The 72,089-nt window shown below is 42.8% G+C and overlaps 1 protein-coding gene and 1 non-coding gene across 3 annotated transcripts; one reads left to right on the top strand and one right to left on the bottom strand.

The window, feature by feature from the left end:
- Positions 1–7,523: 7,523 nt before the first annotated feature.
- On the bottom strand, positions 7,524–19,465 carry CDV3 (CDV3 homolog). Of its 2 annotated transcripts, XM_068964515.1 has the most exons (6): positions 19,226–19,465; positions 18,471–18,547; positions 16,080–16,082; positions 9,794–9,939; positions 9,105–9,264; positions 7,524–7,945 (listed from the first exon to the last, which is right to left on the bottom strand). In XM_068964515.1, the coding sequence occupies exons 1-6, from the start codon at positions 19,463–19,465 to the stop codon at positions 7,795–7,797; spliced, it is 777 nt and encodes a 258-aa protein (XP_068820616.1). In that variant the 3' UTR covers positions 7,524–7,794. The 2 variants fall into 2 exon arrangements, with proteins under 2 accessions (XP_068820616.1, XP_068820605.1); XM_068964504.1 differs by lacking the exon at positions 16,080–16,082.
- Positions 19,466–49,626: 30,161 nt separating this feature from the next.
- On the top strand, positions 49,627–49,762 carry LOC138093773 (U8 small nucleolar RNA). Its single transcript, XR_011146149.1, has one exon. It is a non-coding gene; the product is annotated as a U8 small nucleolar RNA (small nucleolar RNA).
- Positions 49,763–72,089: the final 22,327 nt, after the last annotated feature.

Here is a 72,089-nt window from a genome sequence, read left to right on the forward strand (position 1 = left end):
CTTGAACATCAGGAAGTTCATGGTTCACATATTGCTGAAGCCTGGCTTGCAGAATTTTGAGCATTACTTTACTAGCATGTGAGATGAGTGCAATTGTGCAGTAGTTTGAGCCTTCTTTGGCACTGCCTTTCTTTGGGATTGGAATGAAAACTGACCTTTTCCAGTCCTGTGGCCACTGCTGAGTTTTCCAAATTTGCTGGCATATTGAGTGCAGCACTTTCACAGGATCTTCTTTCAGGATTTGAAACAGCTCAACTGGAATTCCATCACCTCCACTAGCTTTGTTCATAGTGATGCTTTCTAAGGCCCACTTGACTTCACATTCCAGGATGTCTGGCTCTAGATGAGTGATCACACCATCATGATTATCCAGGTCGTGAAGATGTTTTCTGTACAGTTCTCCTGTGTATTCTTGCCGTCTCTTCTTAATATCTTCTGCTTCTGTTAGGCCCATACCATTTCTGTCCTTTATCGAGCCCATCTTTGCATGAAATGTTCCCTTGGTATCTCTAATTTTCTTGAAGAGATCTCTAGTCTTTCCCATTCTGTTCTTTTCCTCTATTTCTTTGCACTGATCGCTGAAGAAGGCTTTCTTATCTCTTGCTATTCTTTGGAACTTTGGAACTCTGCATTCAGATGCTTATATCTTTCCTTTTCTCCTTGGCTTTTCGCTTCTCTTCTTTTCACAGCTATTTGTAAGTCCTCCCCAGACAGCCATTTTGCTTTTTTGCATTTCTTTTCCATGGGGATGGTCTTGATCCCTGTCTCCTGTACAATGTCACAAACCTCATTCCATAGTTAAAACTATTAGAATTAACCAATGAATTCAGTAAAACTCAGGATACAAAATTAATATACAGAAAATCTATTGCATTTCTATATACTATCAGAAAGAAAAATTCTGTTTACAGTCTCATTAAAAGTAATACAAGGAATAAATCTAACTAAGGTGAAAGGCCTGTACTCACTGATGAATGAAACTGATGACACTAACAAATGGAAAGATGTATGGTGCTCGTTGACTGAAGAATTTTGTTAAAATGACCATACTCTACAGATTCAATGCAATCCCTATCAAAATACCGATGATGTTTTCCACAATGATGCTACTGTTATCCTGTTTAACTTATATAGAGTATATCTTGTGAAATGCTGGGCTGGATGAGTTACAGCTGGAATCAAGATTGCCAGGAGAAATAACAATCTCAGATATATGTGGATGATACCACTCTAATGGCAGAAAGTGAAGAGGAAATTATGAGCATTTTGTTGAGGGTGGAGGAGAGTGAAAAAGCTGGCTTAAAATTCAATATTAAACTAAGATCATGGCATCCAGTCCATCAGTTCATGACAAATAGAAGGAGAAAAGGTAGAAGTAATGACAATTTCCTCTTCTTACACTCTAAAATCACTGCCAAAGGTTACTGCAGCAGCCATGAAATTAGAAGATTGCTTCTTGGCAGGAAAGCTCTAACAAACCTAGACAGTGTGTTAAAAAGCAAAGATATCACTTTGCTGACAAAGGGCCATATAGTGAAGGCTATGGTCTTTCCAGTAGTGATGTATGGATGTGAGAGGTGGACCATAAAGGCAGAACGTTGAAGAACTGATGCTTTTGAACTGTGGTGTTGGAGAAGACTCTTGAGAGTCCTTTGGACAGCAAGGAGATCAAAACCAGTCAATCTTAAAGAAAACCAACCCTGAATACTCATTGGAAGGGCTGATGCTGAAGCTCCAATTCTTCAGCCACTTGAGGCAAACAGCCAGCTGGAAAAGACCTTGATGCTGGCAAAGATTGAAGGCAGAAGAAGAGGGGATAGAGGGTGAGATGGTTGGATGGCATCACCAATTCAATGGGCATGAACTTGGGCAAACTCTGGGAGATGGTAAGGGAAAGGGAAGCATAGTGTGCTGCAGTCCATGGGGTTGCGAAGAGTTGGTCATGATTTAGCAACTAAGCAACAACATTCTTCATAGGATTAGAATAATTCTAAAATTTCCATAAACACCAAATATGCAAAAGTCTTGAGAAAGAACAAAGTAACATGATCCCTGATTTCAAAGTATACTACAAAGTTATAGTAATCAAAACAGCCCGATACTGGCATAAAAACATACATAAATCAATGGAAAACAGAGAGCCCAGAAACAAACCCACACTTATATCATCAATTAATCTATGACAGTGAAGTCACTCAGTCATGTCCAACTCTTTGCGACCCCATGGACACCAGGCTCCTCCGTCCATGGGATTTTCTAGGCAAGAGTACTGGAGTGGGTTGCCATTTCCTTCTCCAGGGAACTTCCCGACCCAGGGATCAAATCCAGGTCTCCCACATTGTAGACAGACGCTTTACTGTCTGAGCCACCAGGGAAGTCAGTCTATGATAAGGGACATACAACAGAAAAAAGACAGCCTCTTCAATAAATGATTTGGGAAACAGCTACCTGGAAAAGAAACTGGACTACTTACTCACACCATACATAAAAATAGACTCAAAATGGATTAAAGATTTAAATGTAAGACCCGAAACCATGAAACTTCTAAAAGAAAAAACATAGGGATCATGCTCTTTACTCTCTCTGTTGTTCAGTTGCAAAGCTGTGTACAACTCTTTGTGACCCCGTGGAATGCAGCATGCCAGGCTTCCCTGTCTTCCACTATCTCCTGGAGTTTGTCCATTGAGTCAGTGATGCCATTCAACCATCTCATGCTCTGTCACCCCTTTCTCCTCGTGCCTTCAATCTTGCCCAGCATCAGTCTTTTCCAATGGAAAAGTCTCTTCCAGAGTCTCTTCACAACAGGTAGCTGAAGTATTGGAGCTTCAGCTTCAATTCTTCTAATGAATATTCAGGGTTGATTTCTTTTAGGATTAACTGGTTTTATCTCCTTGCAGTCCAAGGGACTTAGTCATCTACAGCACAATTCGAAAGCATCAATTCCTCAGTGCTCAACCTTCATTATGGCCAACTCTCACATTCATACATGACTACTAGAGAAACCCAAACTTTGACTGTATGGATCTTTGTTGGCAAAGTGATGTCCCTGCTTTCTAATACACTGTCTAGGTTTGTCATAGCTTTTCTTTCAAGGAGCAAGTGTCTTTTTAGGGCTGCAGTCACCATCTGCTGTGATTTTAGAGCCCAAGAAAATAAAATCTGCTGTTGCCTCCCCTTTTTCTCCATCTGTTTGATGTCTCCTCAGGCAAAAGAAACAAAAAAATGGGACTACATCAACCTAAAAAAGCTTTTACTCATTTGCACAGTGAGGGAAACTACCAACAAAATGAAAAGGCCACCTACTGAATGGGAGAAGCTATTTGCAAAGGATATATCTGGTAAGTGCTTAATGTCCAAATTTTTAAAAAATTGGAGGCTGATTACTTTATATTATAGTGGGTTTTGCCATACAATGACATGAATCAGCCATGTTAATTTCCAAATTTAACTCATACAAGGATTTTCCTGGTGGTCCAGTGGTTAAGACTTCATGCTTCCACTGTAGGGAGCGAGGTTTTGGTTCCCAATTGGGGAACTAAGATCCCACATGCTGTGCAGCAGGACCAAAAAAAAAATTCAAATTCAAATGGACAGAGGACCTGAGAATACATTTTGCCACTGAAGTCATACAGATAGTCAGACACATGAAAGGATGTTCAGTATCAGTATTAATCAGGGAAGTATAAACCACAATATCACCTCACACCTGTCAAAATGGCTATTATCATAAAGACAACAAATAAGTGTTCTCAAGGATGTGGAGAAAAGGGAACCCTCATGCTATTTGTGGGAATGTAAATCTGTGCAGCCACTATGGAAAACTGTATGGATATTTCTCAAAAAATTAAAAACTGCAGTACAACCCAGCAATAACCACTCCTGGGTGTTTATCCAAGAAAAGCAAAATCTCTAAATTGAAGGCACGTTCATCTCTATGTTCAATGCAGCATTATTTACAATAGCCAAGTTACTGTAATAGGAAGCAACCTGTGTCCATCAACAGACACATGAAGAAAATGTGCTACATATATACAATAATTGTTTAGTCACTAAGTTGTGTCTGACTCTTTGTGACTCCATGGACTACAGCCTGCCATGCTCCTCTGTCCATGGTATTTCCCAGGCAAGGATACTGGAGTGGGTTGCCATGTCCTTCCCTAGAGTCTGCCTGCCAGATCCAGGCATTGAACCCCCGTTTCCTGTCTCCTGCATTGGCAGGTAGACTTATTACCACTGAGCCACCTGGGAAGCCAACCATAAAAAGGAATGAAAATTTATACTCAACCATAAAAAAGAATGAAAATTTGCCATTGGCAATGTGGATGAACTTGGAGGGCATTACGCTTAGTGAAATAAGTCAGACAAGTAATGATTCCACTTATAAAGTGAAAGTGAGTCACTCAGTCATGTCTGACTCTTTGTGACCCCATAGACTGTAGCCTACCAGGCTCCTCTGTCCATGGGATTTTCCAGGCGATAGTACTGGAGTGGATTGCCATTTCCTTCTCCAGGGGATCTTCCCAACCCAGGGCTCGAACGTGGGTCTCCCGCATTGTAGACAGATGCTTTACCGTCTGAGCCAAATTAAAAAAAAAAATTAACAGAACTTTGAACATGTGGTTGCCAGAGTGGAGATGGGCATATGGGGATGGGTGAAATGGATGAGGAACATTAACAGGTACATACTTCAGTTACTAAACAAATGAGTTGTAAGCATGAAAAAAAAACTACATATACTTACATTCCAAAATGAATAGTTCAAATACTTGTATCTGACTTTTGCTATTTCAAAAATTACTTAAAATATACTTTGTTTAGAAATTTAGGCACTACACGTGCTATGCTGTGCTTAGTCGCTCAGTCATGTCTGACTCTGTGACCCCATGGACTGCAGCCCACCATGCTCTTCTGTCCCAGTGGGATTTCCCAGGCAAGAATACTTAAGCAGGTTTCAATGGCCTTCTCCAGAGGATCTTCCCAACCCAGGGATTGAACCCAGGTCTCCAACCCATGTCTCCCACATTGCAGGCAGATTTATTGTCTGAGCCATCAGAGAAACCCAAGAATACTTGAGTGGGTAGCCTATCCCTTCTCCAGGGGAACTTTCCAACCCAGGAATGGAAGCAGGGTCTGCTGCATTGTAGGTGGATCTTTTACCATCTGAGCTACCAGGGAAGCCTGGTAGGGACTATAATTCAGACTAAATTCTGAAATTTCTCATTCGAGAAATTTGTAAGCTTCTCAGAGGATAAGGCCTCAAATATTTAGTTTACATAGTATACACTATGTAGTATAGATTCCCCTGCCATGGTCTAATAAGACAACAAAACTTAATACAGCAATGAAGACAAGTGTGCATCTCAGTTTTGATCTTTGGAAAAGAATATTCGTCACACCTTCACAATTTCATTCCAGGTCTGGTTTTTCAACATTAAAAACAAATATTTCTCAAATGGGAAGGTCACTCAGGATGAGATTATCATCCTCCCAGAGCAAAGCAGGAATGTCATCAATCCTCCATTTCCAAAGATAGAGGATAAGTTACCAGTTGAGCAAAAACCAGACTCCAAAATCCATATATTTACTTTTTATTGAATTTGTTAATGACACATAGTTTTTGCACTGCCAAACCATGCCTGAGAATTCAAAGAAAGAAATGGTACAATGGACAGCCTCATCCACCCATCATACAGCATATTAAAACTTGATTCATGTGCACTTTGATAATTCCACATATCTTTTAAAAAGTTGTAACAAGGGTTGGGATTTTTAAGTCTCCTTGCAGGTCTTTAGATTTCTATGCTATTAAATAACTTTTCCCATATAGTCATCTCAGTTCCTCAATAACATAACCCCCACAAAATTTTGCTGGAAAAAAATGCACTTTTCAGGGGATTTATGTGGCTCAAGGTCCAAGAGATTATTTGTTAAAAGATTTTTGGTTCCCAAATGATGTCTTCAGATTAACCAAGAATCCTTTGTTTCTCAATCATCCAACCTCTCCTTGGCTGGCTCAGCTACTCACCCAAGCACATCAGAACATAGGCATCCTGCCTGTCACCTCAAGTAACTCCAACATTATTGCCCAGATACACTTTGCAGGTCCCATCAGGTGATTCTGTTAGCTTCCCAGGAGTGGGATTCCTGCACTGACACTTTTATCAAGACTCAACTCCTAGAGGAAAATGCTCCCACAACAGGATAGTTTTACTCACCCATTTGCTTCACTCTTGCCAGTAGCAAGTCTGTACCTCCTACATTTGGCAAAGGGATTTTATTATAGAGAAACCCAGACTCTGCATCAAGTGGTCACATGCCACTTTGAAATATTTCTACTGAAGATAAAAAACTAGGAAATTACCAGACTATCTTATTAGACGGAAAGACTTTTCAGTAATCCTGGGTAGCATCCTGGTGTCCCTTTTCAGGACTAAAAATTACTGGATAGTTTAAGCTGTAATTATTAAAAACAGAAGTGCTACATCACCTGTCTCTCACCCCTGACTCTCCAAATGATCAACTTAAAGACATACCAGAAGGTTGAAACCAGAGCTAGGCTGGGACATTCACTGCATCTACAGAATACATAACACCTTAAATGTTTGGGCACAAGTGCATCTGGAATTCTTGTCAAAGATCATGCAAGATCTGTGAAACTTAAGCGTATTTCAAGTTGAGGTTCTGCTCTTACTGCTTTGAATTTGTAAGGACAAGACAGTGACTCCCTTGGCCTGAGCAGAAACTAAACAAAGTCTTTCCACCAGTTTACTATACAATTTAGACCTGATTAGAGGAGGCTTTAGCAGCACCTGAAGTAGAGCCCTCTGCATTTACTGCCCTTTACATTAAAGGCCATTTGGTTCCACTCTAGGGACTGGCAAATTCATGAGACATTTCACAATTCCAATGCATACTTCAGATTACTGAGCTAAGCAATATGCTCTGTAAAAGAACTATTCCAAGTGATAGCAAAAAAAAAAAAAAAAAAAAAAGCCTTAATATGGAACACAGAAAAAGCATTACCCAAATAAAAAATTACTAAAAGAAATAAGATTCTTCCCTCCTACCCCTTTCCCCACTTGGTGACCAAAGTTTGGTTGAATTTAATTTGTGGTTACCTCAGAATACAACTCAAAGTTTTAAATTATAAATCAGAGCCCTACAGATTTTCCAAGCACATCAGTTCTTTTGAGAGCGGCATGTTCCAGGAAGTCTAATCCAGCCACAGCCCACCTCAGAGTATTCCTTATAGATGGGGCACAGGACAGGTTAATTAAGGTCACTTAAATCTTCATCTTTTACAGCAGATCAGAACCCAGATGGCTGACTTTCTGCAGGATTTCTGATAGGAATCCAGTAGAGCTGGTTTCAAGTTTCACATCGACACTTAACAGCTGTAACTTTCTTGTCCAGAAGTTGTGATCCACATGAAGTCCACAATGAGTGCAGCAAATCTGAGGTAGTCAACCCTTACGAAGGCTCAGTATCTGAACATAAAAAGATTTTGATATGACCACCGGCTGCAGGTTTTGACTTTTTGTACTCGCAGAGTAATTATCGAAGAACACTGCTGAATCTAGTTCGAACATTAATATAACTATGAAAACCCCCCTAAATCCAACACATATAAAGAGCAGTTGTAACACTTAAAACTTCCATAGTGCAACATGGTCAGTCATGTAGACCAAGTGGTCTGCATCGGCGGTAGATCCAGCAGAGATCAGATGAGGGATGGCTGTCCGTGGTGGTCAGCTGTGGTTTAGTTACCTTAGAAGGGTTAGCAAACACCATTCCTTAATTGTACTGTGTGTGGCTGCTTTTCTGATTCTCAAGCACAGCATACTGGTTGTCTAGCTGAAGTTTAAGGGCCTGGTTTTTTGAAAACTCATCCCTACCTCTAGTTTTGTGTCTTACTACTTCAAAGCTCTTCTCCATTTCTTTATCCCTAAGGGAAAAGAAATGTAATCAGTAAATATTTCTTCTTCACTAGGCTGTTCTGAAAATATTTTCTTGAATTAAAATAAAAAAGCCACCCCTTTGAAAAATCTTGAGCAAGGGATAGGAGGGGGAAACTGGCAAGTAAAATCCTTATCAAAACCATTTTTAAGGCTTCAATTGAACAGAAATTATAGAATACTGTACTGAAGCTCTACGGTCATATTTTCTGTGGGAGCAATTCTACCAAATATTATTAACTGAAATCCTATTCTGGGACCAACTTCAAGACAACCGCAAAGTTAAAAAGCTGTCTAATGACATGGTGAATGCTTCTAAGATTCACTTTTATTCTTAGCAAAAAAAACACAATATGTATCTTTTTTTATACGTAAGTAAGGGCAACAATTTTCTCATTCAAACAAAGTTCTACTCATTATTCAAAGACCTCTCTGCACTTCTACTTTATGGGAATGGATCAGATAAAGATATGTGTGGTGAATCAGTGCCTTGTGTGTAGGACAGAGCAAGTCAGAGGTTTAAATTCAAGTCAGCTGTGCCCTCAAAGAGGCAAAAAGGCTAGGATTTAATTTAAAAGCCACCCCTCCAAATTCCATATTATGTCATTTACATTTCTTATTTTTTTTACATTAAAAAAAAAACCATGTCCCTATATAAGATGTGGATGTGCCATATGTGGTCATTTAACTCCTGGTAGCATTCATTTTAAGTACTTGCTGAAATAAGATTATTTTTAGTATTAGGTATATAAATGTCAGCATCTTTCATCTATTCACATTAACTGGTAATACAATAAAATATTGCCAACTTCTCTAGTCTATAAGGAACGCTGAAGCAGCAATAATGTATCCAATACTTCTTAAGAATTCTAACTAGGTAAGACTTGTCATGGCTACAGAATGGCATAAACCAGGGAAAAGAGCAACTTGCAGATGATGTCTGTCTTTGGTGCTCTTTCCCCTCAGCCCTTCTAGGGTTCTTCCTCTCCTCCTCAATTCCTGGGCATGTAAGACCTACCTTAATTCTTAATTACCTCTCAGCTGCAGCCTGGGCTTTACTGCAATCCTCAAGGTAGGTTTTCAAATACCAAACACCCCATTTTCTGGCCAAGGCAAATGGTTTCAAAACAAAATATTGAGAATACTTACTTTCGGCTTTCTACATGCTTGGCAGTGGACTGCAGGGATGGGAACTGCGTATCACTATAGATTTCTGGTGGTCCTTGTGGTGCTTTCCTTGTTGTGGTCAACCTGGCTCCAGGAGGCCTATACACGCCACTAGTCATTGCTGGTTCTGGGGTTTCTGTAACTGACATTTCACAACAGTTTAGAGAAACCACTGAAGTGCCTGGCATTTTAACAAGCTACTCCTGAATTCTTGATCATTTAACGACTATGGGGAGAAAAAACCCCACAATATTTATTTGGATTAAAAGTCTCTGAACAACAGAAAGAAAGAAAATTATCTGAGATATTACCCTTCTGAGAACTCATTCTTCAGACTGAGTAAAATGGGAAAAGGAAAAAAAAAGATGGGTACTTACTTAGTCAGCTGTCAAAAACCAAAAAACAAACAAACAAACAAAAAACCTTAAACATGTCTGGCAAGCTATAGGATCACTATAGGATTACTGTAAGACTTAAGCAGCCTACAGCCTTAACTTCCAGATTCCTTTATTGAGGATATGAACATGTTTAGATCAGACACAAATCTCTCTCTCCTAGGAATGGAAAGACCCTACTCACTCACTGCAAATATGCATTTAGTTGAAAGCTGACTACCTATTAAAACTATAGACAAATAACACATCTTTATGAAAATGAAATATTAAGATTACCAACTACTGGAGTAGGAGGTGCTTGTACCGGAGCAGTTTTATTCCAAGGGCCTGAAGATTTTTCTACACCACCACCACCACCTCCACCTTCTTCCCAATTATCACTTGGATCTTCTCTCTTTTCAACTTCATCTTCTTCCTTTTCACTATTGGAACATAAATACGTGAATTACATTACAGAAACAAGTTTTTTGTTTGGGTCCTGGGGAACAGGCCTCAAGAGGGATATGGAAAAAAATTAAGCACCCGAGCAGTCCAATCTTCAGGTGGAAAATCTGTCAGTCCAAATCCTTAGTTCTATCAATACTGATCTGTGACTCTGGAGAAGGTACTTCACCCTCTTCAAGCCCAAATGCCAAGTTCTTTTTTTTAAACAAAAAAGGGAAAGGAAGAAATAGGGGATTTTATTTTATGCACTGGGGCCTCAACTTAACTTCATATGAAAGAATTCATCACTGGAAAAAAGTTCATAAAACCACTGACAGTCTCCGTTTCCCTTTTAGCAAACTTCATACACTCAAGAACATCTAGAAATATTTAACATACTGACACATCAACTTATAACAATCTACGTTGATTACTTATAGGAGTCCCCACTGAGGGAGGGAAGAAAGGTCAATCTAACCTGACATGTAGAGAAACATAATCAAAAGTACAATTACTAGATTTTTTTCTGGAACCAAAGTATACAGCCATTTATAGTAAGCATATTTTCAGATTAATTCAGATGAAATGAATTGTTTTTAAAATTTGCCTAATTTCATTTGCTAATCCTTTAGTACATGTAACAAAATACTCTCAAAATTAATTCACATTCCAAAAGAGGAAAACAAGTTAGTGTTCAGCATCAGTCTCTACTATCCAGACACAGGGAATACACAGAACTGGTTCCTAATAACAGAGATGTGTCACCCATTTAAAGAAGAGTAAAAGAACTCAGTCTTTGGCTTACTAGTGATTACAAATGCAAAACACATTCTCAGTGGTGACATACCATTCTAAGATTCTATTTAATGCCTCTTTTTAATTTATCTCTTCTTGAATTGACTTGAGTCAGAAGTGTATAATCTCTCCAAGGTATCTTTGATGATGTCTCCTTGTGTTGGATTACTTATTACTGGGTCATGTAAACCTGAATGTGCTAAATTAACAAGTACATATATCTTGTCTTTCTATTCCACTGGCTTGACAGCACAACGATAACTGCCAAGTCAAACTTGCCTTGCCCCTGCAAATGATGCATCTGGCACAGACATCACCTTTTCCCTGGATTATTTCCCATGACACTGGTGGTGTTTCCTAGGTCTTCAGCTTATCAATCTCCACCATCAATCTAACTATCCTTTCCTCTATTAAAAAAACATACTGTCCTTGGCCTTCCACTCTTTGAGATATTTTCTCTTTTTGACAGCTGATCCATAATGATGGTCCATCACAATGTGTACATGACTCCTACCCTGACTGTGACCTTGGGAACATTAGGGCTTCTCTTGGTTTTTGCAAAATAACATCTGAGGGTGTTAGCCTTCTATGTCTATTAAAATAAGTTCTGGCCATACGACAAATTTCTTGAATTGCTAATGGTCTCCTTTAATGACACTGAGACAATGGTACCATGCAACACTACCCACCAACCAGAGGTAACTGCAGAATTTAGAGGCCTAGGGTGGCAACAGGAAGGGGAAAGTGGAATGAACTTACCTTCAATCTGCATTTACAGCAAGATTTTACTTAAGACTACGGTTTGAGAGGAGAAAAGGGTAGAGAGTATGGCTAAGCCAGCCTTCAATTTTCCTTGTTGATAACATGTAGTAGAATTCCATGCAGTCATTTAAAATAATGTGTTAGGCTTATACTAACATGGAAATAATAATCTTTTCATATAAACAATGTACTAAAACAAAATCTATGTACCTAATATAAATAGAAAGACATCTAGAATGATTGTTTAGCTAAATGTTAAAAAGTGGGTGCTAGAATGCATGATTTTACTTTTTTCATGCAGTTAGGAGTAGATTCTAAGGCCAAACTGCCTGTTCAATACATGCAGACTCTGCCATTTACCAGCCAGAAAGAGTAAGTACAGCACCTAACTTCTGTATGCCTCAGTCTCCTCATGTGTAAAATGGGGAAAACAATCCCATTATGAAGACCGATTAACAGACATAAAGCACTCGGAACAGTGCTTGGCACACAGTAAGTAAGTGCTGTCAGTACTTGCTATTACATGCTTTTTTAATATTTGAGTTTTCATAAAAGCATCACATTCTTTAACAGGAAAAAAAATATAGCATTTGGAAAAAGCAAAAACACAACAAGAAAACGTTCTTTTAAATCAGATACGAAGCAGTATGACCTCCATCCTAAAGCTTTTAAGCAGAATGAATAGGTAAGAGTATGAATGTCATAATTTATCCAGGAGTCTAACAGTGGTACTCAAATGTCAAAATTGTCCCCAAAGAAGCTTTTTTAAAAAAAGTTACCCACTTCTGAACCCACACCTATGTAAATTACACTATAATGTAATTTGGGCTATGAACAAAAGCACAGGTGTTATTCACTTAGCTATAATGACTAAGTAGTTAGTAATGTCCTAGCGACCCAATTCATGCCAGATGGGGAGATAAGAGGCTCATAAAGATTTAAGTGACTTCATGGCACTTTTTGGAGAAGGCAATGGCAACCCACTCCAGTACCCTTGCCTGGAGAATCTCATGGATGGAGGAACCTGGTAGGCTGCAGTCCATGGGGTCGCGAAGAGTCGGACACGACTGAAGTGACTTAGCAGCAGCAGCAGCAGCAGCATGGCACTTTTACACTCTAATATTACCCCAAACTATGATAGCTTTCATTTGGTCAGTTACATTTTGAAATGGTTTTTCAGCAATGCACTGAATCACAATTGTTCACATATATATAACTTAAAAATAGCTATTTCCTTAAATTATTTTAATATTTGGTGATTAATAATTTAAACTCCAAAATTATCAGCTTGTAATAAACTGAAAGCCAAAAAAATGTTAACATTGATTATCCCTTGAATATGTCTTTATGCTGCTTTACTTTTCAAATGTTCTAAAACCAAAAAACCTTGTTTTCCTAATCTGCAAAAAAAAAAAAAAAAGAAAAATTCCAATTCAGTATGATAGAATGCTGAAAGTTTTCACTTTCTCTCAGAGACAAGTGACAGAAATGAATTTTTTAAAAAACCCCATAAATCCTAGATACCTCCAGAGTATAAACTACACTAGAAAATAAATGATCTATTTTAATTAGAGGGATTTTATATTGATAATAGGCACAAGACAACTTAGTATTTTGGCTTCATAAGATTCTGAAATATTAGCTAAAGGCTGGAAAATTGTCTAGTTGAGACACTTCATTCAACAGAGGGAAATAAGGCCCAGAGATGCTAAGAGCCTTGCTGAAATGCTACAGTACAAACAGCAGGACAGAAATAATTTAAATATCGTATTACGCTTTCATACTTAGGTATTTCAGAAAATGTCAAACCTCCAAATGCCAAAGAACAAAAAACACGTTACAAAGAATTATTTCCACAGAAGACAACTAGGCTAGAATTTAATGGTTAACCCAATATACAGCTTCTCATCAGCTAAATTTGATGCTTTAAAAACTACAATGCCATTATAAACTCATTATCACAACTCAAAAGTATACTGTCTTAAATATGCTTTGGTTTACACTATTGATGGGGTACAAGGAATGATAATGCTAGAAAAAGGAGTATTTACTTAGTATCTCTATACTATGCCAGGCAGTGTTATACCCACTTTACAAAGCTAAATCTCGAAATAACAAAGACGGGGAGAAGACCCATTGTACATATGCTGCTGCTGCTAAGTCATTTCAGTCGTGTCTGACTGTGCAACCCCATAGACGGCAGCCCACCAGGCTGCCCTGTCCCTGGGATTCTCCAGGCAAGAACACTGGAGTGGGTTGCCATTTCCTTCTCCAATGCATGAGTGAAAAAGTCAAAGTGAAGTCACTTAGTTGTGTCTGACCCTCAGTGACCCCATGGACTGCACCTTCCAGGCTCCTCCATCCATGGGATTTTCCAAGCAAGAGTACTGGAGTGGGGTGATTGTACATATGAGGAAACGCATATTCAGATACTTAAAGGACCTTCCCCAGGGCTACAAGGTAGCAGAGTCAAGTCAGTGGGACTCCAGAGCCTCTCAATTCATTTTATTCTCTTTATAGCTCTAAAACATGATACGAAAATTTTCTATATTTTCAGATTTGAGAAACTCACCTTTTTGAAGTAAGACTGATCAGGATCACCCATGCTACAGCAAAAAAACATAATATTCTTACCTCCTTATCTCAAGGGACATTACAGAATTTAAGTATCCTATCTCCCCTCTCCCAACACTAAAGCAGCTAACACAAAATTCAGACTTGACTGCACTTTTGCCAGTAATAATGGGCAGCTCCACTGGTTTTATGCAACCACTGCCATGATAGTAAACTGGGGAGACAGAAACCGCCTGACGAGTCATGCCTGGCAGCTTAAAATGTCACTGTATCCCATCCAAGGACTCTTTCTCGACCCCTTCATGGCAGATCTAAGCGTCTCTCTCCTGGGCTCCATCCACAGCCTCCACAAATCACTGAAATGACCCACAGGTGTTCAGCTGAGCATGAGTTATTTATTTTTTTTACAACTCCAAGACCTAACAATCAATGCTCGGACATCAAATATTTTCTACAATGAATCCAGATTGGATGCTGAAGTAATTTCTTCTCTTCAAAGGACAACTTAACTAGTTCTACCTAATCGGTTTAAGTCTAGCTGTCCAAAGATTTCTAGACAACCACTGGGCTCATGTTAGTGAAACATGACAAATGCTCACCATTTAGTAACAAGTAGTAAATGAAATCTTTCTCCCTCAAATCCATTTTAAAGATGGGAAAGGCCTATAGGTCCTACTATCAACCAATAATCTAAGCTTAAGCACCAGGCTCTTTCTTTTATCATCTCAGTGGCTTCTCTCTCAGAACCTGTCTGTAAACAATGATGCAACCCTGAATAAGATTTATTAACTTAGACACAAAACTTGACACGTGACTGCCTACTACTCCTGGTACTTAAATCTTGAGCTAGTTGGTAAATGTGAGCTAGAATGTTAACACAGTATGTTTACTGCTGTTGAAAACTTCCCCTCTTTCAATTGCACTTAACTTCAACAAAGGCTGAGAATGCTAACTTACTACAACGACTAGTGCCAAGAACTTTTAAGACTGTATGCAGCTAACTAAAGAGAAACCAAATGTACCAAAAATGATTGGTAGATCTCAGGCAAAAGTATAAGGGTACTTATTCTACTATTCTTGCAACTTTTCTGTGGTTTGCAATTTTTCAACACAAAAAGTTAGGAGGAAAAACATTAGCACTACAGACAGAGAATTAAGATATTTTAAGTCAGTTTCTAAAGTTTCGTTTTCTCTTGTCCCATACTGAAAGGCTGCCTCTCTCATGGATAGAAAAGATGACAAATTAAAGGCATAACCACCCCACTCCAATATCCGAGAGGAGAGACATTTCATTTCTCTCTCCTTCCAAGGGCCAGCCCAAAAGGTAAGATCAAGCCATAGGCAATCATTCAAGAACTCCAGCAACTCTGAGGATTTGTTTGTATGACTACACTACTGCCAGCCTGAAATGGCATGTTGTCCTATTAAGTCCATAGTGAACTGACTCACCAGCATGCATGCGTGCTCAGTCACATCCAACTCTATGACCCCATGGATTGTAGCCTGTCAGGCTCCCCTGGCCACAGGATTCTTCAGGCAAGAATACGGGAGTGGGTCCTTCTCCAGGGGCTCTTACTGATAGAGACTGACGCAGCCTCTCCTGTGTTGTCAGGCGTATTCTTAACCACTGAGCAATCTGGAAAGCCCACTGACTCACCAGCCTAGGGCTTTAGTCATAATGTGTCTCCACAACTCCTTCAAATATTGGAATTATAAAGCAGATGCTTCATGGCTAAACAGTGAAATTCCCAAGAGTAAATCACTCTACCCACGAAATAGAGAAGTTGATTAACATGAACCAAGTGGATGTATTATGAACATCCTGTTCAAAATCCTCACAACAAATCTGAGCAGTCATCTCAATTCTGCACATGAGAACACTCACAAGTAAAGTGACTCACCCAAGGTCACACATAAGCAGCAGGGCTACAATGCAGGCCCAGGTTTATCTTTCCCTAAGTCCATGTTTTTGCTATACTATCAACTACATCCTATGTGTGTGAATAACCTACTTTCCATTCTATTGAACCAATGTGTCTTTCCCTGGGGATTTCCACTCCTACTGGAATGGGTTGCCATTTCCTTCCCCAGGTTATCTTCCCCACCCAGGGATTGAATCTGCATCTCCTGCATGGGCAGGAGGATTCTTCACTACTGAGCCATCTGAGAAGGCCCAAATCCAGTCCAAAGTTAGAACTTTCAGTCATTATTATGAAACCTCTGACAGCTTCTCACTCTCAAGCCTTTCCTGGAAACTTACGTTCCCTTCTACTGATTTATGAAGGCAACAGAGATAGACCCCAGACGCCATAATGACTAAGGATCCACAAAAGCAGCTTTCTTCAGGAAGAAGGTATGGTTTTCAATGTTAGCAGCTAAGAGAAAGACCTCTGCATGGCCACTAAGTGGGCATGACTAGATGCTAAAAATGTAAAATGCAGTATAAAAGCTGCTCTATTTTGGGTCAAGCAAACCTCAGTGCTCACACTAGCTGAGATTTAATTACATCTCTGGCAAAAGTGAAGGATAAAAGTGATTTAAGTCATGTTCCACCACCTCAGGAGTAGCTAAAAATGAAGAAAAATAACCCTGAATGGATATGGGATATACAGTCAATGACAAAAATTGATGGTAGCTTAAATATCCTGTGTAACAAAATCAACTTCTAGCATTCAATGCACTTGAAACCTCTTCCCTCAGAAAGTGCTGCTCTTGCTCAGTAATCGAGTCTTTGACAACATACAGTACATGGGCTGGCAATCAGGAAAGGCAGGGCAAGAGCCTACTCCACCACTGAGCATAGGAACCCATCACACAGGCGGTTCCACTACCACAAATAACTGTTAACAACTCCACATCCCTCCTCCCCGTTTTTAAAAGCCAAGCCTCAGGAGAGAGAAAGTGGATTATTTTCTAAACTATACCTCTTCAAAAAGATCTAACGCATGACGGAAGCCAAGACGTGGTTGGGAATAAACCTCCCGTTTTATCACCTCTACTTGACACCACCAGGAAGGTATTTCAAATGTAGAGAAAGTACTCCCCAAGTTTCCCACTATCAACCACGTTTCACTTTGCAACGACGTGAAAGCACCTAGGACATGAATACCTAGTTGTGGTTTAAGTATTCAACAAATGTCAAACTTTAGCCCTGCTTTTTAACAAGTTCTTTAACATTATAAACATTACCATCTAGTGAGTCCTTCATTGGAAGGACTGATGCTGAAACTCCAATACTGTGGTCACCTGATGTGAAGAACTGACTTACTGAAAAAGACCCTGATACTGGGAAAGATTAAAGGCAGGAGGAGAAGGGGACGACAGAGAATGAGATGTCTGGATGGCATCACTGACCTCCAGAAGCTGCTGATGGACAGGGAAGCCTGCAGTCCATGGGGTCGCAAAGTCGGACACGACTGAGCGACTGAACTTAACTGAGTGAGGTCAAAGAACAGTATTCTGTTAAGGAAAAGTTATTTCCTCCACCGTGCCAGGTGGTCACGAGTAAATATAAATCACAAACTTCAATCTGGAAGGCAGTGCATCAGGATCATTTCTCTTTTTGGCTACACCACATGGTATGCAGGACTAGTTCCCCAACCAGTAGAAGAACTTGGGCCCCTAGTAGGGAGAGCACTGAGGTAATTCCCTAGGATCACTTGTTTCTTGAAACTGGGAATAAACAGTTTTTAATCTAAGCCAGTGGATTTTCTACTTCATGAAACCCTCAAAAACATGACATTAATTTACATGAATCTAAAGTTCATGTGACTACCATAGACTGGATTTGATATAACATGTTAATTTCAAATCTTCTAAACCAACCAATGTAATTTTCAGGAATTACTGTTTTCTTAAAACTTTACGCTTATACTATGATTCCATTTCTATAAATTTCTAGGGGAAATTATAGTGTTAGGACAGTGGTTATTTGGGGGTGAAAACAATGACTACAAGAGGTTAGGAGAGGGGCTTTCTTCTCTACCAGTAAAGTTTCCTTTCTTGACTTCCGTGCTGATTACACAAGTTGAATAGGTAAAAATCTGTACTTCCCTGTAACTATGCTTCAATTACAACCACCCATGTTATCTTTTGGGACAAAAGCTAAGTTCAACCCACCAATATTAAAAGCAAAAATTCTGAAAGCACAAAATCCATTTTAGCTGTCTCTAAAAGGCCTAACCAAGATTTGAAGTAGGCAAGCTCTCACAGGATTTTAGAACTGGCAGCTAATTTGGCATATAAAAGCGCTGCCATCAGAAGGAACAGACACAATCCATTAGTCGTAATAAGCATACCTAAAGCACAAGAGTACTGTGATGCTGTTTTAGGACCAAAAAAACCCCATACAGTGTTCATCCTGTGAGTGACATAAACGTTATTTGTAACCAAGCCATACCTTATTTGCATTGCTTGAACTCTTAAGCCGCTGTAATCAACCTCTTTTTGCTCAAATTCTTTCCACTCATCTTCCTCCTGTAAAACAAGTAGCCGGTAGTCAATTAAAGCTATTTTTAAAACACAACTAAAACAACTATCAGACTATGAAAAAGGGATCCAGTGGCTGGAACCTAAAGTGTAGACTCGTTTTCTGGCCAAAGCCCTTGCTCAATCCCAAGGCCACTAGGCTTAAGGATAAACGTGACTAAACTTTGTTACTTCCACGAGACTTTTGTTACTTTAAAAAACAACCAGGAAACTTCGGATGAAGTCAATAGTAAGCCCAGAACTAAACGTCTACCTCAATCTTGTATGAGACTTTTACAGATTTCCAGACCAAGTCGAGCCAATTAGATCTGCCACAAATATAACTGTTAGAAAATTCAGCTCACACTAGTGGGCTGAAATCAGAACGCTAGATTACTCAGAGTAGACGTCACCCGATAGATGCACTTCCGACCCGGGCCGATTCCCCGGGAGGGTGCCGCCGCCTGCCTGCGTGTTGGCCCGAGCCAGGCAACAAGGGTCGGGAGCTGGGCCGCTGTGGTCCCGCGGGGAACGCTAGGCGGCCCGCCGTGGGAAGCCCGCGTCACGTGGCAGCCTCCGCGCCCGTCAGCCCGCCGGCCGGCCCCGGCCGCTTCCCCAGGCAGGCAGGCGGGGGCGGGCACATGGGCGCAAGCGCGCGGCCCGGGCCCTAACTCCGCGGCCCCTCACCTTTGTCACAACCTTGGTGGCGGCCCCAGGGCCAGTGGCCCCCACGCCCGCGGTCCCGCTATCGCCCGGCCGGGTCCCCGCGCCCGCCCCACCGCCCGCCGCGCCCGTGGCTCCGCTGCTCCCGCCAGCGCCGCCCGCCGCGCTCGCTGCGCTCGCCGCCCGGTTGCTCCGCTCCTTCTTCTTCTTTTTATCTCTCTTGGCGAAGAAGTTGTCTAGGCTCCGCTCCTCCGTCTCAGCCATGGCCGCGGCCTCCTTGGCCCGGATGGGTGGGGCCGGTGGCGGGCGAGGCCCGCCGGGGCTCCGAGCTCGGGGTCGAGGCCGGCTCGGCGCTCAAGCTCCCTGGCGCGGCGACGCCTCAGTCCCGCGGGGTCGCTGAGGCGTGTGCAGCGGGGCGACCGGCCACCCCCCGCCTGCTGGCGGACGGTGGTACGGTCCTCCTAGGGACTCGCGTGCCGCTTCTGCTGCCCGAGCCCGCCCGGGCTGCAGCTGCTGCCGCGATCGCGGTGCAGGATACCGCCCGCTCCACAGCTGGAAGGAAAAAGGAACGCGCGGGCCAGAGGCTCCGGCAAGAGTGCTGGGTTAGCGGCGGCGCGTGCAGGAGGAAGACGCGAGGACGCAGGCCGGGAGAGGAGGGGATAGGGGGTGGGGAGGGGAGGGAGGGGGAGGAGGGAGGGCGGGCCACCAGAAAAGAGAGGCAGCGCCCGCGCCTGCGTACTTAGCTCCGCCTGCCACTGTGGGAGCGTGGAGGGGAGGGCGGTGAGAGGAGACGGAGGCGGAGCTGGCAAGGGAGCCAATCAGGTGCCAGGACGAAGCGCTTAGGCGACAATCCCTGCCTCAGACGGGGCGGGGCTGTGGCTTGGGGGCGGGGAGAGGGTGTATGCTAAATAAGTGACGTTTATGATGGCTCTTGCCTCCTGATTGGTCGAGGGTTTAGCCTTGAGGGCGGGCATTTAGAGGGCTTGGTGACTTGGCTAAAGAGGTCCGGTCGAAGGGGCGGGTAGGTCCGTTCTAGGCGCATGCGTAGGGTACACGTGTGTCTGTTAGTCCGCCGCAAACTGTGGCCTTGTAGTGGTTTGAACTTGAGTGAGCCAGAAAGGCCCTGTGCTAAGCTAGCTATATAAAGATGGTATCGTCTGCTCCTCTGGCCTCTGTATTTTCACCCTCTCTGATCTGGCAACTGTTCATTTTATTCGTAGGTGATGATTATTATGAAAATTAGGTGCTTTTGGCTTGAAGTTTAGTTCTTATTTACTAAAAGGTCTACGTAAACCAGTAGGTAGTCAAAAGGAGATTGGTTTTATCTGAATTTTACTTTCTATGAGATAGCTAGAAATAGGTCAAGCTAAATCTGACCCTCAAGCGCCTGATCTGTAAAGTGGAGATATTAGCTCTTGCAAGATACGTGGGGAAAGAATACCTCTTAGCTGCCAGCGCAGTACTTAATACACATTGTGCGTGCTAAGTCGCTTCAGTCGTGTCTGACTCTTTGCAACTGCATGGACCGTAGCTGCCAGGCTCCTCTGTCATTGTAATTCTCCAGGCAAGAATACTGGAGTGGGTTGCCATTTCCTTCTGCAGGGATCGAACCCATTTCTCTATGTCTCCTGCATTGGCAAGCAGTTTCTAATACACATTAGATGCTATAAATAATTTTACATGTAAATAATACCCCCTACCCTGATGAGATGATGGCTGTAATCTATCTTTTTTATCCCTGATAAGAGGAAAGGAATGGCATATATAGAAGAAGGGACCAAATGTGCCCAGACTGTACGTGGTTGTACCATTTAAGTGCTTTCTGGGCGTTGCGAATGAATCCTCCCATATGAAAAAGGCGGTCTAATAAAAGGTATTAAGCTTTCCACTTCCTTCTAAAGACAGAACTGTCACAACCACTGAGGAAATGACTCAGAGTTATGTTAGTAGCCTTGTAGGGTAGATAGAACACAGCCAATACATGGAGGTACTTGTCTTTTCCTTCACAGTTTTTCTGTTAAAGTCTGTCTCCCCTACACCCCCTTCACCTCTACTATTAAAGTACTAAATCCAGAATATGTCAAAGCAAATCAAGGAGCTGGCCTTGGCCAATAGGAAGCTTGTTTAATTCCCCATACTGACTGCAACTACCTGGGATGGGTCTCTAGGTAACTTCCTTCTGTGACATCAGGCATCATCTTGTGATGTGAGCCAAGTTCAGTATTGCCTCTCCCCTACCTTCCTTGACATCTCTGATCAAATTTTTCTTCCCTTCTCTCCCTCCCTTCTTTCCCTCCTTGCTCCTCCATCCCTTCCTTCCTTTTGTTCTTTCTTTCCTCACCTGTGAAACCCCTTTTTGTTATATTTAAGGCGACGTGGTTTATTCTAGGCAAAGTAATTTTTCATTCCTGCCTTCAACTCCCTTATAATCTACAAGAAAAGATCTAGATATGAATAACTGAAATTTAGCCCTCTCTTTCTTAGATCTCCATCAATGTATCAGTGTGTCTTGAAGGAATTAATGCTGGGAAAAAGCAGAGAAGGAACAGCAGCTGCAGCAAAATTCCCCACTACATCTTCCAGTGATTGATGGCATGTTCTTCAAACTTGATTATATGTAAAAGACTCAGGTCAGCCAATAGAGAGACTAGGGTCTTTGTGGTTGTGTCATTATCTATAGTTAATTCTGTCCTCCAGGAATCTAGTCCCTCCCCCTCATTGAATCCCCTGACCTGAAACTGACAGCATATATTCATACCAGATTTTCCTCTTAAATCTGTGCTCCCTCTTCTGATGTGTTATACAGGGCCTTGAAACCTACCATCACCGCACCCCTTATCATCACCCACCCCTCATCAGGAAGCACCTTCCAGTGCTCTCTTGATGTTTGGACCTTCACCATCTTTAAAGCAAAACAGACTTTCATTTGTACTTGGTGGGTGGAGAGTTGAATAGTGGTGAGAACTTGGATCATTACCAGGTATTTCAGCACATCTTCTAAGGAGCCTAATGCTATCTGAATGTGAAAATTTCTGAGTCCTCTGAAGTGGTACAATCCAAAGGACATCATTTGTCTCCCTCGACAAGGCCAGCTGAGCTTCAGTATTCCATGAGCTCAAGAGCTGGCACAGGGAGACTGGGCTCAGCCCCATTGTCCCTGGGTTCTTTTTTGCTGAGCTATTCATTCCAAGTTCCATTCTGCTACCTAGGCTGGAAGTTCCACACATGCTCAGCTCAAAGGAATGCAGCTCGTGCTAGCCAAAGACTTCCCAGGAAATGAGGAGCAGCTTTTCATTTGTGACTTCCTCTCTCAGAAATCTGAGGGACTGAGCTACTTCCTGGGGTATTCCATTAATGACCTTTTCCAGTTGGGGAGTAACTACTTTCAGATCACTTCCTCTGGGAAAAAACTTCTGCTGATTTCTACAGGCAGTCTGGTTCCTGACCTTTAAAGACCCAGAGACCTTTTGTTTGGTATGGGTATTTGATGCCTTCCAGATATTTCCATGATTTATTTGTTGTTTAACCATTCATCCATGCATTAACTCATTCATTTATGTAAAACATTTATTTCATGAGCACCTACTGTATGCCAGGCCTGATATTAGCAGTTAAATATAAGTCAGATGTAGGCCTCTCCCTCACAGAGCTTACTGTATGACAAACTGGTAGTCAGAAGCACACAAGTATACATACAGTTATAACACATTGAAAATATAATGGGGCAGGGTTGGAGCATAGCCGTTAGTTGACTTGATTAGAGATCCATTCTACCAACAGTCAACCTCACAGTGGTCTTTGTGGCAGAGAGAGGGGGATGGCTGCTTTCTCCCTGACCTCAAGAACAAAGGATCTGCTACCAAGAAGTTTACAACAGCTAACCACTTTTTCTATGAAAGAGATTTGCTGACAGCTTTTAGGAGTTTGGAGTTTTTAAGGTGTGAGCCATCCATCTCCTTTCATGCCCCCACAATAAACCCTTGTTCCCAACGCTGACGACGTTTTGGTATTGTTTTGCCTCACTATGTGTTAGGCACATGGACTCTTGTTTGGCAACAAAAACACTTGAAGGTAGGAATGGGGTTGGGCATACAGCCTACATCACATAGACATTTGGCTGAAGTTTGTAAAATGTGGCCACTAGTCCCTAGTTTTCCACATTAACAGGGGATTGCACAAACCATGGACTGTCTCAGTGTTCCTTAACATTGTTCTTTGTTGGCTTTAGAACATATAGTCAGTCATGGGTAGCAAAGAATTTGACCTTCTTCAACCTCAAGACCCTTGTTAGGTCATCCTTGACTTAAAGGTTCTAGTTGGCAGATGAATGGACAGCAAGAGGAACGAGGTCTCAGATACCAGTGGCTACCCAGAAGAGCCTGTTTCCAGAAAGAGGTAAAGGGCTGCCATGCATGACCCTTCCCCTTCCCTTCCCCCACCCCCACCTACCACAAGGCTTGCAAAAGAGAGTTGGACTTAGTAAGCCCACCCCTAGTGGATCCCGTCTCCTGTTTGATGAACCACATGAAGTTGCCGCTATCTGACTGTTTTTTTACCTGCCAAAACGGCAGTTTCATATGGTTCAGCCTAAATATATCTGAGAATAAACAAAAAAAATTCTGTAAATGACTGAAGAGCTTGGGAACAACCAACCCAGTCATCAAGGTGACTGGTTTCAGGAGAAGGACTGGACTGCGCTGATAATTGAATAATCAGCAATCTTATTGTATTCTGTGGAGAATGCATGAAACAAAGATAAAGAATGAGGCTGGCAAACAGAAAGAGGAAGGAAAAAGAAGTAGAATAAAGCCAGGAGGCTAGAAGTTGGCATTTATTACCTGTAACTGTCCAGGAAAGAGCAATATGAAATTGGAGCTCACACAGTGCCCTGCTGTGAGGTGGAGATGACTTGCCAAGGCCCACCCTGCCTTGGGTGAAATCCTTCCTTAACTCAAGAACCAGCATGCTGATGACTGATTTGGCTCCCTGGGATTGTTGGTATCAGAAAAAGGGTGCTCTGGTTGAGGGAGGAGCCATCCAGTTATGGAAGGACTAACACCAACTGTTAATGAATACATGAGTATCTGGTTATATACATTAGCCTCCCATGAGTTGGATTGCTGGGAGTTAGTCTTCTTTAGGCAGACAAATCTCGGACTTGACTATGAAACAGGTTCAGTTCTATGGTAAACTCATCAAGGTAAAACTATCCTGGGTGGCCTCTTTGGCAGGTAGTCAGATGACTCTAGCACAAAGCAAAACCTTCTGACCCAAATCATCTTTATCACAGAGTGCAAGGGATATAATTATATTGGCAAGGTACCATTATCCTATCCCTGACCCTAGCTCTAGTCCTAATCCTACTTCATGACCTAACAGGTAGATGCAAAATTGTCTGGCATTGTATACTTCTGAATCCGAGCCAGCCCAGTCCTGGTTACCAGGTCGGTAGGTCAATAGTCGGAGAAGGCAATGACACCCCACTCCAGTACTCTTGCCTGGAAAATCCCATGGATGGAGGAGCCTGGTGGGCCACAGTCCATGGGGTCGCAAGAGTTGAACACGACTGAGTGACTTCACTTTCACTTTTCACTTTCATGCATTGGAGAAGGAAATGGCAACCCACTCCAGTGTCCTTGCCTGGAGAATCCCAGGGACAGGGGAGCCTGGTGGGCTGCCGTCTATGGGGTCACACAGAGTCGGACACAACTGAAGCAACTTAGCAGCAGCAGCAGCCGCAGCAGCAGCGGCAGCAGCCGCAGCAGCCGCAGCAGCAGGTCAATAGTATTCTCTTCCTACTTGGGCTAACAAGCAAGAAAGAGTGAGGTGTAGGGAGCATAGAGAGAGCTTCCCATGTTGAAGGCAAGTCTTTTACATTCTCGCAAGCACCATGCTCTTACTTCACAGTCAAGTGTCTGTTTTCTAGACCTTGATTGAAATCAAAACTCTGCCTCTTCCTAGCAAGTCACTTATCATCTCTGCATCTCAGGTTGTTTTTTTTTTAAATCTTACCTTACAAGTAAGGATGATAAACACACCTGCCTTGCTGAGCTGTGAGGACTCAGTGTAAGGATGGACTTGAAGACCACCTGGCTCAGTATCTGACAATCATCTCAGTTAATATTACTTTTATTAGTTTTTTGGCTGCGCTGGGTCTTCATTGCTGTGTGCAGGTTTTCTCTAGTTGTCGTGTGAGGGCTTCTCATTGCTGTGACTTCTGTTGCAGAGCAGGAGCTCTAGAGCACAGGCTCAGTAGTTGCATCACGCAGGTTTAGTTGCCCCATGGCATGTGGAATCTTCCTGGACCAGGGATCAAACCTTTGTTCCCTGCATTGGCGGGTGGAGTCAGTCTTAACCAGTGGATTACCAGCAAAGTCCAAATTATTATTATTATTATTAATAGTACTTATGTACTAAGGCATAGAATATCATTTATAGTTACATGAGGGGTTTTGGTGACTGTTCCTTTATCTGTTCTCTCTGACCCTGCTGCTCGTAACTGGGTGTTCAGCACCTGCTGAGTGTCACTAGCCCCATAGTAAACAATCACTAAACATTTGTTGACAATTAAAAGGATCATTTAAAAAACAGTGAAAAAATTAAAGTTTCATGATGTGTATTTGTAGTTACTAAATATGAAATCACTTAGTACTTTTGTAAGAGGAGGGAAAGGGGCAGCGCACAACTTTTGAAAGAATGACATAGCCCAAGGACACAACATAAAACGATTAAGATCAAATGGGACCAAGATGGCAGACAAGACTAGGCCTTGATCCTCAATCAGCAAGTGAAATGACACACCCAGAGGTCCATGACAGTTCCAAGGCACTGCTAAAAGACCAAGGAGTGGGCAGTGGCCCAAATCCTGGAAATCTCTGCCCCTTCCCCAAAATAGTTGGAATAATCCTCCCACTCAATAACATATGAAATTACCCAGCTTATATAAAAACTAACCATGCCATATTTTGTGGTCACACTCACCCTCTGAGATGGTGCAAACACTGTCTGTGAAGTGTGCTTCTCTCTGAATGTGAATAAATCCACTTCTTACCTATCACTTTGTCTCTCACTGAATTCTTCATGGGACGAGACATCAAGAACCTGAGCTTCATTAGGTCCTGAAGCCAGCTACTGTGGGTTTTGGCTGGGTTTGAGTCCCAGCCAGGTGGGTTCAAGTCCCAATCTGTGGTCAAAGGTTTCACTTTGGCCTCTTCTCTCCAGTCTCCTGGTTATAGAGTTCCTGCTCATGCTAAACTGTCTGTGACTTCGAAATGGAGTCCCAATCTGTGGTCAAAGGTTTCACTTTGGCCTCTTCTCTCCAGTCTCCTGGTTATAGAGTTCCTGCTCATGCTAAACTGTCTGTGACTTCGAAATGGAGCCAAATAGCCACCACAAGTGCCCATCTGTGGTGCCCCCTGGGGACCTCCGTACTACCCACCATCCACTCAGTCTTCTGAGCTGGCAAGGCACCCTTCCCCTCAGCCCAAATAAAACTGAGTAAGTCAGCAAGAAGTTAAACTCTGCCTCAGGTAATCATTGATTAGCCCCCAGTCAAAGGGTTACACAGAGGAAGTGAAGTGAAGTGAAGTCGCTCAGTTGTGTCTGACTCTTTGCGACCCCATGGACAGTAGCCTACCAGGCTCTACCATCCATGGGATTTTCCAGGCAAGAATACTGGAGTGGGCTGCCATTTCCTTCTCCAGGGGATCTTCCCATTGAACTCGGGTCTCCTGCATTGCAGACAGACGCTTTACCATCTGAGCCACCAAGGAAGCCCAACACAGAGGAAGAAAGCATTTTGATGGCACTGGCCCAACCTCTGTGTGGAGTTCATCCCAGACGGTATGATTCTGAGGTCTGCACCCCACCTCGCTCCATCCCCAGGCCCAGCCTCCGGGAGACCTCTCCACACAGTGAGATGTCTGGCCTGAGATATGCCAGAAGGGTAGAAACTAGAAAAGCTTTGTGAGGCTTCTGGGAGCTTTCACCCTTGTCACTGGCAAATCTCCTCCTGTGGGTCTTGGCCCTGGAAGAACAAAAAGTGTGTCATGTAAACAATTGTAAAATTATATAAATCAATAAGATACAATTAAAGGTTATGTACTAAAGCTGCTGCCAAACACAGCTAAGTGAAGAATAACTGCTTGTATGTACTCAGTAAAGTGGCAAAATTAGTAAAGTTTCTTAGTGATGCTATGCCCTTCCATCTCCCCTGTCCCCACATCCATGACAAAGAAGCTTCGATCCCAACCTACCCCTGCCCTGCTCCATGAAACTGCAACAAATCTGCAACGGCTCCAAGACTGCTTATCACTACATCCCAACTCAATCCCCAGGCCCTTGGGTCCTCACATTTCCCAGGATGTTACACTAAAGGGAACCTTGTTTCCCAGGAGGTGTGGAAAATGTGCAGCCTGAATATCTCCCTTTACCTTTGAATGTGACATTTGGATGAAAATGACCTGAAATCTGGTCTTGGCTGACCAGCCTCAGAGCAATCAGATTCCGTGTGCTTGATAACCTTCTAAGTTTCCCTGGGGACTTCTGTGTTCAGTTCTAGTTCACTGCAGGCACTGTCCTCAGAGTCCCCTGCCCAAGCTTGTTCTTTCCTGCCCTTCATTTAGGGTCCTCTACTGGGCCCTTGCCCTGTCTCCACTCATGAGACTCACAGCCCTTCTGAAGACTTGGTAGATACTGGAATGGTTTTGAAAGTATGGCTTAATGTTTTATCGACACAGGATGAGATGGCTGGATGGCATCACTGACTCGATGGACGCGAGTCTAAGTGAACTCTGGGATTTGGTGATGGACAGGGAGGCCTGGCATGCTGCGATTCATGGGGTCGCAAAGAGTTGGACACGACTGAGCGACGGAACTGAACTGAACTGAAGCTTACTTTTACACACCTAATTTCCTCATCTAAAGGCTTAAATAGAAAGAAAGCAAAAGGAAAAATACAGGTAGGAAAGTAAGGCAGGGAGAGATGAGTTTAATACAAAAAATGCAAATGCTCTGCAAAGTTGCTTTTGGAGGTAGGGACAGGGCGAGTTCATAATGTGTACCCTAGAATTTTTCCCAGATGATGTAGTAGGAAATTTCTATCTTATGCACTAATGCTGAAGATGATTTTGAGGCCAAGGCTGGATTGTTGCCTCAGATCCTCACAATCTTGTGAGTCTGAGCAGTAAAAATGAAACAGGAGGGAAGGTGGCAGGGCAAAACCTTTGAAAGAGTGACAGAGCCTGAGGACAAAATATAAACTGATTAAAACGAAATGGGTCCAAGATGGCAGACAAGTCAACTTCCACTACCTTGAACCTCAATATATGCTCATTGTAACACATCACTGAGCTACGTGACGCATCTACAGGCACCATCAAAGATAAAAAAATGGGCAGTGTCCTAAATTCTGGGAATCTCTGCCCCTTCCTCCAAATAGTTGGAATAACCCTTCCACTCATTAGCTTATGAAATTACCCAGCCCATAAAAGCTAACCACACCACGTTTTGAGGCCACACTAGCCCTCTGTGGTGGCCCACATTCTCATCTATGTTGTGTGTTTCTCTCTAAATAAATCCACTTCTTACCTATCATTTTGTCTCTCACTGAGGTCTTTCTGCTATGAGACATTAAGAACTTGAGCTTTATTAGGTCCAGAAACCAGGTGTGTATTCTCAGCTGGAAGACTGTGGGTTTTGGCTGGGTTCAAGTCCCAAGCTGAGGTGAATGGTTTCACAAACAGTGGTATATTCTTGCCTCTAGAAAGAATCTTGCCACTGCATAGCTTTCCTGTCTCCCACAGGTTCTGAATTTCCCCTCTTTGGATCTTTTCATCAGTTATTGCCTCTTCTGAGAGGACTCTGTCCTCTCCTGTCTACCTGTGGAAGTCAATCTGTGTTTTAGGGCCCTCATCACTTCTCCATCTCCCCAGATGCCCAGGTGGGATTAAACTCTGCCTTTCCCAAGTTGCCTAAGTCTTTGCATCTCTCTTAAAGCACTGATCCCAGTCTGGGCTAGTCACCTTGGTATTGTCACTGGCTAGCTATATATCTTTGGAACAGCAGGGACCAGGGGATTTTCTTTCCAGGACTACATCTGAGGTGATGCTTTCTAAGTATAGAATCAGTCAGAATCTTCAAGTTGAGGAGCTAGCTCCAGGGACTTGATGACCTCCAGCTCAAACAGTCCCAGAAGATGGAGTAGTCCCGGTCCCTTTGTAGGAAGGAGGGGATTAACAATCTCTGGGTTACTAAGGCCTCATGGACTCAGAAGTGAAGTTGCTCAGTCATGTGTGACACTTTGCGATCCCATGGACTGTAGCCTACCAGGCTCCTCCGTCGGTGGACTTTTGCAGGCAAGAGTACTGGAGTGGGTTGCCATTTTCTTCTCCAGGGGATCTTCCCGACCTGGGGATCAAACCCAGGTCTCCCGCATTTCAGGCATATATTTTACCCTCTGAGTCACCAGGAAAGCCTGTGGACTCAGGGCCTTCCTCAATGTCCCCAGTTTTGCTGGGCCAGCTGTGGCTTCCTAGAAGACTCTGATTCCACAAGCTGGCCTGGGCTATGGGGTCCCTCCCTCTGTGACCAAGTAGTCAGCCAGTCAGAGCTCTAGGGCATGAGATCTGATCTAGGGCATGAGCCCGCCTTCAGGCATGCAACCTGGTCCAAGAGAGAACTACTTTCTGATCACTCCTTTCCTTTCTGCTTCACATCCAACCCACACAGTTGCCCTTGGGCAGAGCCCTAAGGTCAGGCTACAGTACTCACCCTCCATCCAATTAATCACTAAACCCTGCCCTCCAAACCAGGTTTTTTTTTTTGTTTTTTTTTTTCTGGATCAAAAAATAAGATTAGTTTATCATTCCCTGTTTAAAACCATTCAATGATTACTCATTGCTCTCAGGATTTCTCAGGCTAAAATTCTTAACAGGATTTGAAAACCTTTCACCTGGCCCTTTCAAAATAAGAGGATTTATAATCTTTTCAAAAACAACAAGAATCCTGACACAATCTTAATTACTCCAGCTGTCAAAACTGTTTAAGATTGATGAGGTCTGCATTAAGCTGTTAGAAGGTGATTAACTCATCTGTCCTGAATGGGTGTGAATTCCAAGGAAATTGTTTTTCCACCCTCTTCTCTGTTCTGCCTGTGATATTATCCTTAGGTGACTGCTGGTGACAGGATTCATTATTAAGGCAGTCAGGGTGGAAAGGACTGTGGAGGGGATTGAAGGGGGAGTCTTGTAGATGAGATTCCTTCGTTGTTGTTCAGTAGCTAAGTTGCTAAGTTGTGTCTGACTCTGTGACCCTGTGGACTGCAGCATGCCAGGCTTCCTTGTCCTTCATTGTCTCTGGGAGTTTGTCCAGATTCATGCCCATTGAGTTGGTGATGTATTTTACCATCTCATCTTCTGCCGCCCGCTTCTCCTTTTGCCTTCCATCTTTCCCAACATCAGGGTCTTTTCTAATGAGTCAGCTCTTTGCATCAGATGGCCAAAGCACTGGAGTTTCAGCTTAGCATCAGTCCTTCCAGTGAATATTCAGGACTGATTTCCTTTAGGATAGACTAGTTTGATCTTGCAGTCCAAGGGACTCTCAGGAGTCTTTAAAGCACCACAGTTTGAAAGAATCAATTTTTTGGAGCTCTGCTTTTTTTATTGTCCAGCTCTCACATCCATACATGACTACTGGGAAAACCATACTTTGACTATATAGACATATGTTAACAAAGTAATGTTTCAAGTTTTTAATACACTGTGTTTGCCATTGCTTTTCTTCCAAAGAGCAAGCACCTTTTAATTTCATGGCTGGAGTCACCATCTGAAGTGATTTTGGAGTCCCAGAATATAAAGTCTCTCACTGTTTCCATTGTTTCCCCATGAAGTGAAGGGACTGGATGCTGTGATCTTAGTTTTTTTAATGTTGAGTTAAGCCAGTTTTTTCACTCTCCTCTTTCACCTTCGTCAAGAGGCTCTTTAGTTCTTCTTCCCTTTCTGCCATAAGTGTGGTGTCATCACCGTATCTGAGGTTATTGATTCTCTGGGCAATCTTGATTCCAGCTTGTGCTTCATCCAGCCCAGCATTTCACATGATGTACTCTGCATAAAAGTTAAATAAGCAGAGCAACAATATACAGCCTTGACGTACTTCTTCCCCAATTTTGAACCAGTCCATTGTTACATGTCTGGTTCTAACTATTGCTTCTTGACCTGCATACAGATTTCTCAGGAGGCAGGTCAGGTGGTCTGGTATTCCCATCTCTTGAAGAATTTCCCACAGTTCGTTATGATCTACACAGTCAAAGGCTTTGGCATAGTCAAGGAAGGAGATGTTTTTCTGGGATTCTCTAGCTTTTTCTATGATCCAACAGATGTTGGCAATTTGATCTCTGGTTCCTCTGCCTTTTTTAAGGCCAGCCTGTACATCTGGAAATTCTCAGTTCACATACTGTTGAAGCCTAGCTTGAAGGATTTTGAGCATTACTTTGCCAGCATGAGAGATGAGTGCAACTGTGCAGTAGTTTGAGCATTCTTTGGCATTGCCTTTCTTTGGGATTGGAATGAAAACTGACCTTTTCCAGTCCTGTGACCACTGCTGAGTTTTCCAAATTTGCTGGCACATTGAGTGCAGCACTTTCACAGCATCATGGTTTAGGATTTGAAATAGCTCTACTGGAATTCTATCACCTCCACTAGCTTTGTCCATAGTGATGCTTCCTAAGGCCCACTTCACTTTGGACTCCAGGATGTCTGGCTCTAGGTGAGTGATCACACCCTTGTGGTTATCTGGGTTATGAAGATCTTTTTTTAATAGTTGTTCTGTGTATTCTTGCCACCTCTCCTTAATATCTTCTGCTTCTGTTAGGTCCACACTGTTTCCATGCTTTATTGTGCCTATATTTGCATGAAATATTCCCTTGGTATCTCTAATTTTCTTGAAGAGATCCCTAGTCTTTCCCATTCTATTGTTTCCCTCTATTTCTTTTCATTGTTCATTTCAAAAGGCTTTCTTATCTCTCCTTGCTATTCTCTGAAACTTTGCATAAGGATGGGTATATCCTTCCTTTGCCTTTAGCTTCTCTTTTTTCAGCTATTTATAAGGCCTCTTCAGACATCCTTCTTGACTTTTTGCATTTCTTTGTCTCGGTTATAGTTTTGATCACCACCTCCTATGGAATGTTATGAACCTCCATCTATAGTTCTACAGGCTCTCTGAAATAGCTGAGGGGAGGTCAAGTGCATGGTGATAGATGGTAACCAGATTTGGGGGCTAATCACTTTGTAATGAACACAAACATCAAATCTCAAGAGAAGTTGTGAAGTCAATATTTTAATCCATATCTCCTTAGCTCTAGTACTTTCTTTTATTCCTCTCTGATCCAGCATAGCTGGGTGTCAGGCACTTCTGCATTCACCATCTCACTGAATCCTCACAATACACCAGGAGGTGAACACTTGTGGTTGGAATATGATTGATGAGGGGACTGAAACGCAGAGAGGAAAAATGAGTGGACCAAGGTCACCCAGCCAATAAATCACTTCTTTTTTTCTCACTCTAGCTGTACTACTTGTAATATTTCTTTCACTATGTTATCTGTCATCCCAGTGCAGACGTAATAGAGTAGAACATTTTCCTCTACAAAGGTTTGCTGATAATCTTGGGATCAAAGGTAATCAGCCAACAGATTGAATACATTGAATACAGATTGAAGTTACGTAATCAATCATTCTAAAGACTGATTACTGACTGTTAACGGGTTCAGTCAGTGGCCTACCTCAGTTCTACAGCAGACAAAGCATTCTGTTTCCGTAAGGGTCAGCTCCTGCCAAGTTCAGAAAGCTCAGCCCAGGTCTGTTGTTAATTCTTCAGATGGAAGAACTCTTACACACACACACACACACACACACAAGAATGCTTCCATGAGGCTTCATTCCTGGGACAAAACAACGAACCATTGAAAGAGGATGGGGGCCCTCTCGCACCCTCTGAGATGGCACTTGTTCTGTCTGTAGAGTGTGTTTGTCTCTAACCAAATCCACTTCTTACCTTAAAAAAAGGAAAGAGGACGGGGGAACTTTCCTGGTTGTCCAGTGGTTAAGAATCTGCCTTCCAGAATCCACCTATCCAGTGGTTAAAAGCAAGGGATGCAGGTTTGATACTTGGTTGTGAACACAGGATTCTACGTGCCTCAGGGCAACTAAGCCCACACCACAACTAAAGAGAAGCCCAAGCTCCACAACAAAAGACCTGAAGCGGCCAAAATAAATAAATAAATTAATTAATTGGAAAAAAAAACTTAAAAAAAAAAAAAAGGAAGAAAGAGGATGGGTTATATAAGACTGAAAAATGAGAAGTCCTGAAAGGTGGGAATCAGCTGCCAGGCCCAATCCAAAGTTCCCTAGCAAACCAGCCGTAGTGTAGAGAGGATTCTAAAAAGCCAAAAACAAAAACACATTCAAACACACTGGAGATGAATTCTTTCAAAGCAGCTTAGTCCTCTGGTGGGGCCTTCCCCTCTCTTTCCTCCACCCACTCTGCCCCTTCAAATATCCAGGGAGAGCAGACACCCACCAGCCTCATCTGGCCCACAGAGGAGTTTTCTTTAACCTGCACACAGTTTTTAAATAGCTGTAAACATCAAAAGTGAGAAGTTTTACCTGAGAATTTAGACTTTTTCTTCTCTTTTGGAAAATCAAAAGTTTTTCATATGAAGCCAAGTGGCTTCATATCTCTGAATGATAATTGTGACAAAGGTGAATAGTGGCTGCCTCCAAGGTATTTGTATACCCAGACCACTTGACTCACTTATCTTCCCTGCCTGACCCCTGTGGGCATCTGTTTTTCACTCAGGCCAGGTGAGACTTCCCATCTGCATATCAAGTGAAACAGATCTCCTCTCACCCTAACATTCAAAACTCCTTCACAACACAGCTTATTCTGACTTACCCTTGTGACTAGACTTCCTGCATAAACAGGTCCCTTACCTTCCCACATTCACATCTTTGCTGGTGTTTTTTCATTTCCTCTAAGATGCCTTCGGTCCCAACCAAAGCTGGGAACTCTCCAGCACCCTCAAAAGTCCATGTGAGGGCCTTTTTGGAATCTCTCAAACAGAAATAACCTTTCTTTCATTAGAGGCTCCAAAGTGCCATGTTATTTTGCAGTATAGTCATAACTTATGTATTCTTCTTTACAGATGTTGGGACTTTTACAAATTGAAGGTTTACAGCAACGCTGTGTTGTCAAATGATGGTTAGCATTTTTTAACAGTAAAGACATAAAGCTATTGCATACTTAACAGATTACAGTATAGTGTAAACATAACTTTTATATGCACTGGAAAAGCAAAAAAAAAAAAAAAAAAGGCTTGATTCACTTGCCTGCGATATTCGCTTTACTGTGGTGTTCTGGACTGAACTGGCAATACCACCCAGGTCTGCCTGTACTTGTTCTGGACTTTTACAGTTTTACACATTTACATATTATAAGTTCTTTTCCTGTGATTCACTTCTGTCCTGGCCAGCAGTCCAACTGAGCCAGCCAAGGCCTTACCTGTGAATAAGGAAGCTATCTTAACCCTCCTGACCAGCCAAGTCACCAGATAAATACCACAGAATGGCTTCATTTAATGCCATATGGAACAGTACAACTTCCTGACTGAGATTTGCCCAAATTCCTGACTTTTGTGACAGTTGTGTGATAGGATAATAAGGTTATTGTTTTAAGCCACTGCTTTGTCACATAGCAACAGATAACTAAACTGGTTCAGAAAATTTTAAAAGTCTTTAATCTTGTTAATTATTTTCAAGCCTTTTTACAAAATTAAAAATAAACACACATACAACTTAAAGAAGAAGGGAACTCATTTATTGAGTTCTTAATTTGATTCAGTTCAGTTCAGTTCAGTTCAGTCGCTCAGTCGTCCGACTCTTTACTGCCTGACAAGTTATACGTGTTACATTATCTAACACTCAAGACAATCTAACTTGTGCTATTATCTACATTTCTGAGAAGAAGAAACCAAAGCTGAGAGGGAGTGTGCTTTGCCAGCTCAGAAGACTGAGTGGACGTTGGGTAGTACTGAGGTCCTGGGGGGGCACCACAGGAGCTTTAAGCACGTGGGCACTTGTGGTGGCTATTTTGCTCCCTCCATTTAGAAGTCGCAGACAGTTTAGCATGAGCAAGAACTATATAACCAGGAGACTGGAGAGAAGAGGCCAAAGTACAAGTGATTTCATATTTACTAACTACAAATACACATCATGAAGCTTTAATTTTTTCACTTTTAAAAAAATTATCATTTTAATTGTCAACAAATGTTGATTGAAGGCAGGAGGAGGAGATGACAACAGAAGATGAGATGGTTGAATGGCATCACCAACTCAATGGACATGAGTTTGAACAAACTCTGGGAGATGGTGAAGGACCAGGAAGCCTGGCGTGCTACAGTCCATGGGGTTGCAAATACTCAGACAGGCTGAGGGACTGAAAAACAACACCACCACTTATTTTACTCTTGTCCCCAACCACCTTCCCCTCTGTTAACCACTAATTTGTTGTCTGTGTCTAAGAGTCTATTACTGTCTTGTTTTGTTTAGATTCCACATATGAGTGAAATAATCAGGTTTGTGTTTTTCACTTTCCATCTTATTTCACTTGATTCTACAACTAAAATAACAGCTACTATGAATTCAGTAATTACTATATACCAGGCTCTGTGCATCTTTTAAAATGTTTGCAACAACCCTAAATGGATAGAGGTATAGTTGTTATTATCTCCATTTTACAAATGAGAAAACTAAGGCACAGAAAATGTAAGTAACTTACCTAAGACCTCCCAGCTAAGTGGTGAAGCCAAGCTATCTAATTCTAGAGCCTGTACTTGTAACTGTGTAAATTAAGACAAGCCCTGTAACCTTTCTGATCTTCAGTTTCTGATCTATAAAACTGGGAAATCTTTGTGAGGATTAGAAATAATGTATATGAAATGACTATCATGGCAAGTGCCTAGTATTTTATGGATATTAACGGTTTCCCTAATGGCTTAGTGTTAAGGGTTGGATTGTGTCCCTCCTGAAGATGTTGAAGTACTAGCCCTTGGTGCCTATGAATGTGACCTTGTTTGGAAATAAGGTCTTTGCAGATGATGAAGTTAAGATGAGGTCATTAGGATGAGAAATCTGGACACAGAGAGACACAAAGTGAGAGTGCCATCTGAACAACAAGGCAAAGATCGGGGTGATGTATCAACAAGACAAACAACACCAAAGATTGAAAATGAACCGCCAGCATCTCGGGGAGAGGCTTGGAACAGATTCCATCAGAGCCCTCAGAAGGAATCAGCCCTGCTGACGCCTTAATTTTGGACACCCAGCCTCCAGGACCATGAGAGACTATGCTTCTGCTGCTTTCAGCCACTCAGCTTGCGGCCCTTTGCTATGGCAGCCCTGGGGAACTAATAGCTCAGCATGTGGTACTTGTACCTTTGATACTCAGCAATGTGTCTCTGGGTCTCTGGGTATACACAGCAACCTGCTGCTAGCATGCTGGGTGCTCTGCATGTGTGCAGCCCTGCAGCCCAGCTGTACATGGAGTCAGTCTAGTATATTGGAAGGTGGGCCAAGGTCAGCTTTTCGAGATCCCACCTGCTTTTGTGCTCCTCTGGATCAAGTGCCCACTACTCTTATGCTACCTTGGGTAGAGCAGAATGTCTTCAATAAACTCATTCAGAAGAAGGTGCTGGTGGATAATTTGTCCTCTCAAATGAATTAATCACACCTGAAAGGTGATTTCTCTGATACCTTGGTGTCTGGTTGGAAGAGATTTTAGGTTAAGACCCCTCAGGCTCCCCCAGAATATCTGCATGCCCTACAGGCCACGCACCATGTGCACTGCTCTCTGCAAACAGATATCCAAGTTCAGAGATCAAGGGATACTTTCCAGCAGAGAAGGTGATTTAAGCAGCCTAGGTAAATGCCTCAGGCCTTCAGGGAAATCAGGACAGCCTCAGAGAGCATTTAGAAATGGAGAGGTAGGAGGGCTTTGTGTGCCCAAGAGATTCATTGTTAAGGCTTAGAAAATAATTAGACTTGGAATGAGCTCAAGCTGCAGCAACCAGGGACCCTGTGGGACACTGTTTTTCAGGAACTCTAGAAGCAGCATTCCCTCAGGTTCATTTTCAGGAAAGGAAAAGATCTCCAAACAGAAAGACCATCATAGCTGTTTAAAATAGGTGGAGATCGTGATCTGTTAGTGTTCCCTGATCTATTAGGGGGCAACAGACCACCTGCATATTGCTGTTTAACAAACTACCCCACACTGAGCAGCTTAAAATAACAATATTTATTGTCTCACATAATTTCTAAAGGTCACCTTACCTGGGTGGCTCTGAATCAGGATCTTTCATGAGGTTGCAGTTGGGCAGTTGGCTGGGGCTGCAGGCTTTCCAAGGCTTGACTGGGCCTGGGGGATTTACTTCCCAGATGGCTCCCTCATGTGGCTGTTGGTAAGAGGCCTTATTTTTTGTTCACTGTTGTCCTGAAGTCTCACTACCTTACCACATAGGGTCACCAATCATCTTGGTTTGCCCAGGACTAAGGGGGTTCTCAGGATGTGAGACATTCATTCTAAAACCAGGAAAGTCCTGGGCAACCTGGGGACAAGTTGGTCCTCATATGTGGACTTCTCTCCCAGGGGCTGCTCAGAATAGGAAGAGAGTGGCCAAGATAGAGCTGTGAGGCATTTTATCATCTAATCTTACAAGTAACATACTGTGCATCATTTCTGGTCTATTCCACTGGTCAGACAGACCAGCCTTGGTACTGTGTGCAAAGCTACTATACAAGGTATAAATATTAGGAGGTAGGGATCAGTGGAGCCGTCTTGGAGGCTGGCTACTACATTTCCCCAAAACTCAGTGGTTTAAAGCAACCATCCTGTTAGTATCTCTCGTGAGTCTGTGGGTTAACAGGGCTCAGCTGGATGGTTCTTCTGCACTCCATGATGTCTGTTGGATTTGCAGCCACTAGGGCTCAATTGAGCTGGAATCTCAAATGACATATTCCCATGGCTGGCAGTTGGTGCTGGCTGTTGGCTAGGAGCTAATCTAAGGCTGTCTATGGGAAAGTCTTGGCTCTCCTCCATGTGACCTTTCCATATGGCTTTGACTGGATTTTGAGAGGGAACATCCCAAGAACAGGAATGTAAGCAGAAGGAAACAGAAGCTACCAAATCTCCTAAGACTTGAAATCAGAAGCCCTCAAACATTTTATATTGCATTCCATTGGCCAAAGCAGTCACAGGGACAGCCTAGATATAAGGAAAGGGGAAATAAACCATACTTCTTGATATGAGGAATAGCATATGTTTGCAGTAAGGGGAAGGATTACTAGTAGCTACTACGCAGCCTAATGGGGCTACCACTACCCAAAGATTGTGCTTCAGGGTTTCTCACTAGTGAATGTGCAGAAGCTCCAGAGGTGGTGAAATATTCCAGGTGCTCTTAAATTTCTGAATCTATAACCCTGGCTTCATTTTTCTTTAATATTTTTAATTAAAAATTTATACATGTAATGAAGTTGATAAAGAAAAAATAGGTAATCAATACTTAAGAGACTGTGTAATTTTGGTACATAGCATCTTAGAATTTACACTATGCAAAAATAATAATTTTATTTTACAAAACTGTCACCATTTTGAACCTACTATTTTTGAATCTGCCATTTTCTCCTAAAACTAAATTGTGAGTCTCTTTCTGTGACGGTTAATATAGAGCTACCTCAGTTTAAGGGTTGCATAGTATTTCATTGTATATCTACCAGCCAAGACTGTTGATAGCAACAACAGAGATACACTGTGGTTAGGTTATTTAGCAAAAAAGGAAATTTTTGGAAAAGTATTGGATAGCCCATGGAATCTATGTTATGTCAGTTTAGAGTTCCATTAGCTATTTTTGTGTAATAATCAGTAAGACTTAGTAGAATAAAACATTCACCATTTTAATATACTCATAAATTCTGTGGGTCAGAAATTCTAACAGGGCACAGCAGGGATGATGCACAATGTCTGGGATCTTGGCTGGGAAAATTCACACTAAGAGTGAGATGAAAGGCTGGGATGGGGGTGGAGTGGTAGAATCATCTGGAGGCTATTTCATGCACATGTTTGGAGACTGGGCTGCCGTGAATTGAACTCTGGGCTGGGCAGGGACTCTTGACCAGAGTACCTGTACAAGCTCTCTCTGTATAATTTGGGCTTCCTCATAGTGTGGTGGCCTCTGGGTAGTCTGACTTCTCACAAGGTGGTTCAGTGCTCCAGGAGACGGTGTTCTAGCAAGCAGGGAGGAAGCTTCACAGCCTTTTGTGACCTAACCCTGGAAATCACTTTCACCAAAGTCTATTGATTGAAGTGGTCACAAACCTGCTCAAATTCAAAAGAGGGGACATAGTCTCTACTTCTCAACAGGAGGAGTAGAAAAGAATTTGTGGCTATGTTCTAAAATCACCATAATTAGGATAATCTAAGTTACCATAACAAAGAAACTTCAACTTAAGTGACTTAATGAATATGGAAATTTATTTCTCTGGCACATAACAGTTACAAGGTGAGTAGTCTAAGTCATTGAGGCAGCTCTGCTCCACCAGACACCCCTATGTCCTGGAATCTAGGCTCCACTGCCAACATGGCAGTCTTGAAAACTGCTAACTGTTCTTGTGTCTTTGTGGGCAAAACCTTAGGCAGGAGTCCACATGCTGGCCACTCAGCTCACATGCTTGTATATTGTCTTCCAGGGAGCAAGGAGTGGGCATATTTGTCTTCTTTATGCGGATGTTGGCAATTTGATCTCTGGTTCCTCTGCCTTTTCTAAAACCAGCTTGAAAATCTGGAAGTTCATGGTTCACGTACTGATGAAGCCTGGCTTGGAGAATTTTGAGCATTACTTTACTAGTGTGTGAGATGGGTGCAATTGTGCAGTAGTTTGAGCATTCTTTGGCATTGCCTTTCTTTGGGATTGGAATGAAAACTGACCTTTTCCAGTCCTGTGGCCACTGCTGAGTTTTCCAAATTTGCTGGCATAGTGAGTGTAGCACTTTCACAGCATCATCTTTCAGGATCTGAAATAACTCAACTGGAATTCCATCACCTCCACTAGCTTTGTTCATAGTGATGCTTTCTAAGGCCCACTTGACTTTACATTCCAGGATGTCTGGCTCTAGGTGAGTGATCACACCATCGTGATTATCTTGCACTTATCTCACACGCTAGTAAAGTAATGCTCAAAATTCTCCAAGCCAGGCTTCAGCAATACGAGAACCGTGAACTTCCAGATGTTCAAGCTGGTTTTAGAAAAGGCAGAGGAACCAGAGATCAAATTGCCAACATCTGCTGGATCATGGAAAAAGCAAGAGAATTCCAGAAAAACATCTATTTCTGCTATATTGACTATGTCAAAGCCTTTGAATGCGTGGATCACAATAAACTGTGGAAAACTCTGAAAGAGATGGGAATACCAGACCACCTGAACTGTCTCTTGAGAAACCTATATGCAGGTCAGGAAGTAAGAGTTAGAACTGGACATGGAACAACAGACTGGTTCCAAATAGGAAAAGGAGTCCATCAAGGCTGTATATTGTCACCCTGCTTATTAAACTTATATGCAGAGTACATCATGAGAAACGCTGGGCTGGAAGAAGCACAAACTGGAATCAAGATTGCCAGGAGAAATATCAATAATCTCAGATATACAGATGACACCACCCTTCTGGCAGAAAGTGAAGAGGAACTAAAATGCCTCTTGATGAAAGTGAAAGAGGAGAGTGAAAAAGTTGGCTTAAAGCTCAACATTCAGAAAACTAAGATCATGGCATCTGGTCCCATCACTTCATGGGAAATAGGTGGGGAAACAGTGGAAACAGTGTCAGACTTTATTTTTGGGGGCTCCAAAATCAGTGCAGCTGGTTATTGAAGCCATGACATTAAAAGACGCTTACTCCTTGGAAGAAAAGTTATGACCAACCTAGATAGCATATTCAAAAGCAGAGACATTACTTTGCCAACAAAGGTCCGTCTAGTCAAGGCTGTGGTTTTTCCAATGGTCATGTATGGCTGTGAGAGTTGGACTGTGAAGAAAGCTGAGCGCTGCAGAATTGATGCTTTTGAACTGTGGTGTTGGAGAAGACTCTTGAGAGTCCCTTGGACTGCAGGGAAATCCAACCAGTCCATTCTGAAGGAGATCAGCCCTGGGATTTCTTTGGAAGGAATGATGCTAAAGCTGAAACTCCAGTACTTTGGCCACCTGATACGAAGAGTTGACTCATTGGAAAAAACTCTGATGCTGGGAGGGATTAGAGGCAGAAGTAGAAAGGGACGACAGAGGATGAGATGGCTGGATGGCATCATTGACTTGATGGACGTGAGTCTGAGTGAACTCCTGGGGATGGTGATGGATAGGGAGGCCTGGCGTGCCGCGATTCATGGGGTCACAAAGAGTTGGACACAACTGAGCGACTGAACTGAGCTGAACTGAACTGATGCTTCTGTAGTGGAAAGCAGGGGTGCTTCTTTCTTATCTTTAAATTTCTTCTTTAAACGAAGAATGACCAGATACTAGATACCCTAAAAACCAACAAATATCCAGTAGAATATGGATGTATCATATCCCAGCTCTTACTGATAGACATTTAGGTTGATAAGTTTCTGTTGATAAGTTGTTATTTACACTGTTTGGAGGAACATTCAAATATCTTCAAATATTTGTAAAGTATTTTTTTCCCTTTAATATAATTTCAGGACTTCCTTGGTTGTCCAGTTGTTAAGAATCCACGTTGCAATTCAGGGGATGTGGATTCAATCACTGGTCTGGGAATATCCCACATGACATGGAGCAACTAAGCTCATGCACCACAACTACTGAGCCTGCTCCCTAGAGCCTTTGCTCTGCAACAAGAAAAGCCACTGAAATGAGAAGCCTGTGCACGGCAGCAAAGAGTAGCCCCTGCTTGCCACCACTAGATAAAGCCCACTTGCAGCGATGAAGACTCAGCACAGCCAAAAAAAGCAACGAACAAAGGAAACACTGTTACTGCCTTGATCCTTATCATGCCCTTATCCAGACTGACTATATAACCTCTCCTTATTTATGGGGTGCAGGTGCGGGGTTGGGGAGGGGAGTGGATAGTTCTTATGGAGCTAGCCTGCTGTGTTTCCCTTTGCCTGCTGCTGCTGCTGCTAAGTTGCTTTAGTCGTGTCCGACTCTGTGCAACCCCATAGACGGTAGCCCACCAGGCTCCCCCGTCCCTGAGATTCTCCAGGCAAGAACACTGGAGTGGGTTGCCATTTCCTTCTCCAATGCATGGAAGTGAAAAGTGAAAGTGAAGTCGCTCAGTCATGTCCAACTCTTTGCGACCCCATGCACTGCAGCCTACCAGGCTCCTCTGTCCATGAGATTTGCCTGGCAAACTAATAAAGCCACCCTTTCCTTCTCTGTGGGGGAAAAAACAGATACTTTCCAAGGAGTCATGTCATAGTTTCTGATGTTTAGTCCACAGTTTCTGCGTCTAGTCCTACAGAAACCCACCAAAGATGGCAACTTCCTCCTTTTCTTCAAGTCAGGGGTGGCAGCCCAGCAATTTGTATGAGCCAGGGAGAAAGTCTGGAGAGATTCATCGTGTACTATCAGGGATGCTCCAGGATTAAGTGTTGGGGTGGCCATGATCATAACCTGCTCTTGTTTATGGAGCACTGTGTGAAGGGCTTTACTCAAACTGTCTCACTTAGTCTTTGCATTAATCTGATGGGAAAGATTCATCTTCACTTGATAAAGTGTCTTTATCAAATTGTCTTTGACAAATTATCTTCATGTGATAGATGGAGAAGCTTAGGTTTGAAGAGGTTAGGTAATTTATCTGAGGCCTTAGAGTCAAATCAGTGCTTGGAATACTTGCCCATAGGATATTCCCTCTCTAACCCAGCTGCCATACTGTGGGAAGCCCAAGCCACATGAAGAGGCTATGTGTTGACATTTCAGCCAACAGCCCCAGCTGAGCTCCCAGCTGGCAGCCAGCATCAGCTCCCAGCCCTGTGAGTGAGCCAGCTTGGATTCTTCAGCTCTCTCTTCAGCCCAGTAGACACCCCAGGTGGCTACAGCCCTAACCAACATCACAGTAGTAGACCTGCTAAGTTAAGCTCAGCCACTCCAAAGACTGGTGAGAGTGAAATAGTTTTTGTGTCAAGTCACTGAGTTTTGGCAAGATTTTTTATGTAAGAGTGACTAACCGAAACAGGTGGGGAGCTACTCATTCTTGGATGAATCCCAGCAGAGTCTGAGGAGGGGGTTACTGCTCTGGGGGTATCAGTAGAGTAGGGGGTCTTTGATGATTCTTACAAGCTCAGTGCACTAGGCTGCATTTGCATAGGACAGTTTTGCTTGTTCTCTGCCCCAGATGGGGAAAACTTCATTGAGTCACAAGTCTGGGAAGAGAAACTGTGTATAAATAAGTTGACAGAAATCTGGGCAGGATTCCCAAAGTAAATAATGTTGATTCTCAGCACAAAGAAGACATTGCTTAATGCTACAAAAACTCACATAAACAGTCATTGCTTTATGACTGATTTGCTATATTTTCAAACTTCAAAAAAGTAGCCATAATAAACCATCATTTTAAAAAGCAGCACTTAGAAATGCTGGAACATTGTGTGCAGTTCCTGAGGTCACAAGAGTATCCTTATCTTTTGGAGCTTCCCAGTCCTGTGGGCTGGAGGTTGTGCCAGTTTGACCTTTGGAAAACCCCAGTTGGCACTCAGATCCCAAAGCAAAATCCAACTTTTCTCTCCCAAAGAGCAGAAGAGAAGCTCACAACAGTTCAATAAGATGGTGGCCTTTACCAATCTTAGGTGTTTATTCTCCTAACCCTCACCTCTCAGTCCCTTTCAGTTCAGTGGTTCTCAAATCTGGGGGCATAAAAATCATCTGGGAAGTATGTAAAAGATGCAAAAATCCAGGATTCTTCCCTGAAGATTCCCAGTTTCTAAGTCTGGGGTGGGATCCCAGAATTTTTATTTTAAAGAGAACCAGCTGGGACTTCCTTGGCAGTCTAGTGGTTAAGACTCCTCACTTCCAATGCAGGGGGTTCAATCCCTGGTTGGGGAACTAAGATTCCACATGTCATTATGCATGGCCAAAAAGAAAAAAGAACTGGCTAATTCTTCCATTGTTGGGCCCCATACCCAACAATGAAGAGAACTATCATCTCAGGGCTTTCCTGAAAGTGTAGAATAGAGATGGGGAGAGGCCTCGATAAGCCAAACCTCCAGAGACCGGGATGGACCTTGGAAGGGGATCAAGATGGGATATTCAGATTCTGAGCCAGGAAGGATATAACAAACTCTGTAGCAAACGGTTTTCAAATTTTGTTTCTTCGGACCCTAGGGGGTTCCTCAGATGTACTATCACCTCCAACCCCAGCAGTTTCTCTTTGATCTGTTTTCTCATAGTAGGTTTCCAAGAAAGATTGTGTTAGAAGAAAAGATTTTACTACTAAATTCCCTTCCTGCTTAAGGATATAGTTTGGTGAGGATGAGGAGCAAACAGAACCCTCAAACCTTGGTGGTAAGAATGAAAAATGATGCAGCCACTGTGGAAAAGCTTGGTGGTTCTGTAATAAGTTACATGGAGATTACCATATGTCTTGGTTTGCTCCGGCTGCTGTAACAGATTACCATAGATGAGGTGAATTAATCAACAGACATTTATTTTTCACAGTTCTATTATAAACGTTTGGCTCTTTACAACAGTCCAAAGGTGGAAACAACCCAAATTTGACCATAACTGACAAATGATGAATGGGTAAAAGTCGTATATCTCTACAATGAAATACTACTTAACTATACAAAAGAATGAAGTATTGATACATGAATGAACCTTGAAAACATCATGCTACATGAAAGAAGTCAGTCACAAAAGGACAAATAATCACATGATTCCATTTATATAAAATATTCAGAATAGGCAAATCTATAGAGACAGAGACGGAAAGCAGGTTAGTGGTTGCCAGAGATTAGGGGGATGGGGTAATGGGGAGTGACTGCTTAGTAAGTGCAGGATTTCTTTTGGGGATGATGAAAATGTCCTGGAACTTGATAGTGGTGATGGTCGCACAACATTGTGAATCTGCTTAATGTCAATAATGACAAGCTTTATGTTATGAGAATTTCACAAAATACAGCAGAGAAAAAAAAAAACAAACCAATCAACAGACCTGGAACAATCATCTCATTATTATTACTATTATTTTTACTGATAAGGTAGCTGAGGTCAGAAAAGGGAAATGGCTTGGTGAGGTCACCCAGCCTGTTAGAGCTACAGCCAAGTCTGGTGACCCCCAGCCGGCCATAGCAGGCTGCCTTTCTTCCTCAACTTGGTCCCCTACCCCCAACTCTTACAAAAATGCTAAGATTCAGGGACATGCAATGTCCTGAGCCACACATCACACCATAGTTTTTGCAGCCAGGCCCCCTGCTTCCCAGGCAGAGGTCCACCTTAGCCCCCATAGAGCTGGGCCAGCCTTTCTTCTGCTGTCACCAGTGCCTATTGCCTTCAAGTGTGGTGATGAAAGACAAACCCACTTCTAACTTCATACCTGAGTAAATCTTCCTAAGGAGCTCGCTAAGCTGCATTCTTCGGACAGGGTTGATAAGGGCTGGGTGCATCAGATTCCTTACGTTACAGGCATTGCTTAGCTTCCCAAACTCCAGCTGGGCAGAGAGTCTGGAGGAGCTGGTGATGCTCCCAGGGCTGGGTTGGGTTTATTCCAGCCATACGCATTTGTGTGGTTGGCTCTTATCTCTGGCTGTTGGACCATATGCATCTATCCCACAGCAGGTGCTTAATGAAGATTCATTGTAGGCTTCCCTGGTGGCTCAGTGGTAAGGAATCTGCCTGCCAACACAGGAGTCACTGGTTGATCCCTGGTCTAGGAAGATTCCACATGCTGCAGAGCAACGAAGCTCGTGCACCACAGCTACTGAGCCTGTGCTCAAGCCAAGGAGATGCAACTACTGAAGCCCGTGGGCCCTAGAGCCCATGTTCCATGAGAAGCCTGAGCACTGCAACTACAGAGTAACTTGCCACAACTAGAGAAAAGCCCAGCGGCAATGCAGACCCAGTGTAGCCCAAAATCAACCAATCAACAAGATTATTTAAAAAAATTCACTGGCACCAGTTGTCCCTGTCTTGTGGTCATCCTGGGACTGTCTTCATTCTAGTTAAGAGAGTTCAGGAAAAGGCCTCACTTTCCTTGCTGCCATTGAGAATAAAGGACTCGGGGTAAGTTGTACATGAAGTGAGAATCGTTTATCTGGTAGCCAGCCAATTGTCCTGACTCTTTGTGACCCCATGGATGCAAAATTCAAGTCCATGGAATTCTCCAGGCCTGCAATGCAGTCATGTCCAACTCTGTATGATTTCACGGACTGTAGCCTGCCAGGCTTTTCTGTCCATGGAATTCTCCAGGCAAGAATACTGGAGTGGGTAGCTGTTCCCTTCTCCAAGGAATCTTCCCAACCCAGGAATCGAACTCAGGTCTCCTGCATTGCAGGCAGATTCTGTACCAGCTGAGCCACCAGGGAAGCCCAGGTAGCCATCTGAGATGGAATTATTCCCCACTCTGGGAGGTGGGGGCAACAGAAGGGTATAACTCATTTGCATTTGCATTACTGGGAACTTTAGAGGTCAGGTATTTGGGAACAATCCCTTCAGCCTCTTACCTAGGGTTTCAAAAAATTGCTAAGGGTTTTGTTTTGTCTCCTCAGATCCTGACCATTCCTTACATCTCCTAGTTACAGTCTCCAGACAAATCATGGAGTTTTTTAAAAGTGCATAAACATACAAAAGGGCAATTGCAGGACCCAAGAAAATTGGCTCTTTGGCAATTTTCTAATCTCAGCTGAGAAGCCTGGCTGAGAAGGGAAACCTAGTTCTGCTCATTTGTGTTCAGTATCTACTTCAGCATGTGGATGGGGAGGGCGAATTCCCTCAGTCCTCACATGGTGACTCGCTTCGCTCAGCCTCTGAGGGTGATCTAACTCCTTGAACTTGAACTTGGAAATTGACTTCAGGCAGCAGGGATGGATGGAGACATTAAGGAAGACAGCAGGGTAGCAGTGGCCACAGTTTCTAAGTTGCCATTTGGGATAAAGCAGGAAAGGTGAGAGTTGCTATAGGGCAGACAGAGGTTTGGGGGTGAGTATTTACAATTCAACCTTGGTGGTTGTATGTGGTTTCCCTGCTGTGTGGACAGATGCCTTATGTCTGGATGCAGACTTTCATTTTACAGGACAGAGAGGTTTAGAAATGCTCTATTCCTATTTGGAGATTTCAGTGTATGACTCTTCAATGATCCAAGGTGTCCTGCAGAGGAGAAATCTGCCTTGGTGTTGTTCAGTCCAGTCTTTCCCAGTTATTTGACTTCAGAATTCTTCCTCCTTCTCCCATTACAGCACTCATTTATACTCCATGAAAGCCAGGTTTCCAAGAAATAATGGGAAATACCTCCTTATGTCCTATGGAGTTGGTTTTGGCCACTGATGCCCTACAGTGAGCAGCAATGGGGATATTCAGGCAGGACACAGGACAGGGGACCCTGTTATAATAATCCAGGAAGTAGCATCACATGTTGTACCTGTCAGGCTCCTTCCTACACTGAGATGTTTTGATTCTCTGCACACAGACCAGGAAACCACTATTTGCTGAGCACCATGCACTAGGAGCTTTTTGCATGTCATCTGTGTAATCTTCCCTCAAGTCTGTTGTTTCCATTCTATAAGGAGGAAATTGGGACTCCAAGAAGCTCTGTAAGGAGGTCACCCAGTTGAGTGTGTGGCAGAGTGAAGATCTGGGCTGAGGACGATGGGACCACACTGGTGCCCCCTCCTCAGACACCAATGGTGGGAAAGGAAACTGGGGCAGCCATAGTTCAGCAGTTCCTCCATCAGTTAAAGAGAACTGCCAAATGTCTTGGGCTGCTATGATAAAATACCATGGACTGGGGGGCTTAAACAGCAGGCATCTGGTTCTCACAGTTCTGGAGGCTGGCGAGTCCCACATCAGGGTTAGTGTCTGGGGAACACTGGTGGATGGCTGCCTCTTGCTGTCGCTCCGCTGTGTCTCGCCGCTTCACTCATAAGCTGCATTTTCATGTTGCTCGTTCCAGAGTGTCTGGTTCCCACGAGGAGCTGTTTGGCTGGTCATGTGACATTGGGTCTCTGGGCCTCAGTTTCCTCATCTGTAAAATATGATGATGCTCTCATTTTCTTTCTGAACTTTTCACATTTTTTCTTCCTCCCCTCCTCTCTTCTTTCCTTCTCCCTTAATTTTTCCTCCCTCAGTTTGTTTTTCCACGTTGTCATAAACCTCCATCTCTAGCATTAATTTTCCCCTGGCAGATCCTTGAGACTCCCCCGTCGGATCCTCCCTAAAGTGGCTTGAGAGGCACCGATGGTTTTTCAGTAACAGAGACCAGACAAGAAGGCGACTGCTGAGAAATTCCATGTCAGTCAGGCGCTCTGTGCTCTGCATCTAGAAGAGGGCAGTTTCCAAGGTGACTGAGCCTGGTGTGTGAGGATAAGGTGATAAGGTGAGGGCCTGGAGTTATGAGCTGCCAAACTCATAAACCATGCGGGCTTCCTCTGAGCTACTCGCCAAGCAATTTAACCACCGACTTGTTTCAAAGTGTTCCAAACTATTTAATGATCAGTGCATCTATAAATAGGGTCATAAAAACAATCTGGATAGATATTAATGTATGGGTTCAGTCCTGGAGTAACTAAACCTTGAGTTGTTTTGACCTCAGAGAGCCATCAAAGTCTGCTGCAAGGAACAATTCTGCAGTTGTTTTGTGGCAGATGTTTTGTTCCTGTTCAACGTGTCCTTGTGTGTATAATTAGTTAGCATGATAATAATGTGCTGCTTGGCACTCAAAATTTAAAACTACGTGCCTTCACACACATGTTCGCATTTGATCCTGGCAAGCCAGGCATTATTAAGAGGCTCAGGGGAGATAAGTGACTCACCTCAGGACATCCAGACTGTGGGGTGAATGGGGCTGGGGTTGGGGGGCGGTGGTAGCAGAGTCCAGGTTTCAGATAAGGACTATGTGGCTTCCAAATTTATTTTCCTATCTTATTCCATCAAATCCTATTTCCTGGTTTAAAAGACTGGATACAATCAGTGACTCTTCTGTCCTCAAAGGGGCCAGCATCCAAGTCTCTCCTTTGATTGCTTTACATTAAAAATAGGCTGGCCAGATTTAGTAAATAAAAATATAAAACACCTCATTAAATTAAAAATTCAGATTAAACAATGAATAATTTTTTTGGTGTAAGTGTGTCCCATGATACCTGGCAACTCTAACTTAAAGTACTTGCTATTGTCAGATAAGAGAATTCTTACCTGTTCCTCTTTTTGGAGGGCAGAATAGAACGTGATGATTGGAGCTCGCATAATTTATGATTAAGGGCTCTCCATAATCAGGACTTGCAACACCCTGATTGTGCCTATCTGATTAAAAAAACAAAAAATAAAAAAAATAAGGTACTTGCTATTAAATATTTTTTCTTTTAAAAAATAATATGAGTTACAGAAAATTTTGAAAAATCAGATAAACAAAAGAAAAGTGAAAGTGAAAGTCATTTAGTCGTGTCCGACTGTTTGTGACCCCGTGGACTGACTACACAGTCCATAGACTTCTCCAGGCCAGAATACTGGAGTGGGTTGTTTTTCCCTTCTCCAAGGTATCTTCCCAACCCAGGGACTGAACCCAGGTATCCTGCACTGCAGGCAGATTCCTTAACAGCTGAGACACAAGGAAAACCCATAAGCAAAAGAAATAAAATAGAAATTAGTCCTAATTTTACCATCATGTAATATTAATATTTAAATATTAGCTGTCAATACTTTGCTATATTTATTGAGACCTCTTTTCCATTATGCATATGTTTATATGCATAATTCCTTTTTTAAAAATAGAAAAGTGAGTTTACTGATTATATATTACTTAGTTCAGTTCAGTCTCTCAGTTGCTTTGCGATCCCATGGACTGTAGCATGCCAGGATTCCCTGTCAATCACCAATTCCTGGAGCTTGCTCAAGTCAGTGATGTCATCCAATGATCTTATCTTCTGTCGTCCCCTTCTCCTACTGCCTTCAATCTTTCCCAGCATCGGGGTCTTTTCTAGTGAGTCAGTTCTTTGCATCAAGTGGAAAAAGTATGGGAGTTTCAGCTTCAGCATCAGTCCTTCCGATGAATATTCAGGACAGATTTCCTTCAGGATTGACTGGTTTGATCTCCTTGCAGTCCAAGGGACTCTCAAGAGTCTTCTCCAACACCACAGTTCAAAACCATCGATTCTTCGGCACTCAGCTTTCTTTATAGTCCAGCTCTCACATCCATGCATGACTACTGGAAAACCACAGCTTTGACTATATGGACCTTTGTCGGCAAAGGAATGTCTCTGCTTTTTAATATGCTGTCTACGTTAGTCATAGCTTTTCTTCCAAGGAGCAAGCATCTTTTAATTTCGTGGCTGCAGTCACCATCTGCAGTGATTTTGGTGTCCAAAAAATTAAAGTCTGTCACTGTTTCCACTGTTTCCCCACCTGTTTGCCATGAAGTGTTGGGACCAGATGCCATGGTATTAGTTTTTTGAATGTTGAGTTTTAAGCCAACTGTTTCACTTTCCTCTTTAACTTTCATCAAGAGGCTCCTTAGTTCTTCACTTTCTGCCATAAAGGTGATGTCATCTGCGTATCTGAGGTTATTGATATTTCTCCTGGCAATCTTGATTCCAGCTTGTATTATTTAAGGTCTGTGTTTTTTTCACTCAATAATATATCTTGGATATCTTTCTATGCCTTGATAAATTCTGTAATATTCAAATGACTGCAAGGCCATTGATGGCATAACACACTGCCTTTAGTGAATCCCCTATAGGCGAACACTTAGGTTGTGTCTAATGTTTTATTACTACAGACTTATCATGAATAAACTTCACTGAGTCTTCTGAACATCCCTGGGGTAAATTTCTGACAGTAGAATTTTTCGGTCAAAGGATATGCAAACTTTAAAGGCTTTTTTATAGGTCGTCAAGTTGTGCTCCAGAAAAATTGTACCAGTTTATGTTCTTACAAATAGTGTCTGAAAGTGCCATTTCCTTGCATATTGTCAATACTGGGAATTATCAATAAAAACAAAAAGAAAAAATAACCTGTTTGATTCTGAGCTTATCCTGACTCCATAATCATATTCAACACTCTGCCCTCAAGTATGTAATCTTACTTCTTTCTACTGAGCCTTAAATTCTCAAAGAAGAGAGTAGATTAGATCAGGGATAGAAATCACTACTACTGTCCCATCACATGCTGAATTTCCATCCAAGTACTAACAGGCCCGATCCTGTTTAGCTTTTGAGATTAGAGGAGTGCACGTTCAGGGCGGTATGGGTGTAGACCACCTGCTGAATTTCCACAGTGTTCAGAATCTTATTCACTTCAGCCTTACAGGTTGCCATTACTAATGTAAAGAACTTGCTCATTAGGGCAAATTTCCCTTTATGTAGGAATTCAGTTAATAAATGGAGACAGAATGGTAGAATTATTACAGCACCAACTCCCGGAGTTTACTCAAATTCATGTCTATTGAGTCAGTGATGCCATCCAACCATCTCGTCCTCCGTCATCCCCTTTTCCTCCTGCCCTCAATCTTTCCCAGCATTAGGGTCTTTTCAAATGAGTCAGTCCTTCGCATCAGGTGGCCAAAGTATTGGAGTTTCAGCTTCAACATCAGTCCTTCCAAAGAACACCCAGGACTGATCTCCTTTAGGATGGACTGGTTGGATCTCCTTGCAGTCCAAGGGACTCTCAAGAGTCTTCTCCAACACTACAGTTCAAAAGCATCAATTCTTTGGTGCTCAGCTTTCTTTATAGTCCAACTCTCACATCTATATATGACTACTGGAAAAATCATAGCCTTGACTAGATGGACCTTTATTGACAAAGTAATATCTCTGCTTTTTAGTATGCTGTCTAGGTTGGTCATAACTTTCCTTCCAAGGAGTAAACATTTTAATTTCATGGCTGCAATTACCATCTGCAGTGATTTGGGGCCCCCCAAAATAAAGTCAGCCACTATTACCACTGTTTCCCTATCTATTTGCCATGAAGTGATGAGACCAGATTCCGTGATCTTAGTTTTCTGAGTGTTGATCTTTAAGCCAACTTTTTCACTCTCTTCTTTCACTTTCATCAAGAGGCCCTTTAGTTCTTCTTCACTTTCTGCCATAAGAGTGGTGTCATATGCATATCTGAGGTTATTGATATTTCTCCCAGCAATCTTGATTCCAGCTTGTGCTTCTTCCAGCCCAGCATTTCTCATGAGGTACTCTGCATATAAGTTAAATAAGCAGGGTGACAATATACAGCCTTGACATACTCCTTTTCCTATTTGGAACCAGTCTATTGTTCCATGACCAGTTCTAACTGTTGCTTCCTGACCTGCATACAGTTGTCTCAAGAGGCAGGTCAGGTGGTCTGGTATTCCCATCTCTTTCAGAATTTTCCACAGTTTATTGTGATACACACAGTCAAAGGCTTTGGCATAGTCAATAAAGAGGAAATAGATGTTTTTTTGGAACTCTCTTGCTTTTTCGATGATCCAGCAGATGTTAGCAATTTGATCTCTGGTTCTCCTGCCTTTTCTAAAACCAGCTTGAACATTTGGATGTTCACAGTTCATGTATTTCTGAAGCCTGGCTTGGAGAATTTTGAGCATTACTTTATTAGCATGTGAGATGAGTGCAATTGTGCAGTAGTTTGAGCATTCTTTGGCATTGCCTTTCTTTGGGATTGGAATGAAAATTGACCTTTTCCAGTCCTGTGGCCACTGCTGAGTTTTCCAAATTTGCTGTCATATTGAGTGCAGCACTTTCACAGCATCATCTTTCAGGATTTGAAATAGCTCAACTGGAATTCCAAAGCTACTAGCTTTTTTCGTAGTGATGCTTTCTAAGGCCCACTTGACTTCAGATTCCAGGATGTCTGGCCATAGGTGAGTGTGAGTGATCACACCATCATGATTATCTGGGTTGTGAAGATCTTTTTTGTATCAGTGTATCAGTGTCTGTTTATTTCAGGTGCAGAGGAAATGTTAAACTACTATGAACATGTAATCAGTGAAATTCAGACTAAGGGCAACTCTATAGGTCATATGGCTTCTTTTCTTTTAAAAAAAGAAAAAAGTGGGGAAAAAAAGGATGCAGGGGAAACAACGTAAAAGATACCTAAAAGACATTTCCACCAATCAGAATGTATGAAGCATACTTGAATCTTTAGTTTTTTAAAAAAAAACTATTGGAAAGAATCCACCATTCATGAGACGATTAGAAATGTAAACATGGAATGGATATTTGGTTAAAGTAAGTAATAACTACTAATTTTAAAACACATGATAATAGTATCATCTATGTTTTAAACAAGAGCCTTCATCTTTTAGAGCAGTGGTTCTCAGTTTTGAGATTTTGCTTCCCAGGATATTTGGCAATCTTGAGCCCTCATTTTTGGTTGTAATAACTGGAGGGAAGGTGTTACCAGGGTCTAGTAAGTAGAACCCAGGGATGTTGCTAAACATCCTATAATGCACCAGATAGCTGCTCACAGCAGAGTCATTTGGCTCACAATGGTAATGATAATGAGATTGAGAGGCTCTGTTTTAGAGATACATATTGAAATATTTGGGCAGTGGTGAAGAATCCACCTGCCAAGTAGGAGAAACAAGTTCAATCCCTGGGTTTAGAAGATTCCCTGGAGAAGGGAATGGCTACCCACTCCAGTATTCTTGCCTAGGAAATCCCATGGACGCAGGAATCTGGAGGGCTATAGTGTGTGGGTTCACCAAAGAGTTGGACACAACTTAATGACTAAACAACAACAAACTGAAGTATTTATGGGTAAAATGATATTATGGGTGGGATTTGCTTTAAAATAATACAATACCCCTCCCCTCCCCCACTTTAGCAGCAGTTTTGTTTTCGGCCCTGTTTCAGTTATCGGTGGTCAACTCTGGTTCGAAAGGATTAAATGGAAAAATTTAGAAATAAACAATTCAGAAATTTTAAGTTGCAGACCATTCTTTTTTTAAAAATTATCTAATTATTTATCATTTCTTTTCGGCTGTGCTGGGTCTTTGTTGCTGCGAGGGCTTTTCTCCAGTTGCGGTAAGCAGAGGCTACTCTCTAGTAGTGGTGTGCGGGCTTCTCATTGTAGTGGCTCCGTTTGGTTTAGAGCGCAGGCTTTAGCGTATGAGGGCTCCGGTAGCTGCAGCATGTGGGCTCGGTAGTTGTGTCTCCTGGGCTCGGGGCACAGTCTCAGTAGTTGTGGTGTCCAGACTTGATTGCTCCTTGGCATGTGAGATCTTCCTATATTAGGGGTTGAACCCCTGTCTCCCACACTGGCAGGTGGATTCTTTACCACTGAGCCACCAGGGAAGCCCCTTGTACACTATCGAAGGTAGTATGATGAAATCTCACGGGATCTCACTCCATCCTGTCTGGGACATAATCATCCCTTTGTCCAGCATATCTGCCCATTAGTCATCTAGTAGCCACCTAGGTTATCATGTTGACTGTCATGGTAACCCAGTTCTCATGTTCAAGTAACCCTCATTTTACAGAGACCACATTCACATAACTTTCATTCCAGTATATTGTTAAAATTGTTCTATTTTATTGTTGGTTACTGTTGTTAATGTCTTATTGTGCACAATTTATAATTGTAATTTAGGCAAACATGTATAGGAAAAACATCATACATCTAGGGTTCAGTACTATTTCATACATCCACTGGGCGTCTTGCAATCCCCACAGACAAGGGAGGATAACTGTATGTGACAGAGGAAATGGATGGAGGTCTGCAGGCATGGACTTGTTGATGGTTGTTGTTTGGGGCTGGGTAAATGTTATGGGACTTCATTATATTCTATCTCCTTTAGGTAAGTTGGGGCTCCCCTGGTGGCTCAGATGGTAAAGCATCTGCCTGCAATGTGGGAGACACGAGTTCGATCCCTGGGTCAGGAAGATCCCCTGGAGAAGGAAATGGCAACCCACTCTAGTACTCTTGCCTGGAAAATTCCATGAACTGAGGAGCCTGGTAGGCTAAAGTCCATGGGATCGCAAGAGTCAGACACAACTGAGCGACTTCTCTTTCTTTTAGGCAAGTTTGAAATTCTCTAAAATAAAAATTTAGGGAATTCCCTGGCAGTCCTGTGGTTAGGACTCTGTGTTTCTTCTGCAGGGGACCTGGGTTCAATCCCTGATTGGGGAACTAAGATCCTGTAAGCCATGTGGTGAAGCATCCCCCCCCAATCCCCCAAAATCTTCCAATGAGGTGGATTGCCATTTCTTCCAGATTCCTTCTCTAAGAACCATCTTTTTCTTTCTCTAGTAACTTTGAATTTTTTCTAATCTCATCCATAGGAAACTGTGAAATAGCTTAATTTGTGTGTCCTCCTATCTCTGCCTTCCCTACCACCAGAGGGGAGGCATGTAGGTCAAACTTCCCCACCCTGTTTCTGTGACCAATTTTTATTTTTTCCTGCAAAGCAAGGACACACATGAATTTTGTTTACTGCCTGGAGTTTTTTAAAAAAATTTGTCTGTGCTACGAGGCATGTAGTATATTAGTACCCCCAACCCAGAGATTGAACCTGGGTCTCCTGCATTGCAGACAGATTTTTTTACTGTCTGAGTCACCAAGGAAGCCCAGAAAATTGAAGAGGAGAGGTTATTTACCAATTAACCATTAGGTTAAAATTACACTGAAATTCAAGTCTTTACTTCCATACCAAAGACTGCACTTAATATTAAGGGGAGAAAAAATGCAATTTTGGTAATGCCAGATGAAATGGAATCCTCGGTCTTATAAAAGCTCCACGGGAGACTTCTCTGGTGGTTCAGTGGCTGGGCATCTGCATTTTCGATACAGGGTATGGGGTTCTAAAATAATTGTATAGAATTTATATTACTTTTCCCTTACATGTCTGGTAGAATTTATCTGTAAAGCCATATGAACTTGGAGTTTTCTTTGTGGAGATGTTTTAAACTATAAATTCAGTTTCATTAATAGACATGGTATTCAGGTTATCTATTGGTTCTTTCATAATCTTTGGTAGTTTGTATCTATCAAGGAATTCTTCCATATCATCTAAGTTGTCAAATTTATTGGCATAGAAGTTTTCCATAAGCATCTCTTATCATCTTTTTAATCTTTGTAGACTCTTTAGTGATGTCATCTCTCATTTCTTAAATTGGTAATTTGTGTCTGAAATAAAGTTTTGTGTTTTTTTTTTTTTGGGGGGGGGCTGTATCTTATAGCACGTGGAATCTTAGTTCCCTGGCCAGGGATCAAACCTGTGGCCCCTGCATTGGAAGCATGGAGTCCTAACTACTGGACTTCAAGGAAAGTCCCTGAATTAAAGTCTTTTAGAGGACAAAAATTCAACAAGGAAGACAGAATTTCTTTGCTCATATGAGAAAATCTACTTATGCTTGAAGTATTTGCTTTTACACATTTTATAGAATTATTCCTTATGCTGAAATAATGCAGCAGGAGGCTTATGGGAAGCAGAAGGGAGACAGTCAGATGAAAATCTGATTTGTAACCAGGCTCTGTCTTTATGAAAGGAGGAAGCAAGAGTGATAGGTCACCTTGAAGTTTTTTGCATACTGAGTTGCTTCAAAGAAGCACATAGTTTTTGTCAGGGTCATTGACTCCTACATTCTGGATCCTTTCCAAACCACTCTATTATTTTGGGAACATGTGATCTTAAATAATGCATCTGTGCCTGTTTATTCTCAAACACTGGAGATTCTGGCAACATTGAACAGCTCAGATAATATTCTAGGTCTGCTTTTCCAGGAAGAGTTGGGGGACATTTGAAACTGTGGGAAAACCATAGGTTTTAGAGTAAGACAACTGTGACTTCAAAGTATAGCTGTGCTGCTCACTAGCTATGGACTCGGTACAATTGTGGAACTTCTCTCTGAACTCTACTTTCCTCACGTACAAATTGGGGACAACAAGACCTACTTCATAGTGCTCTTGGGGTGTTTAAATGTGATAATACATGCGTCTAGCACATATTATCAACTCTGAGTGGATCTCAGGCTGTGGTCCCTGGACCAGCAGCAACAATAGCACTTAGAAGCTTGTTAGAGATGTAAATTCTTGAACTCAACTCCAGACCTACAGAATCAGAAATTCTGGGGGTGAGGCCCAGTAATCTATGTTTTCATGTCTCCTTGGGGATCATAAGGACCTGCCACGTTGGAGCACATGGATCAGCACATTCTTTGGCAGATGGTAGAAGCTCAAGATATACTAGTTTTCTCCCATTATTTATGCTTTCTTGAAAACTATTCTTTCGGTTTATTATTGGCTCTCATACTAATTAAACTTATCAAGAGTTAAGAGAGTCTTTCTCTGTCTCATCTTTTTTTCCTTTTTCCAAAGTTCCTGGTGCATGTCAGCATTCAGTAGAACTCAAAAAGTTAACTGTATTTCCACGTGTCACAAAGGACAGAACTGCCCTTGGCTTTCTGGAGCTATACTTATTTATTTGATTTATGTAGCACCTTGGCTCAATCGTGTCTCTGAAAGATGAGGTGTTCTATGTGTGCCTGGAGTGAATACCAATCTGTGTATGATACCAGGGATGTCAGAGTATAATGTCTTACTTTTGGTGTTGGCCAATAAACATAAAGGCATGAGCAACGTCATAAGTCATTTGGTCCTGATTAAAGAAGAGATGTCATAAAACCTCACAAAACCCAAGTGGAGTGAGAGAGAGAGAGAGGAGGGCAGGCCAATAAATAAATGAAAACCCTAAGATGCACAGAAAATTCTTCTGTTTAAAAAAGGCAACTTTATTTGGTTTAAGAAAAACCTTTAGCTGAGAGACCAGTCACAGCTACCCTATAGGATGGTTGTGAGAAATGAATGTGATAATCCCTGTATTTGAGCATGGTACACTTTATTAAGCACTCAATATATTACTAAATTATTACTAGTAATAGTGGTAGGTGGTAAGTGAATGTTTATTGGATAAATGGCTCATTAAACGAGTGCTTGGTTGAATGAAATAATGAACAATCAAATTGTTTGATCACAGATAATTTTTCTTAGTGCAAAAGCAAGCTTCAGGGAAAATTGTTCATTTTGTAGTGAGTCCCATAGCAGCTACTGGATAAGTATAGTTGAAATTCAAAAAAGGAAATAAAAGTTTTATTTATAATAGTCCCAAACTAGAAACCACCCAAATGTCCATCAATGACATTGAATGAATAAAGAAATTGTGGTTCGTCCATAAACTGGATACTCTTTAGAAACAGTAAGAGAAAAGCTAAGGTGTCACACAACTTAGATGAATCTCAGAAACCTTATATTGAGCAAAGAAAGCCAGACACAAAAGGGTGCATGCTGTATGATTTCATTTCTGTCACATTCTAGAAGTGGCAAACCTAATGTACAGTCAGGAAGCTCATCAGTGGTTGCCTGAAGTTGGGAATGCAGGTTGGGATTGACCACAAAGGGACCAGCAGGAACCTGAGAGGGTGATGGCGAAATTCTGTATCTTGATTGCAAGAGGGTGTACCTTTGTCAAAACTCATTAAACTGTATATTTCATTTATTTTTAGAAATTTTATATATTTATTTGGCTCTGCTGGGTCTTTGTTGTTGCGCTTGGGCTTTCTCTAGTTGCGGCAGGCGGGGGCTACTCTCTAGCTCTGGTACATGGGCTCCTTATTGCAGCGGTTTCTCTTGTGGAGCATGGGCTTTAGGCACATGGACTCAGTATTTGTAGCTCTCAGGTTCTAGAGTTCAGGCTCAGTAGCTGTGGTGCACAGGGTTAGTTGCTCCAAGACATGTGGGATCTTCCTGGATCAGGGATCAAACCCATGCCCCTTGCATTGGCAAGGCAGATTCCTATCCACTGTACCACCGGGGAAGTCCAAACTGTACATTTTAAATGGATGGATTTTATTTCAACAAAATTGATTTTAAAAAATCAGAAAGAAAAACACAAACAACCCCAAAAGTCTCTCCTACCAAGGCTTAGAATCCACTGTGGTGCCATTGTAGATTCTGAATCCAGAGTGAGATGGAGTGAAGGCTACAGTGTGTCCTGCTCTGGCTGGAGAGGTCAAGGCCCATATGCCCAGGTGCCATCTACCAGGGCTGATCACTCTGGGGAGACCAAGGAAATGGTGTGGGACAGTGTGCCCTAAAATGAAGTAACTGCAGCAAGTAGAACAGATATTTCAAGCTTGTTTTTCAGGCCTTCTTTAGTCTTGTTCTTAAACTAAATGTTAACCTCTAATTCATCCTGACCTGGCATATGTCCAAATGCATTTAAATATGATGTTCCAAGCCCTACAGGAATCTTTCAGGGGGCCTGGAAGAATCTTAACAAGATGTCTGACCTTGAAAGGCTATCTTACAAATCATTTTCCAAACTGCTATAATCACAGACATTCTGTGTGGCCTCCGGCCCTACTGCAGTGTGTGTTTGATCACCATAGAAGAGTTCAGACCAGTCTGGGAGAACAGGCACGAGGGAGGGCTGCGTCTATCCACCCAACTACCATTCATCTCTCCACCCATCTAAACAAAGAATCCAAACATGGTCATTTAGCTTACTTGAAACATAGAGAAAAAAAATACAAAATAAAAATTGCCATCCATCAGTGAAAACCACTGACTAACATTTTGGTCTACACTTTTTTCAGGGATACATAAAAACACATAAACAAATTTATTTAAAATTTAAAAAATAGGATCTTACTGTAAGAATTGTTTTGTAATCAATTTTTGCCATCATGTAATTTATTGGGAGCATTTCCTGTTGAAATAATCTCAATCAATATACTATTAGTCAGTTACTGCTAGGTAACGAGTAACCTCGAATGCTTAGTACACACACAGTTAGCATTGGTTTTCATTTAAATATTTCCTGGCCAGTTGGGGTGACTCTGGTCCATATGTCTCCATCCTGTCACTAGGATCAGTCGATTAGCTACAGCATGTTCTCATAATGATGAGAGAAACACAAGGGGACACACCCCACTGGCACACTTCAAATCTCTACTAATTTCACATCTGCTAACATTCCATTGGCCAGAACAAGTCACATGGGCCAGCTTGAAGCGAAAGGGCAAAGAAACAAACTCCACCACCTGTAGAGGAATTGCAGTCACGTGGCAAAGGCCCTGTATACAAGGAGGGAGATGAAATTGGAGCCAAGATCGCAGTCTACCAGAGACCTCATTTTCAATGCCAGACTCGGTGAATGTTCACAAATTTATTTATTTATCACTTGTAGTGCTATGTTCCAGCTATAATTCTAAGTACTTTATAAATATTTAATTCTCAAAACAGACCTGTTTACAGATGAGGAAACTGAGGTACAGAGAAGTTAAACAGCTTGCCCACAGTCATATAGCTAGTAAGTGGGGGAGCAAGAAAGTTTACATCCAGAGTCTGTGCACATGAGTATCATGCTTGGCTATGTCTCTTATGATTTGTCTGTTAACCTCCTGCTCCCACTAGACTGTGGACAGGAACTCAGCAAACAGAGTAGTACTTGGCCCTGCAAGCCTCAGTATATATTTGTTGGATCAGTTTCATCATTATCCTATCATTAGATATTTCACTTGGTTCTAACGTGTTTAGCTATCAGTATTCTATAATATTATGGGGTGAAATGTGTCCCCCACAAGATTCATTTGTTGAAGCTCTACCCCAATACCTCAGCATGTGACTATTTGGAGATGGGTCTTTAGAGATTTGATTAAGTTAAATGATGCTTTTGAACTGTGGTGTTGGAGAAGACTCGTGAGAGTCCTTTGGACTGCAAGGAGATCCAAGTAGTCAATCCTGAAGGAAATTAGTCCTGAATATTCACTGGAAGGACTGAAGCTGAAGCTGAAACTCCAATAATTTGGCCACCTGATATGAAGAATCAATTAATTGGAAAAGACCCTGATGCTAGGATTGAAGGCAGGAGGAGAAGGGACGACAGAGGATGGTTGGATGTCATCGCCGACTCAATGTACATGAGTTTGAGTAAACTCCAGGAGTTAGTGATGGACAGGGAGGCCTGGTGTGCTGCAGTCCATGGGGTCTCAAAGAGTTGGACACAACTGAGCAACTGAACTGACTGATGCTGTTAGACAGGGCCCAATCCAATCTGACTGGTGTCTGTAAAAGAACGGGAAGTCTGGATGCACAATGGGTTACTGGGAAGCTTGTGCACAGAGAGGAAATACCACATGAGCTACAGTGAGAAGGTGGCCATTCGCAAGCCAAGAAAGGTCTCAGAAGAAAACAAATCTGCCAACAGTTTGATCTTGGAATTTTAGCCTCCAGAACAATAAACTGTGACACAATAAAGGGCTTCCCTGGTGGCTCAGAGGTTAAAGCGTCTGCCACCAATGTGGGAGACCCGGGTTCGATCCCTGGGTCTGGAAGATTCCCTGGAGAAAGAAATGGCAACCCACTCCAGTATTCTTGCCTGGAGAATCCCATGGACTGAAGAGCCTGGTGGGCTGCAGTCCACGGGGTCACAAAGAGTCAGACACGACTGAGTGACTTTACTTACTTAATTAAGCAGTTCAATCTGTGGGCCTTTGTTATGGCAGCCCTAGCAAATTAACATCAAGTTGTTATAAGTATCCTAGGTGTGTCTGCTGCTAAGTCGCTTCAGTCGTGTCTGACTCTGTGCAGCCCACCAGGCTCCCCCATCCCTGGGATTCTCCAGGCAAGAACACTGGAGTGGGTTGCCATCTCCTTCCCCAATGCATGAAAGTGAAAAGTGAAAGTGAAGTCACTCAGTCGTGTCCGACTCTTTGCGACCCCATGGACTGGAGCCTTCCAGGTTCCTCCGTCCATGGGATTCTCCAGGCAAGAGTACTGGAGTGGGGTGCCATTGCCTTCTCCGAGGTGTGTCTAAATTTATCTAAATCTGTGTGTATATCCATAACTACTTGAGAGATCATTTTAAAATCCCATTTAGCCATATTTTGGGGGGAAGGGTAGTGTTCTTAATCCCCTGGAAATTGTATATCTGTTTTCTCCATAAAACTAAGCTATTTTATGACCAAGACTGTAAACTCTTGGTCTGTATGCCCAATAACTCTGGAATATGTAAGACATATCATGGACACTCAGTTAACATCTGTTATGGGAATCAATGGTCACAGTTCCTTTTTTTCCATCTTGCCTCAGCAAAGAATTTACCAGGAGCTTCTGATCAGAATGAATGGTGAGAGGTGGGGGAAGGAAATTCAGGGCTTGGACTCATCAGAAGGAGGAAGTGCAGGATGGGAGAGCAAGACAGAGAGAAAAGGCAGAGAGGAGACATCATCAGCAACAAAGGTGAGTTACTGTTAGAAAGATGAAATCTTTCTTTCCTCATCAAATGAGATGATGAATAGGAAGGGCAAACAGCAGAACTTCCGGGGGACCATCTGCCTTTGCTCAGGAATGCAGTAAGGGGGTGGGAAGTCAGCCAAAACAGGGGACTAGGGCTCCTTCTGATGAGAGCACTTCATTTCCTTCTGTAGGTTCTCTTTAACAAGGAATGAAAATAATAGGGCAAGAATTATGGGTAGTCTTTAGAAAATTAACATCCTTGGGTCAGGATTTGCAGAAAGTTAAGATTTAGAGTTTTTGTGGCCCAAACACCCACTACTTCTCTTCCCTCCCATACCTGCTAAATCATTCATTCAACAAACATTTACTGAGTGTCCACTGTACTTGACACTGTGTGGGGTGCTGGAACACAGAGGGGCCAGGACAAAATGCACCTTTTCTTGTAGTGCTTGTGTCTAATTCTCATAAGCAGCTGAAAAAAACCTGAAATGTCCAGTATTGAATGAGAGTCATTGAATAATAGTCAAGTGATTTCCCACTCAAATTCATTGTCTCACTGTTTCATTCACTAATATCTATGGCTTCCCTGGTGGCTCAGTGGTAAAGAATCTGCCTGTCTATGCAGGAGATGGAGAAGGCAATGGCCACCCACTCCAGTACTCTTGCCTGGAAAATCCCAAGGACGGAGGAGCCTGGTGGGCTTCAGTCCATGGGGTTGCTAGGAATCGGACACGATCGAGTAACTTCAATTTCACTTTTCACTTTCATGCATTGGAGAAGGAAATGGCAACCCACTCCACTGTTCTTGCCTGGAGAATCCCAGGGATGGGGGAGCCTGGTGGGCTGCCGTCTCTGGGGTTGCACAGAGTTGGACATGACTGAAGTGACTTAGCAGTGCCAGCAGCAGCATGTAGGAGACATACGGGTTCCACCTCTGATCCAGGAAGACCACACATGCCTTGGAGCAACTAAGTCTGTACAACTGTTGAGCCTGTGCCTAGAGCCCAGGCACTGCAACTACAGAAGCCCATGTGCCCTCAGCCAGGGTTCTGCAATGAGAGGAGCCACCACAGTGAGAAGCCCGCACACAGCAACCAGAGAGTAGGCCCCACTCGCCACAGCTAGAGAAGAGCCCGGGAAGCCACAAAGACCCAGCACAACCAAATAAAATAGATACGTTTAAAAATTTTGTTAAAATATTAGGGATTTCTCTGGGGGCCCAGTGGCTAGGAATCTGCCTGCCAGTGCAGGGGACATGGGTTGATCCCTGGCCTAAGAAGATCCCACATGCCCTGGAGCAGCTAAGCCTGTAGGCCATAACTACTGAAGCATAACGACACATGCTCTAGCGCCTGTGCTTGACAGCGAGAGAAGCCCCACTCCCAGCAAACAGAGAGAGCCAATGCACAGCTACAAAGACCCAACACAGCCAAATATAAAATTAAAAAATCTATACAGCATCTACTATATAGTTGCTCTAAGCATAAGAGAAGTGGCTTAAAGTGGACACCGTCACTGCCATGTGAGGGTTCCAGTCTAGTTGGTGAGAAACCAGATGATGCTCATGGGTGCAAGGACAGTGATAGGAGTGTGACAGTAGTACAAAGGCAGTGGAGGTATACAGAGGGCCTGCACTGTAGTAGTGCACAGGAAGACTGTGGTGACATACAGGGGCATGTGGTAGTACACAGGGGCACTGTGGGAGTGTGCAAGAGGACTAGGGTAGTAGGGGGGCTGTGGTAGTGTACAGGGGGACTGTGGTAGTATACAGGAGACTGCGTAGTATACAGCAGGACTGTGGTAATATACAGGGGGACTGTGGGAGTGTACAGGAGGACTGTGGCAGTGTACAGAAGGACTGTGGTAGTGTACAGCGGGACTGTGGTAGTATACAGAAGGACTGTGGTAGTGCATAGGAGGACTGTGGTAGTATACAGCAGGACTGTGGTAATATACAGGGGGAATGTGGTAGTGTACAGGAGGACTGTGGCAGTGTACAGAAGGACTGTGGTAGTGCAAAGGAGGACTGTGGTAGTGTACAGTGGGACTGTGGTAGTGTACAGCGGGACTGTGGCAGTGTACAGAAGGACTGTGGTAGTGCATAGGAGGACTGTGGTAGTATACAGCGGGACTGTGGTAGTGTACAGTGGGACTGTGGTAGTATACAGCGGGACTGTGGTAGTGTACAGGGGGACTGTGGTAGTATATAGGGGGACTATGGTAGTATATAGGAGACTGCGTAGTGTACAGCAGGACTGTGGTAGTATATAGGGGGAATGTGGTAGTGTACGGGGGACTGTGGTAGTGTACAGCAGGACTGTGGTAGTATATAGGGGGACTATGGTAGTATATAGGAGACTGCATAGTATACAGCAGGACTGTGGTAGTATATAGGGGGAATGTGGTAGTGTACGGGGGACTGTGGTAGTGTACAGGGGGACTGGGGTAGTATACAGTGGAACAGTGGTAGTATACAGCGGGACTGTGGTAGTGTACAGCAGGACTGTGGTAGTATATAGGGGGACTATGGTAGTATATAGGAGACTGCATAGTATACAGCAGGACTGTGGTAGTATATAGGGGGAATGTGGTAGTGTACGGGGGACTGTGGTAGTGTACAGGGGGACTGGGGTAGTATACAGTGGAACAGTGGTAGTATACAGCGGGACTGTGGTAGTGTACAGGGGGACTGTGGTAGTATATAGGGGGACTATGGTAGTATATAGGAGACTGCGTAGTGTACAGCAGGACTGTGGTAGTATATAGGGGGAATGTGGTAGTGTACGGGGGACTGTGGTAGTGTACAGCAGGACTGTGGTAGTATATAGGGGGACTATGGTAGTATATAGGAGACTGCATAGTATACAGCAGGACTGTGGTAGTATATAGGGGGAATGTGGTAGTGTATGGGGGACTGTGGTAGTGTACAGGGGGACTGGGGTAGTATACAGTGGAACAGTGGTAGTATACAGCGGGACTGTGGTAGTGTACAGCAGGACTGTGGTAGTATATAGGGGGACTATGGTAGTATATAGGAGACTGCATAGTATACAGCAGGACTGTGGTAGTATATAGGGGGAATGTGGTAGTGTACGGGGGACTGTGGTAGTGTACAGGGGGACTGGGGTAGTATACAGTGGAACAGTGGTAGTATACAGCGGGACTGTGGTAGTGTACAGGGGGACTGTGGTAGTATATAGGGGGACTATGGTAGTATATAGGAGACTGCGTAGTGTACAGCAGGACTGTGGTAGTATATAGGGGGAATGTGGTAGTGTACGGGGGACTGTGGTAGTGTACAGCAGGACTGTGGTAGTATATAGGGGGACTATGGTAGTATATAGGAGACTGCATAGTATACAGCAGGACTGTGGTAGTATATAGGGGGAATGTGGTAGTGTACGGGGGACTGTGGTAGTGTACAGGGGGACTGGGGTAGTATACAGTGGAACAGTGGTAGTATACAGCGGGACTGTGGTAGTGTACAGCAGGACTGTGGTAGTATATAGGGGGACTATGGTAGTATATAGGAGACTGCATAGTATACAGCAGGACTGTGGTAGTATATAGGGGGAATGTGGTAGTGTACGGGGGACTGTGGTAGTGTACAGGGGGACTGGGGTAGTATACAGTGGAACAGTGGTAGTATACAGCGGGACTGTGGTAGTGTACAGGGGGACTGTGGTAGTATATAGGGGGACTATGGTAGTATATAGGAGACTGCGTAGTATACAGCAGGACTGTGGTAGTATATAGGGGGAATGTGGTAGTGTACGGGGGACTGTGGTAGTGTACAGAAGGACTGGGGTAGTGTACAGCGGGACTGTGGTAGTATACAGAAGGACTGTGGTAGTGCATAGGAGGACTGTGGTACTATACAGCGGGACTGTGGTAGTGTACAGGGGGACTGTGGTAGTGTACAGGGGGACTGTGGTAGTATACAGCGGAACAGTGGTAGTATACAGCGGGACTGTGGTAGTATATAGGGGGACTATGGTAGTATATAGCAGACTGCGTAGTATACAGCAGGACTGTGGTAGTATACAGGGGGAATGTGGTAGTGTACAGGAGGACTGTGGTGGTATAAGGCAGACTGTGGTAGTATACAGAAGGACTGTGGTAGTGCACAGGAGGACTGTGGTAGTATATAGCAGGACTGTGGTAGTATACAGAAGGACTGTGGTAGTGCACAGGAGGACTGTGGTAGTGTACAGGGGGACTGTGGTAGTGTACAGGAAGACTGTGGTAGTATAAGGTAGACTGTGGTAGTATACAGCGGGACTATGGTAGTATACAGTGGGACTGTGGTAGTATACAGTGGGACTGTGGTAGTGTACAGGGGGACTGTGGTAGTGTACAGGGGGACTGTGGTAGTATACAGCGGGACTGTAGTAGTGTACAGCAGGACTGTGGTAGTGTACAGGGGGACTGTGGTAGTATAAGGTAGACTGTGGTAGTATACAGTGGGACTGTGGTAGTATACAGTGGGACTGTGGTAGTGTACAGGGGGACTGTGGTAGTGTACAGGGGAATGTGGTAGTGTACAGGGGGACTGTGGTAGTGTACAGCAGGACTGTGGTAGTGTACAGGGGGACTGTGGTAGTATACAGAAAGACTGTGGTAGTACAGCAATCCCAGGAGGAAATGTTCACTCTAAGGAAAGGGTCTGGTTGGCATTTCCTAGCAAGGATACCTAGTATTGGTCACATGGAAGCTAGTTTGAAGCAAAAAGGATACGTTTTATGGATCACACAGTTCTCTGAGACCCACAGAAATCAGAATCTGCATGGCCTTGAACAGTGACTCTACAGACTCCAAGAGCCAGGGCACAGATCTTATCTGACTCCAAAACTGGCTCTGTCTCTCCTCTCTGCACATCTGCTTTGTGTCTTCCCCTCAACAGACCAGGCATCTAGATTTCTCTGCCCACCCACAGCCTTTGAGCTGGCCCCTCTTTCAACTGAGTAACCAATAAAAATGAACTTTCTTATTTTAGGCCCAATTTACACTTTTGGGAGAAAATTGACTGACTCTTTTTTGGTTCAGTCAGCAATGGTCAGGGAGGGGCCAGGTCACTGGTGACAAAATGGATGCCAAGTCCCCTTGCTGAAGCGTGTGAAGCATTCTCAGGAAGGGGTGAGATGATTCACGTTGACAGTGTAGAAAGCCTTTTCCATATGGTGCAAAGGTGAGGAATCCATTAATGATTCTAATTTTAAAATCATTCAAGAAAACTTGCAGTGTATGCTATGAAGAGGAGCAAACACCACAGGTCAAATTCTGAAACCAATAAGAATAACTCAACACGAAGAACTACATAGTAAAGCTTGGATAACAAATACCAAAGGATTAAGTAATAGAATCTTGTGAGATTTCCATAGTCACTGTAACCAAGAAGGGGGAAGTGTAATTAAATTCAGGGGGTCAGGATCTTGAAAGCGGGAAGTAGGAAAGAACAGGAAAGAGAGAAAATGAAATTTCCTCAGGTGAGGATCTATAGCACGCAGTTCCTTACTTCACAGGCTGCTGTGAGGACAAAATGAGCTTGTGCACAGAAAGAATTTAGCTCAATGCTTGGCACAATTTTACTTCTAATTAGGAACATAAAGGAAAGGCAATGCACTACAATATTCTTGCCGGGAGAATCTCATGGACAGAGGAGCCTGGTGGGCTATGTCCATAGGGTCACAAAGAGCTGGACATGACTTAGCAACTAAATCAACACCAAGAAAGGATACAGGACACAATGCGGCTTCTCCTTGGTTAGCTGGCAAGTCAGTGAAGGAATGCCCAAGCCCAACCCCAGGAAAGCAATGCCATCCAATAAAGATGTGAGTATGGGTCCCAATCTCTTTGGGCATGAGGACTCTTTCTAACATCAAAATATCTAAGCCAGGACCTTTAGTGTTCTGAAAATTCTGAAATTTGTGTGCTGAAAGGAACAGTTAATGTCATTGGATAGAGACATCTCAATTTACTGTTGTGGATACTGAAGGTCAAAAAAGTGAAGGCTGTCGTCACTATCACACTGAAAGCTAGACATCAAAACTGACAGAAACTACACCCCCTACCTGCCTTCCACTAGGATTCTTGTGTCCTCAACTGTTCTTTGACTTTTCTCCTCCTGCCTCACCACCCCTACTCTGAGAGCTTGGGTTTTATAGCTTTTTGGTCTAAACTTCTTTAATTTGAGGTTGTGCCTACACTCATTCATTCCTTCATGCAGGCCTTTATTCATCCATCAGTAGTCAACTGCTATTTGGTACCCAGGTCCTGTTTGGATACTGAGTATACAGCTAGAGAACAGAGGGTCCTAGTAAATGAAAATTCTTCATTATCAAGAGGATTTCCCAGAACTTCCCTGGTAGTCCAGTGGTTAAGAATCTGCCTGCCAATGCAGGGGACACAGTTCGATTCCTGGTCTGGGAAGATTTCACATGCAGCAGGGCAACGAAGCCCACGCACCATAATTACTGAACCTATGGGCCTTAACTACTGAACCTGCATGCCCCCAGAGCCCGTGCTCCACAACGAGAGAGTAGCCCTTGCTCACCACAACTAGAGAAAGTCTGTGCTCAGCAATGAAGACCCAGTACAGCCAAAAATAAATATATAATTTAAAAAGAGGAGTCCCCAGATGTAGAAGGACAGGAGTGTCAGCCCCTCAAGGTCACTTGAGAATTTCTAATTCATATCAGTAGTATTAACATCTTTGTTTGGGAGTTCAGAAGTCTTACAGGCTTTCAGAATGATTTTTCCCAGTATCTTATTTACATGGCCTAATCATTTTTGATCTAGTTTAGTAACCATTATTTATCTACCTAGCCAGCTTTGTAATTCACATTTTCCCCTAGCACACAGTTACGGAAACTGGTGAAACGCTCATGTTGGATGTGACCAAGATCACTGTTCAGGCACGCACAGACCTAGGAGAGTGAGCTGTCTCATTTTACTCCTGAGTTCATGAGTTTTGGAAAGCACATGCCCTGTCTTAAGAATGGAATGCAGAGAGTTAAGACTTATTCAAGACAAAACCATGTAAAATCAAAGTTCTCACCACATTCTTTCTAGGAAGCAGATATTTTAAAAAGTTCAACAACTGGCATTGTGTTTCTAAAATAACACGTTTCCTTTTCATGTTATTTCAGTTGTTAGAGACAGATGAAACTGATAGTTACTTGGCTGAAAATATTTGTGTTGGGTGATGTCCCTATCCTGTCTCTACACCCAAGACATTCATTCTACAAGTATTTATTGATGATTTTAGAGTACAGGGTTCGAGCTGTGGGTCACAACATACTGATGGGTCATGAATGGTGTTGGGCTGCAGTTGGCATTTTAAAAAATGAAATAGAACCAAATAAAACAGGAAACATCAGCACAAATTATGTGCAGTAAGGGTAAATATTGTTACATGCACCTTTTGATTCCTCTCTGTGCATGTATGTGTGTGTGTATAAACGTGAGTGAATACCACACTGTGCTATAAAACTTATTTCTTATTGTGAGTCACCATCAAAAATGTTTGAAAACACTGATAGAACAGTTAAAAAAAAAAGCACAGACTCTGGAGTTAGAATGAATTAAAATCCTGGCTCCATCTCTTTTCTAAATGTACGATTATTGGACAATTTCTTAAACTCTCTGTGAAATGGGAATTATGACAGATCCATTAAGCCTAGGAGGACCTGAGCACAAGCATGAGGTACATGATATTTTTGCTATTGGTGTTTAGTCACTCAGTCCTATCTGATTTTTTTGCGACTCCATGGACTGTAGCCCACCAGGCTCCTCTGTCCATGGAATTTTCCAGGCAAGAATACTAGAGTACGTTACCATTTCCTTCTACAGGGGATCTTCCTGACCCAGGGGATCAAACCCACATCTGCTTGGCAGGTGGATTCTTTATTAATACCACTGAACCACCTGGGAAGCCACACATATTTTTTGGAGCCTATTAAAATGTTTTATTTCTTTTAAAACCAAAAGAAAAAAAAAACCTTTGGGGCTGAAGAAGATATTTTACATTTTTTTCTCATGTAATAAAAAGGCAAATTTTTTAGGGTCCATCAAAGTCTACTTTGTGGGAGGAGCCCTCAAAAGCAAAAACTCCTGGGCCAATGAGAGTCGTAACACTCCCTGAATAGGTAAGGTGACCAATTCACCCCAGTTTTAAATAGAAAGTCCTGCATCCCATGAACCTCCTCAGCCATAAGCAAACAGGACTCTCAGCTACCATGCTGATAAACTTGTTGCGAAGCTGAAATTAGATGATTATTGACAAAGCTTGGCAGATTGCCTAGTACATCAGCGTTCAGTAAATGCCTTACCAAGGGTCAGGCACTGTGCTGGCCTTGAAGAATTGTAAGGTGAATCAGACAAGGCTAGCCCTTGAGAAGCAGTAGAATATTACAGTGGATGAGACTGAATGTGGAGCCAAATGGCAACTGTTCCAATCCCAACTCTGCTACTTCTTAGCTTTATGATTTAGAGCTAAGTACTCAGACTTTCTGTGCCTCAGATTCTTATCTGTATAGTGAATAAGATCGTAAGTGTACCTAATTCACTGGAAAGTAGTAAATATTAAATGAGTTGGTGCTTAAAAAATACTTGGAACAGTGTTTTGGAGAAGGAAATGACAACCCAGTCCAGTCTTCTTGCCTGAAGATCCCATGGACAGAGGAACCTGATGGGTTGCTGTTCATGGGGTTACAAAGAGCCGGACACGACTGACTAAGTACAAGCACAGTCTTTGGTATATGACAAGCACTTCGAGAATCTCAGCTATTGAAGCATGAATCAACCAGCAGCTGGGGTTGCTGTAACAAATGCCACAGACTTGATGACTTTCCCAAGAGAAATTCATTTTCTCATAGTTCTGAAGACTGAATGTTCAAGGTCCCCGTTTGGCAGGGTTCAGTTTCTGGTGAGAGCTCTCTTCCTGGATGACAAATGGCTACCTTCTGCTGTGTCCTACATGGGAGAGAGAGAGAGAGTGAGACACTGTGAAAGAGGGCCCTTGTATCTTCTCTTGGCACCCTGATACCAGAAATGAATCATGGGCCCACACTTATGTCCCTCAGGTGGAGAAATATGGGATCACCATACTCAGTTCAGTTCAGTTCAGTCGCTCAGTCATGTCCGACTCTTTGTGACCCCATGAATCGCAGCACGCCACGCCTCCCTGTCCATCACCAACTCCCAGAGTTCACTCAGATTCATGTCCATCGAGTCAGTGATGCCATCCAGCCATCTCATCCTCGGTCGTCCCCTTCTCCTCCTGTCCCCAATCCCTCCTAGCATCAGAGTCTTTTCCAATGAGTCAACTCTTCGCATGAGGTGGCCAAAGTACTGGAGTTTCAGCTTTAGCATCATTCCTTCCAAAGAATTCCCAGGGCTGATCTCCTTCAG

Source organism: Capricornis sumatraensis, chromosome 1 (genome assembly GCF_032405125.1).
Source record: "Capricornis sumatraensis isolate serow.1 chromosome 1, serow.2, whole genome shotgun sequence".
Classification (NCBI taxonomy): domain Eukaryota; kingdom Metazoa; phylum Chordata; class Mammalia; order Artiodactyla; family Bovidae; genus Capricornis; species Capricornis sumatraensis.

What these genes read in the sequence shown, in the direction of transcription:
- CDV3 (XM_068964515.1), bottom strand. Translation starts at nt 19,465, where the DNA reads ATGGCTGAGACGGAGGAGCGGAGCCTAGACAACTTCTTCGCCAAGAGA. An exon ending in ACCTCCTACTCCAGTAGTTG is followed by an intron (nt 9,265 to 9,793) that starts GTAATCTTAATA and finishes GTGAAATGTCAG; the next exon opens with TTACAGAAACCCCAGAACCA. An exon ending in AAGCATGTAGAAAGCCGAAA is followed by an intron (nt 7,946 to 9,104) that starts GTAAGTATTCTC and finishes CTTTTCCCTTAG; the next exon opens with GGATAAAGAAATGGAGAAGA.